This window comes from Dreissena polymorpha, chromosome 16 (assembly GCF_020536995.1).
Source record: "Dreissena polymorpha isolate Duluth1 chromosome 16, UMN_Dpol_1.0, whole genome shotgun sequence".
Classification (NCBI taxonomy): domain Eukaryota; kingdom Metazoa; phylum Mollusca; class Bivalvia; order Myida; family Dreissenidae; genus Dreissena; species Dreissena polymorpha.
Window position 1 is genome coordinate 22,582,721 of NC_068370.1, and position 60,948 is coordinate 22,643,668.

Below are 60,948 nucleotides of genomic sequence, written 5' to 3' on the forward strand. Positions count from 1 at the left end.
TCCTTAGTTTTATTAGGGAAATCTCTACTATATCGGTGCATGTAAATACTAAAATGCACATTAATTGTACGTTAAAGAGCTTTATGCTGGAGAAGAGTGTTTGTGCATTATATTTGAAGATATAGATTTCAAATGAGATCTCTTATGCATGCCCTTTTGCTAATGTTGAAAGAATAAGAACAAGTGAATTCAAATAATAAACTGATCTTATTGTCTCTTGAACTTAATCACAATAACCAGCCTTCTTAACACATATGCCGCCAAGATCATTTGACTTTCAAAGAAGAATACGTGTCTTTATTTAAACCATATTTCTATACATTATAAAACATTATATATCATTCATGCACATACTTTAACAAGTCATGCTTTTATCTTTAGATAAAATATAACAGATACAAAATTCTCAATTGAAACAAAATTAAATTACAGCGCTGCATAAGCTGGATAGCAACATTACTTTAGCAGGTATTCGCGCCCAGTATAGTTTCAATAGCGGAACCAACATCAAATATTCCAAACAACAGCAATTGTGATCATTTAACTAATGTATCAACAATACTGTCGATTTAAAATGTCAAAACAAGTCGTACATTTGAAGAGTTTACTTCGTTATAATCCAATATAGGTTACTCTCAAATATTTTTTCAAGTGTCAATTTATATTTAACTGAATCCGTTATTTTGTCTAAGATATCAATACAAGTAACATCCTCCTTAATATTGATCATCACGTTTATATCGCCAATTTCTAATATTAATGACCGGTTTAATATTAAGACAAATGTTAGCTGTATGAACATACGTTATTGTTACATAAATTACATTAAAAATATTAGTTATATATTTTAAAAGTGTATTCTTATAAGTGCGGTCAGCATTATATAAGAAGCCTGCATAGGGTTATGGAAGCACTGGCAAAAATACATCACAACTGCTTCGTAGATAGGAAAACATAAGAACACATTTAATTTGGTGCTTGTCCGAAGGTAAAATTTATATGACTTCCATACTACAATTCAGTGATGTTATTCAAGACAGCAACACTATGTTTACCATGTAAAATTAATAGATAAAGCCACATAGTAAAGTGCAATTGTTTCTGAATACTAGTTAAAACGAAATAGAACAAGACATATTTATGATTTATCTCCATAGCGACATTTATTAATAAATGATGATTACTTGCTAATAAAATATAAATACGATCATTAATAAAGCTATGAATACTGTTTTCTACATAAACAGAGGTTACGTAATTCTATTTTATTATCCAGCGTTTGTATAGACATATTACTCCAATTAATTGTCAGTATGTTACCCTTACCATTTGACCGGAATACAATACGTTGTATGTTGTTATTGCATTTGATTGAGTATTACTTCGATATTCACAATGCTTATAGTCTTGATATTGAATTAGTTAACGTGTCGCATTAAAGACCCTTGTCTTCTTTTAACCGAGGACATTTTCTACAATTAACTCAATCTCATCTAACAATGAAATGCTCACAAAATGGTGTCCGTTGCGGCGTGGAGTTACGGCCACAGAAATATGATTGTTACTAATGGCAAAAGAGCTTTAGGGATTGTAAGTTTGCCATAATCTCCACTAAATGATGGTTACATGAACTTAAAACTTTTTCATTAAATATATCAACACAAGATTTGGATTGACACGAAGCATCAATTGCTATGCATGTTAAAAAGGTAATAACGAAATGTATGCCATTGGTAGGATTTCGATTTTGTTTTGTAAACTTTCTTCGCAGTTTGGCACAACGCAATATAAACTCAGTGTTTTATCTTTTGAACTCAGTAAGAAATAGCTTAAAATATCAATATTTAGTTGCTTTAATAAATGTGCATACCCTTATTATCATTTATATGCAAACATACTGCGTTTGTCGATGTATACTAAAATGTAAGAAACCTTAAATCTTTAAGTAACATGATTTGTAAAATAAAATAAATAATCTTAATTCCGGGATGTAGACAGTTCTTCTCAATCGTCTTTAAACAAACACAGGTGCAATGGACTGTTCCGTTTAAAGCCATGACACAATTGCAATTGTTTTTGATGCCTAGTCTGGCTTCAATTACAAGAAATATGTTGCTACGGACAAAAAGTTTTTACGTATAAGTTGAAATAGCAGAATCGTACACGCTAGGGTCAATGCCGCATTTAATTTGGCATCAACCATCATACGCTAGTTTCTCTCCTCTTGAATTGAAGATCGGTTTGCTCAATTAGAGCAGCAAGCAGGAAGGGGACTGCGCTTTCTTTCGGCATTTGGTATTATTTTGAAAGTGGTAAATTCATGAACATCAATTCGGGCAACATTAGGTTTAATTTTTATATGTCAAATGACAAAGCACATTATACCGTGCAATTACGTTAGATCAGCACAGCGTAACTAAATGCCCAATACTTTCCACCCACAAATAGTGTGATTTGCAATACAAGTTACAAATCTGCACTCAGGGCTTTTCAAAACGGTAATTACTATTCAAAATTTCGTTTAACAGAAACATTGATAAATAAAAGTTAATATATATATATATATATATATATATATATATATATATATATATATATATATATAACTTTATTTAAGCCTCATGTGAATGTAGTTAGAGTATGTCTGCTTTACAGTAAAGATTACTTGCATAATTCCATACCAAATAATATAAATAATGTACTTTTTGACGATGCTGCGAAGCAGCTCGTCGAAGTTATCATACCATGAACAAATTCTTCACAATGGCGACCTATGTAAAAGACCGATTGACATTTTTCTAATACCTCGCTGATTATCATTGATAAAGGTATAGGAAGCTCAGCTATAAATAGGACAGCATATTCTGGAGAAAAGATTTAATAATAGTTTGAAACCGTTAATTTTAAATCAGTTATATTCAATCCATTATATGTTTATAGATCAATGAAACACCTATGCATTTTTTTGTATTGTATTTGACATTTGTCGTGATTCAGTAAATAAATTGCGAATTAAATCGTGTATAATAAACTTTCAACGCGATCATGAGTGTAAAGAAAACGAATTATTTCGGACCTGCCATTTGTAAACGTTGTAGCGATTATGGTATATAAACAGCATAATAGTCGTATAACATCTATGAAACTCGCTCTCATGCGTGCTTTCTCATTTTGCATATTTAGTAAACTTTTCAAACAGAGCCACATCAGTGCAATACTATGTTTGTTAATTTATTCGTTTGTTGGATATTGTTTGCTGTTTTAAACACATATTAGGTCATATCGCGGAGATTTAGTTAACCTGACCATGTGTTCATGGGCGAACTCACGTTTTCAAGTGCTCTTACGACTATGTGCTCATACCTACTATCCGGAATCATCATGAAATTATTGCCGTACTTAACGAACAAATAGCCCAAGCTTATTGAATTAGAGAAAAAACAATAATCAAAAGAGAAAAATAATATGTTCATGCACATGGGATTGTTAAATCACGTCAGTACACATAGCATCATTTACTTAGGAAAGGAAACAACGAAATATAAAGTTTGGTATGATATACATGTGAAATTAAAGAGCATGGTGTGATTAAAGAGCATGTCAAGTTTTGAATTTATATGCTGAAACGTAATGTTATAACCCACAAACGATTTACTGTAACAGAACGTTTTTTTAAGATAAGTGGTACAGAAAATATACGTCGAATATCTTTTTAAAGGTATTTCTTGTTATATTTGATCGGGAACGTAACCCGCCTCCCAGTTTCGCTGAATGGATCAAGTTCCACACGGGTACTACTTCCCCGTACCCCCATTTTTTTTTCGTACCCTACATTTTTCGTACCCAAATTTTTTTCGTACCCAATTATTTTTCGTACCAAAATTTTTGCTCGTACACAAATTTTTTTTCGTACCCAATTTTTTTTCCTACCCAAATTTTAATTCGTAACCAAATCTTTTTTCGTACCCAATTTTTTGTTGGCATAATTTTTGTACCCAAAATTTTGGTACCCATTTTTTTTTCCTTCCCTAAATTTTCGTACCCACATACACAATTGTGGTGATGTAGATAAATTTAAATGGATGCTTTTATATCAATCCTCTTCAAAAGCATCGTCACACCAGTACTGTCAGTACTTTGATAATAAACTATAGGTTGAAAGGCAAACACAAGTTTTGAAATTTGTTTACGCGTTGAGTTTAATAATTACACATTGCTGTATTATATATATATATATATATATATATATATATATATATATATATATATATATATATATATATATATATATATATATATATATATATATATATATATATATATATATATGTAACGCTTTTTGGTTTTCTCTGGACAGGTGTAATGTAACACAAGAATAATAAACACTTCTAACCCGTTTTTTAGCTGTATTATCCCAAAGACACAATAACAACGTAATTCACAGTATATCCAATAAATCACAAGTAACAGACCTTAATTAACATCCAACACAACTGATCTTAAACACCTCAAAGCAACTCAACTTACACTAACAATCAAGTCCCTTTATAGCCCTAAATGATCCATTTAATTCCATGTACTAACAATCCTTAAAATAAACATTGTCCAATAAATCAACATAAAACAGCTAAGTCCAGATTATCCATAACATCCATGATACTCCTATATAGTTCATAAATTCGTTACACTGCTCCCTCCTTAGGAGACAGAACTTCCACTGTTCGTAGTTCATTAACACATGTACTTATGCCTATAAAATGCAAAACAAATTAAAAAAAATGCAAAACAAATTAAACTTTAACAGAACGCAAAATAAATTCATTCACTATGAATATTTTGACAAAAAATAATATCAAGAGTTCATCATATTAAGCACTGATATTTATTTGTCTATTCCGTCCTGGAATTAACAGTTACTTATTGTCATGATATTGAGATGCATAATGTTTGAATTCGTCCTGAAACATCTCAAATAATTTCCAAGGGGTCACTTCTTTAAAGTCTATGGTCTCACTGTAGCCTATTGATGCCGTGCGCTTGATCTCGGTAGGGTTTCCATTAACAAGTTTTATGGTGCGCTGAAGAGTAAGGTTAATTGATGAAACAACATACTCTTCATGCTGATCCTCGTCGTTGACGTCATCAATGATGATGACGTCATCACTGTCATCGGCCTGACTTACATCCTCGTACCTAGGCGCTGATTCGTCGTTGGCAACCCCGCCATCATCGACCGTATCCTGATTTACTTGTTCTTTAAAATCCTCGTCCATAGGCGCTGCTTCGTTGTCGGCAAACCCGCTATCGTTTACCGTGTCTGGTTCACTCACAAATGCTGCAGCCTCACCATGTTCATCCTGCAAAATAGTCCCATCACTCACTGCACTTGCAGTTTCATTAGCTTTTAAATAGTCTTCAAAATCTGGGATGGCTTCCAGACTTCCGTCATCAACACACGCTGATTGTGTCTCGTTCGCTGTAGGCACCTTCTGTCCGAAATTACAAGATGACACATCGACAGACACATCGACATGGTCAACATCACTATCCAATGTTTCAACAGCTGAAAATTGTTGTTGCGTCTGCTGAAACTGCTGCTGCTGGGCACAAGAACTTTCTTCGATAATTCCAGTCACTAATCCTTCAAAGAAGCTTTCATCCGAACTAACATCACTGTAATAAGCGTCACGCCACTCTTTCTTCCTCATCAATCGAGCACATCCACTTACACGTTTCGCTCTAGAAGCACTATGTCCATGTTTCCGTTCCAAATGATACCTCAAATACGATTGCCTGACAAACAATCCATCACACTTCTTTTCTGTACACACAAAGTACTTTTGCTCAGATACGTGTCGTTCTTTTATGTGTCTCCTCATATTACTTTTAGTGCTGAATGTTTTCCCGCACGTATCACAACAATATCCCATTTCCACTAATAACACAAAATCTTTTAAATGTTTCGTTTTTTTAAAAACACGTCTTGTTCGGCTGAAAGTTGCACCGCTTCTATCACAAGGGCGTGCTGCACTGTTTTTCGCGCCTTTTTCTGCATGGAAAACCCGTGCTCGTGAACTGTCTTTCGCGCCGTTTTCTGCATGGAAATTCCGTGCTCGTTCCACTTCAGGTGACCGCTCCTATTGATCCAACTGATCCTCTTGTACAAACTGATCCGTTATGTACTGATCTGCTCCTCTACGGTCCTTTAGTCCGTCCGTACGATGTGCGTCTGTATTTAATTGATTTCCTCTCATTATATCGTGTAAGACAGACTCATTTCTCGTTGAATGTTTTATCTACATTTTCCGCAAAAGTTCTATTGTTTGTTTCTGTATTGTTTGGAATAAAATCTCGCAAATTCGGTTGCTGTACCTCCGTTGTTTCATTGTGTTCTTGCGGAATATGCAGGTTTGAATAACCATGGAATCTCTTACGATTATCACCATGAACTATAACGGGTGGTGACGACTCTGAATAGCGAATTTTAAACAGCACATTTCAAAGCTTTTCTGTAATAATCCATGGCCCGGTCCAGTGACGCACAATCTTCGATTTAACACCTTGCACCGTTTTCTTCTGATTTCTCATCACCAAATCTCCAACATCATAATTATGTATCTTTATGCGACAGTCATAATGTTTCTTTTGTCTTTCACTTGACTTTGACAGATTTTCACGCACAAAACTAGACATTTTTGTTAGGTTTTCTTGAAGGTCATTGACGAAACTTGGGATGCTATTTGATTGTTCTGCTGCTGCACTTTTTTTACACTCACTTCCGGTTTGAATATCTAATGGAAACGACATTTCCGTCCCATATACTATTCGATGGGGACTATAGCCTGTACTTTCTTGCACTGAACTATTATATGCGATCACCATGTAATCTAGCAGCAAATCCCAATCTTTTTGATTTTCAGAGACATATTTCGATAACATATTCTGAATATTCTTGTTCATACGTTCAACTAATCCATTTGAGCGAGCATGAAGTGGTGTTGTTCTGCACTTGTTTATCTGAAGTAGATTACACATTTCACGGAAGACTGCACTTTCGAATTGCCTCCCTTGATCCGAGTGAATTTCACGAGGACATCCGTATCTTTTCACCCATCCTCGTACCACACAGTCAGCCACAGTTTCCGCCTGGATATTCTGGAGAGGAAATATTTCCGTCAATTTTGAAAAATAATCCATAATCACTAACACGTAGACATTGGCACGGTCCGTTTCAGGAAAAGGACCAGCTATATCAATACCCACTCTTTCAAAACGTTCACCAACTACGTATTTTTGTAACAGATGTCTCCTGCCTTGGTTAGGATTATTCGCCTCACAACATATTCTACAACACTTTACATAATCTTCCACAGAACGGCGCATGTTCATCCAATAAAATGGACATGTTTTGGCCCTATTCATAGTCTTCTTTATACCAAAATGTCCTGACACTTTTGCGTCATGAAGATACCATAATACTTTCTTCGCTTCTTCCTGCAGCAGGCATATCCGCCATTTTATGTCACTTTCCGAATACTCCCATTTGATACAGAGAAGTTCATTTTGTATCGCCAATAAGTCCCATCTTGAAATCCAAAATTTCACACCAGCACTTTGATCTGCATTATCCGACCATGTCGGTTTACTTGCTCCCGATCTAATTATATTCAAAACATAGCTTATATCACTGTCTTCACGTTGAGCACTATAGAGCGTTTGCTTGCTAAGAGAGTTCTCCGGTTCAGGTATATTTTCTGATTGATTTGGCCTATTCGCTTTCCGACCTCGTTTTCGTCTCACTCGTGGTATTGGCATCTCTACTTCAACATCACTTTCATCTGTATTCCCAAGGGCACTTATATCGACTACCACTGTTGGTTCTTTCTAAAACTGTAGATGCTCTGCTTTCTCTAATGACATATGACACTGTCTACATTTAATTACATCACCTCTGCTTACTCTAGACAGAAAATCAGCATTTGCATGTTTCGATCCTGGGCGGTGTTCTATATCATAATCAAACTTACTAAGTTGCTCCAACCACCTGTGCACTTGACCATCCGGATCTTTAAACTGCTGAAGCCACCTCAATGAAGCATGATCCGTACGTATAAGAAATTTTCTACCCAACAGATACTCTTGGAAATATTTAGTAAAGTACACAAGAGATAACATCTCGCGACGGGTAACACAATAGTTCTTTTCCGCTTTATCGAGCACTCTACTCCCGTACGCTATCACTCTTTCAACACCTTGTTGCTCCTGTGATAAAACAGCTCCGATCCCATAGTTACTGGCATCGCAGTCTAAAATGAATACACCTCCTTCGACATCAGGGTATGTGAGAATTGGTGCTGATGTAAGTTTGCACTTTAAACTTTCGAACGCTTTTTCACAATCTCCATTCCATTCCCACACAGCCATTTTCTTTGTGAGATCATACAAAGGTCTTGCTATAACAGCATAGTCTTTCACAAACTTCCTGAAATACGACGTGAAACCAAGGAAACTACGTAATTCAGTTATGTTCTCCGGAGTTTTAATAGAAGTCACAGCTTCAATCTTGGATGGATCAGGCCTTATTCCATGTTGTGAAACAATATGGCCGAGAAACTTTGCTTCTTTATAAAAGAAATGACACTTGCTGGCTTTAAGTTTCAGTCCAGATTTCTCTAGCCTATCAAACACTTTTTCCAAATCTGTCAAATGATTTTCAAACGAACGGCTGTACACAACTATGTCGTCTAAGTAGAGGACAAGTATATCCCATTGGAGCCCAACACATACTTTCTCTATGATACGCTGGAAAGTCGCCGGGGCGTTACACAATCCGAAAGGCATCGTTGTATATTGGTATAAACCCCCTGTTGGCGTTGCGAAAGCAGTCTTTGGTTTATCCCGTTCTTCCAATGGAATCTGATGATATGCCATTTCACAATCTAAACTTGAAAACCATTTTGCACCAACTAATGAATCAATATTATCTTGTATTCTTGGAATTGGGTATGCATCCTTAACAGTTCTACTGTTCAGTTTACGATAATCAACACACATTCTCCAACTATTATCTTTCTTACGAACCATCACAAGTTCAGAACTCCAAGGACTCTCTGATTTTCCTATCAATCCTTTCTTTTCGAGCTGTTCAATTTCTTCTTTGATGGCTTTGCGTTTGAACAATGGAATCTTCCTAGGTGCATCTTTAATTGGAGTCTCATCCGTTAGAGTTATTTTATGTGAACCGACATTTGTACGGCCCACTTCTCCTGGCTTTGCAAACACATTTTGACGTCGAAACAGTAGTTGATGAAATTTGTCGGACTGATCGGAATCAAGATTTTGCTTGCCATCTTCGAATGTTTTGGTTAAATATTGCGGCAAATCACAGCGTGTTTGTTCAGTAACACGATACACTGTTGAGTCCTCATTTGAATCATATTCAGCAATCTCTTGAATTGGCTCGAATAATGCAATCACTGTTCCTTTTGGAATCATTACAGCTGAACTATTCGGATTTAAAATCCTGGCATGGAAAGTATTTCCACAATCAACCAAGACCCTAGCAACTAACATGCTATGCTGTTCCACAAATTTACTATCTTGAACAAGGAATCCTTCTCTTTCCGCCACGTCACCTTTCACCTTTGAGTTTACTAGTACTTCACAGCCTGCCGGTACCTCACATTTTTCCGTTGTACATACTTGCGAAAGTTTCCTTCCAGATGAAGTAAGCGTGTTTTCAACAACGTCATTTACAACATTTATGAGAAACTCTCTATTACTATAATTGAAATTGCACTGAAATTTTTCAATGAAGTCCTCTCCTAATAAATTTTCCGTTACACCACCAACGATAACTGGAAAGAATATCTCAGTATCTTGGAAGGTAAGCACTACCAATGCCTCACCATCACAAATCACTTCATTCATATTAGCAGCTTTGAATTTGCACCTTGTTGTCTTAAGTCCAGGCCTATTTCGATAACGAATGCTTTTAAATGTATCCGATGTAATAAATGTTCGTCTCGAACCTGTGTCAATTTTCCAGTTTATCTGTTGATTACACACCTTTCCTGAAACTTTCATTCCTTTCTTCAGTCTAACTCGGATGCACTTCAACTTATTGTCACTCCCGTCACTTTGTTGAGGTCTTTCTTTAATGTTCAGTTCGACCGTGCTCTGACCTCTCGAGACGGTCGATCCGAGTTTTCCGATGAATCCTTGGGATCCTGATTGCTCGGAGATTCCCACTGATCCTTTGGATTTGAATGATCTCTACCCCGTCCATTCCAGTTCCGACTATTCCAAGATGAGTTGCCACGCCTTCCACGGCCACGAAAACGTCCTAAGTGAAAAACACGTCCACTGTTGTGGTCAGCTCTTTGTTTTTCACGTTCTGTCTGTCTTAAACACTCTTCTTTAATTGCAGCTGTAACCGCGTCTTGCAAATTTTTCGGTCTGGTTCTTTTCACAGAGACTCTAAAATCGGCTGAATCGTGGCAATTTGAAAGAAAAGTGTTCAACGACAATTCCCCTACTAGTTCTGAACAGTCTGGATAGGCTTTCCTCAGAAGATCCTCAATGGATTGGGCAAATTCTCTGTATGTCTCGTTTTTCTGCTTTCTTCTCAATCTGGAATCTGCTAAATAGCTTTCCTTCATATTGATTATGCCAAATCTCTGTTCCATTCTTGAAAACAGTAGGTCGCAGTCGGATTGCATTATTGACGGTAATCCGTAAGCATAAGCTTCAGCTTGACCACGCAGGGAACACAAAAAGGTTATCCTAGACTCCTGTTTGGACCAATTATTCAAAGTGGTCAAATTATCGAAGTACCTTCTAAAATCATGCCAAACATCACTTCCAGTTCCACTGAATGTTCTACGACACGGGAAATTACGGGACGAAGACTTTGCAGTATACTGCTCCTTTCTATCAACATTGTGCACATTTGAGGTCCCAACATTTGATACTTCATGATTCACGACACCAGAAAACTTATTATCAGTCCCTAATGGACGCTCATAGAAACAGTCATAACAGAGAAGCAACAGAGACGATACTAAAATGGCACATACCAGCACTAGATGTGGCAAAAATTCTTTAACAGAAACCATCGCCCTCTCCAAAACATGTGTATGGATCTCCAGAATACTATTTCTGTAATACTGGAGTAGCACAGCCGTCAGTACGACTATCATCCAGAATGTTACAAACTTTATCCATCTTATTCTCTTTGGTCTGCCTGTGACAACTGGTACACTGTCCTTTTTATTCCAAATGGGAGACAAGTTATTCACGTCACTATCAAAATCATCTGGGAAAAATACTTGACTTATTCCTGAATCTTTGGATGGAGCACGTGGCTTCAGATCCGTTGAATCCGAGTTATACCCTATGTGAGTCGAACATGCGGTCAGAGAATTTATACTCGGCTTCATTTTGACATCCTGTCCGTTCTGATCTGAAATACTTTCAGGGGTGGACATCCTGGCCAGTAATGTTCACCGTTAATCACAAATCACAGAACTTCGAGAATACCCCAACGTAGATTGTTCGTGAGATGCAATTATCCACATAGGAATTGCATCCCACCGCTGCCACCAATGTAACGCTCTTTGGTTTTCTCTGGACAGGTGTAACACAAGAATAATAAACACTTCTAACCCGTTTTTTAGCTGTATTATCCCAAAGACACAATAACAACGTAATTCACAGTATATCCAATAAATCACAAGTAACAGACCTTAATTTACATCCAACACAACTGATCTTAAACACCTCAAAGCAACTCAACTTACACTAACAATCAAGTCCCTTTATAGCCCTAAATGATCCATTTAATCCCATGTACTAACAATCCTAAAAATACACATTGTCCAATAAATCAACATAAAACAGCTAAGTCCAGATTATCCATAACATCCATGTGTTGTGAATGTAACGTAACGTTATTTGCCGCGCCGCGCTTAAGTGTATTACGTCCCTGACGTCACGCCATATTTGTTGTTGTTTATATACGTCATGTTTATATTTGAATCTGAAGTAAAAGGAAGAACCTGAACACACAACGCTTTGTACCTCTATTATCCCACACGATCGCGATATTGGTGCCGTGACAAAAAATGAATCTACAGAGAATACAGATACAGAGAGAGGGTCACCGCCGTTTCATTGAGAAATATTTGGAGAAAATCGAACAATCTAAGGAGAACGATTCATTGACCGATTTTCACGCTATTCTCAACGCTATTGAAGCGAAAGTCACGATTCTAGAGATACTGAATGAGAAAATACTTTCACAGACGGAGATAGAGGGATTGGAGGAAGAAATCTTTCAAACAGACACGTATTCAGCGGAACTGGATATCCAGCTGTGTCGCTTACAAGCTTTCCGAGATCAACAGGAGAAGAGAGCAGCCCCGCATACTACCGATCTACCACGAGATGACCAGAGAAATTCAAGTAATCAGCAGCGCAACAGCAATGGTTTGAAACCAGACGCTTCTTCTTTCTTGCCCGACAGAACTGTGACGCCAGGAAGTGTGGCGGCGAACTCTAACAGCCTGGCTCCCGGCAATGTTGTACTGAAGATAGGAAACGTGAACGCCACGAACATTAGCCACAACGAGGCCCAGGAGGTGGTCTGCGGGGCCACAAACATCCTGCAACTCACAATCAAGAAAGGTCCCGGAAAAAGCGCCTCAATGTCACCCACGCCCATCGGGTCCGGTCAGTTTTCGACCCCTCTGGAGCAACGTGATAAATACTCTACACTTCCAGATTATCGTATCGGAACTGGGTACCAAGCACTTAATAATGTATCTAGTGGATATAATAACGGCCAAGAAAGTAGTGCATATGACATGCGTCAGTTGGAACAAACTCCGCCAATGTCTGGGCAACAATCACAACATAATAAGTACCCTTATATGTCGAAATCTGGTATTCAGTTACAGTTGAATCCACCAACTCAAATTGATGTACGAAATGACAACAGCTACAACCAAAGAGGAGATTATAACGATGGTGGTAGTTACAGTCAGCCGATGTCGCATGTGCAATATACGAACGGAAATAGGACTGAGTCTCCGTATCAAAGGCAAACATCGGTAGGTTCTAATCGTCAATTTCCTTATTCAGGTCACCCTCAAAGTTATTTTAAAAAACCTACTCCATTTTCTCCCGGTTGTGCAGATAACTTCACCGACAACAGCCCACAGCATCCACGTGCTCAAAGGCAGACATCGTCCTGCTCTTACATGTCAGACGAACCTCCGCCTACCCCACCCCCACCTGACCTATCAACCGACTCGTTCCTTCAAGCGTTCCGGAGATTTGCCAGCCGAAAGTCGTTGCCCACGGTGATGGTATTAGACAATGCTACGACATATATTGCTGCTTCCAATCACCTTAATAAGCTATTCAACTACCAAGTCGTACAAGAAGAACTTAGCAGAAATGGAACAGAGCGGCGATTTATTCCCAAAACGTACAACGTGCAAACTCTAACCATTAGAGACAGTCAGTGATGTTGAATAGAGAACAATTAAGTATTAAAGGTTAACGCGCAATTGTGATTGAAATACCGAAATAGACAGTTGAGTGTAAATGTAATTGAAATACGAGAGACACTTATTAAATTGTTGTTAAGAAATTGTTATTCAGAAATTGAGTGATAAACATTTGATATTCATTTCAAATCAACGTGTATACTTGTGGTCAAATTAGTGTTACTGCAATCTTAAGATTTTAACGAATGATTCAGGATATCATAAGTAATGATACATATTCTCCTCTGATTGTTAATAATTGTCACTTTTCGCGGCCCCCAGAATGTTGTGAATGTAACGTAACGTTATTTGCCGCGCCGCGCTTAAGTGTATTACGTCCCTGACGTCACGCCATATTTGTTGTTGTTTATATACGTCATGTTTATATTTGAATCTGAAGTAAAAGGAAGAACCTGAACACACAACGCTTTGTACCTCTATTATCCCACACGATCGCGATACCATGATACTCCTATATAGTTCATAAATTCGTTACATATATATATATATATATATATATATATATATATATATGTAACAAATTGTGTAGGTGTTGGTAAATTGATTCTCTTACAGTTATAACTAATAATTATATACTTTTAACATAAGTTTGACGGGTGATGCAGGAACATGTTGGGACGACTGAAATCCGCAATTATGCGCCAATTTCGATATAACCATAATTGAGCATGTTATAAACTTTAGAATGATTTCTTAGGGTTAAAACAATTCTATCAAATAATTTAAAAGGACTCTACTATTTGAAATAACTACATTGCATATTTAACATAATATTTCGTTATACGGTTTCTTCAAGACTAGGCTAAATTCTAATAATAAGAATGTCTCTCCAGAGGTGTCAATTTTCTTATATTAAATTGAATCTGTTTTATGACCAAGAAAGCATACACCTTTTCTGAGACATTTTATTTTGACTTGTTTTTAAGGGCAAGTCGATATTAAAAGTGCTCAACAGAACAATGACGCTGATTAACAAAGAAATTACATTGCAAATCTCTGAAAGATATCTACTGTCATTGACAACGTATTTGTGAAAAGGCGCATAAACTTAGGACTTATCATCAGTATGTCAGTATGTATAAACAATTATTATTAGAACTGTGATATGTACTAGCATATTTGTTTACAATAATTATTATTCTATTATCAGTGACATTTGCTATATTGACGCAAAGTGAAATATTAACTATCTAACAATCAATTAAAGCACATATCACATTTTATTTACATGTTTTTGATTATCAACTGCTGTATATAAATATACATGTTTATATTACACTTTTGCGTAACCAAAGTATGATATATAAACGGCAATGCTTAAAATACAACGAGATCTACACATTAATCAAAACGTTAAAGCATGGACTAGTACGATAACGGTTTCAGAAACAAGCAAGGAAACGTTTTCAGAATGAAGAACATAGCGAAAGTTCAGAAATATCAGCGGTCCGCTTGTTAAGACAGTAATGCTTGGGCTGAAAGATCGTTTCCACAGTCGTAATAAAATACATTGTTCAAATAGAATATGTCAAAGAAAAGTTGGTTTTGATAAGTTTGACGGATAATTATGTCGCTTTAAGCAGCGGTTAAGCAGAGATCGATGTGAGGACTCTTGACAATGCGCTGTACGATTTCTTTCAATTATGCATAAATATTAAAGTATGTTTCTTTTTTTGAAAATAATATTTTAGGTTATGGTAACCTGAATCAAGCGAAATAGATCTGTATAACAATTGGCCGACATTGGTTTATGTACAACTTATAAATACTCATGCGCATGGGTATTAAGTACATGCGAACATTGACATTTAATAAAATTACAACCCTCCAGGTAAACGTGTTGTGCAAGTGCAATAAAGTTTTAATTAACGATACATCTGCACACGATTTTATTATACTGCATTCAATCTCATATCATAAACAGAAAATAGATTGTCATAACAATATATTATAAATAGATGTGCACTTACATGTTTCGCTGAAAAGGTAAAGGGATATTCCGAACAAAAAACAAACGGCACTTGTGTTAAAAAAATACAACAATCACACATAAACAGTCATACTTGCGTATATGTTATTGTTATAAAACACTAATTTCCCCCAAAATACTAAAAACAGGTTCTACCCAGGAAACCGACTCGAGAGCGTTTCAATAAGGCTAAGGCTTTATTTTAAAAACGAGCTAAAATTAATATCATATCTTCAAACACACACAAAACAATATCAGCTGATAGTCTTAATGTAAGGCATTGCTAAGGAAGTGACTTTGAAGGCAAACCTCATTAGCAACAATTGTTATGGTAAATTCTAACGATAGTTATTGACAAATGTCAAAAGTTATGTGTTATGTAATGTATTACCCATCATATGACCCATTTGGTGCCATCTTAAACAATCATATTTAAAGTCATCTACTTAAACCGCGGAGTACGGCTAAAAATGTACAATCAGAGCCTAATGCTGTGTCTGACATCATTGAAGGCACACACGTAACTTATAAATTTAATATTTGCGACAGATAATTTACTTTTATAAAATCGGTTAAGATCTTAAGCGTGCAGTAAATTGCGTTAAAATACATGTCAATTGGTTGTTTCTTATCAGTAATGACGACACTATGCCAAATGATATGAGAGGAGAAGAAGTATTCCAAGCAGTGGAGTCAGTCTCTTGTCATCCCCCTTCCGAAAGGGGGTCACCTCAAGCTGTGCAAGAATGAAAACGCATCAGTCATCCCAGCAAAGTCTATATTTTGAGCTTGACTAGAACAGGGGACTTATTCTTCAACTGAAGATTTGTTATTGAGAAACACCTGCACCACCAAAGTAAGCTGTCATAACTTTATCGACTTTAAGAAAGCATTCGAATGAGTTTGGTTTGATGGACTATGGCTCGGTCTTTGAGAATTCAACATTGACGAAGGGCTGATGCAAGTCTACGGAAACGCAGGCAGCGCAGAACTTTTCAATGTGGAAATGGACTCTTTATGACAAAACTTCTCGTCCGTCAGGGATGTCTACTAGACCTATTTCTGTTTAACCTTTTCTTTGAGAAGATAATGCAGATGACCCTTAAAGACCACAATACCATCATCTCCATCGGCAGCAGACACTCTCCAAATTGAGATTCGCTAAGGAAATGGACCTTATGGGTGGCACCGTCATTAAACTCCAAAACCCCACTAACCGACCCTATGAAAGAGCAGGAATATACGAGATTGAGGTCGACACAGAAAGTCGACGATCAGGGTGAACAGCACGAACAACACCAGTGCAGATGCAGAAAACACCTTGAGGGGCGAGTAGCTGGGAGAAGTAACCAGCTTCAAGTTGTTGGCAGCAACCCTGCCCAATGATGGTACCAGTGCAGAATAAGAATTACCATCGCGACCGCATACATGACCAGACTGAAAAGGTTGCTGACAAGACGCTCAATCATTTTAACCAATCAAGCACAGGCTCTTCACGTCCCATGAAGTCTCCATTCTGGTGTGCTGCTACGAGACCTTGGCACGTGTCGCGGACAGAAAACGCAGGATGCATGCATTTAAACATAGGTGTTTACGACAACTGCTGCGCATCTCCTACATAGAGAACAAAACATGACTGTAGCACTTGTTTGTCAGCAATGACCCAATTTGTGACCATCTAACGACGGAGCCTGCTTTCGTTTGGAGACATCATCCGACCAGACTCTCTGTGCAAGACTGTGCTACAGGGCACGCTAGAGGGAGGTCGCCGTTATGGTCGACAGAAGGAAAGCTGTATCAAGACTGTGTCGGGGTTACTCATTCCCTCAAACGACCACATCGGTCACTAGAATGATGTTGGCGTTCAATAAAAAATGTTGCTTTTGAAGCAAAGAAAATGCAATTGTTACTTGTATCCATCATACGTTAAAAAATGCAAGTGCACCTCTACCAGCTTAAGTTTCAGCAATATAATTATCTACACTGAGACACGATCATGCCAAAGAATGTACGACGGACGTAATTTTCTTCTTAACTAGCAATGTTTACACCGAATCAATACTGAATTAGTGTATGCGTGTCAATTGGTATAAGGTGACTCAAATCAAAACTTGCTTCAAAGGTTCAAACTGTCATGAAAGAGTGGTAATACGCTATGGTTTCTTCAAACAAAAAGTGAACTTAGTAAAGAAATATTAAACATTAAAGGTTAATTTCAGCAATACCATCGACTTATAACATCGCTTCGCAATGCATTTCCAAGTTTTTACTGACTCGAAACTGCCTTTATACCAAACAAAGTAATCTTCGGAGCGAAGGAGAAACGTCAATTCGTTTTTTTTTGTCGTGCCATGCATTTTCCCGGTGGTATCCGTGAGAAAAGTAACGTTGCGTGAATCGTTATTGAATCAATTGCGACTCAATGATGCTTCGAGCAATACTGTGGCACATGAAAGAATCGTTGCAAAACGACGAGGTGCCCTATTGCGTTGACCTAAAATATAGATTGATTGCATCTCTGCTCTCAAAGATTGCAAAAATCCAATGTATTATACAAATTGCGGAAAGGTTTACAGGGATATAAATACTTAAGACCTTTTTTAAACGTAGACCCTAACATTTCTTACGATAATTTGGATTGTTACAATATTTAGGTAGATAGAGGAACGAGCGCTCGCAAACAAAAGGTCTCGGCGGAATTAATCTGGTTTTAAGATCATAACCAAAAGTAACTCGTGGAATGAAAAATGGTACCCAGAATTTATCACAACGATTGCCAAAATGAAACTGTAAAGGTTTTATTGTTGTATTTTAAACTTATGTGGTAGCATTTTTTGATGACCTGGAGTATATGAAAGCACTCCTGCCTTATTAACTTATGTGACTCAATACAGTCGTGATAAATGTCGAATTATAGATGCAATTTACAGCTATTTAGTTTTAAAAAATATTTAGTTTTTACTGAAACCGTAGTACCTGAAAAAAACACTATCGACCGCAATGGCTGCTTTCAGCAAACTAACTTGCGCCTTGAGCGGGGATCGCAACCGGGTTTTAAATAAAAAATTGCAAATCTCATAACCATGCATCGCGCTTGAAAGCCTTGGGCCTAGTTTAACACTTCATATTATACACAACCGATAAACTAAATCCATTTGCACAGGCCTCACGAAATGGTCAACAGTTCGGCTTTTCTTTCAAATTGTGATTAAAACACTTATGCAGAGAAAATCGCACAGTAAACCATTTGTAAGACGTCTGGGAGAAAATATTGAAGATAAACATAGAATGTTTTATGGTGGGAAACCAAATGTAAGTGCCATACATTCGGTGAACTATTTCTTTAAATTATATGCAGCTTGTTTATATATTATTAACGACCAATACGCAATAGTCAGTATTGCTTACTGACTATTATTGAATTCATAATGTGAATCAGGTCATTGTCAAAAGCTGATTCTGTTCATCATTAATTTGACCATTCCAATCATCACAGACAAGCGGAAGCAAATAATTTAATTGCTGTTTGCTAATAAAGAAACAGAAACGCAAAAGGAAGAACCCTAACACGAAGAATCAAATATAACTTAATTTGATGGTTTGTTCCTGATTCACATTTTAGTGGATTTGAGTAGATCAGTTTTGTTTTAGGCGTTTATATGCGCTGGGTCGATAGTATTACAACCCTTTTCCGATTTTCAACTTTTATATTGAACTTGAAATGGTATTTGTTTCGAAATTTGTTGTGGCTATTATGACAAATGTATACATATATTAAATATGTCCTCATTGATGTTTAAAATGTATTTATATTCAACGAAAAAGAACAGATATTGTTTTATTGTACACAATTAAACTTTATTTCATAACTTTCTTAACTTAATGAAACTTAGTGATATGCGTCCATTCAGGCACCATTAAACATTAAATTGTCAACGACAGAAAAATGCTATTCAAGGTATTTCCTTTCCGCAAGAGTTCGGCAAACATATACAAAAGAAAACTAAGATATCGAATGCATAAATTTAAGACTCTTTTTTATTAAATTCCAAATGTGGCATCGATGAGCTAAGCATGAATATTTGGGGTTTTTTTGTATCTTGAAAAACTTGACGCGTTATCCAAAATCTGTTTAGAAATAATTTCTGTTAAACGACCATATTCCGCTCCGAGTTTTACGATTGCATTCGACGCGTTATTATGTATTTTTTCCAGATTATTAAAAAATGAAGAATGACTCCCTTCATTGATTTCACATTTCAATACAATTGTGTAACATATTAATTACAAGACATCGTTAAAACACGAAAGAGAACTTCTCATTTTCCCTGAATTCCACTGCCAGTTTGAAAGGTTTGCCTTTTGTAAATTAAATTATGTGCTTCATATTGGAATTAAATTAGGCGATGTCGTTTATTCCCGCATAATGTAAAAAGCTCGACATTAAAGGTCGTTTTTGATCGTGAAAGGCACGGTGGAATAAACTTAACACGTGACTTGACACAACAGTAAGTAAATCAAATGTTTATCATTGTGACGTTAGAATGTCTTCAAGACAATAGTATGCAGCTTTTTATATATATATATACACTCCATAATGTTAATAAAAGACAATGCTCGAATTAAATACAACACTTTTGGAAGATAAAATGGTTTTGATAAATGTGACATATAAGTTATAAGTTTGTTCAGTGGTTTAGTATGGATCGATGTGAGGACGGTTGACGATGCGCTTGACCTTTTCTTTCGATTATTCATATATATATAAAATAATGCAGCTATTGTTAAAAATATTATTGTTGGATTTGCGTTCGCAAATCATAGGAATTCTTTGCAGAAATGTATCTTACAGAAATTTATCTTACAGCTATTTATATAAAACTAATAAATAATGTATACATATTTGCATTGAATAATAGCGCGTAGGTATTAGGTGTGTGCTTCGGATCGAATGCAGTAGTTGACATGTACGATACATGTATAAAACACGATTTAATGTTTTCAATTAAAATCATACACAAAAAATGGGTTGTCATCACAATCATTATCAAATCAAACAAGGAGTACCGGTTTTAAGTTGGAGTTGTAAGAACCAACTCGTATTCTGAGAACGTGCTCATGATATTCATCGTGCTCATGATATTGATAAAAGCAATACCACCGATACGTTTAATCTGAGGCATTGGAATGTCTGAAGGAAGTTTGATTTTAAAGGGAATGACGAATGAGAATAATCAAGACACTAGTAACATCCTATTACTAAATAACAATGAAAAAAATCATTATGTAGTTGAGAAAAATATGGAAGCCATAATTGGTAATTCATCAAAACCTTTATGTGGAGATGACTTGGCATTAAACAATCTTTTCAAAATTTATTGTAACTTACTTTACGATGATTGCGAAGTAAAATCCCTTGTTAATACTACTTATAATAAGTATAAATATAGTGTAGTAAATTACAGTTATTAAAATGTAAAACAGCTATGTCTTTGTTATGATGCTTTACCAACTAGGTGATATATTTAATATTAATATATACGCTAATTCTTGTACAATATGCATACTCAAATACATTTTGGTGCCACGTTCAACAAACAGACAGTTTACTTATCTACTAGTACCGAACAGCACGGTAGTACATGTACGAACAGAGACTTTTGATGTGTCTGACACATACAGGGCACTCAATTTAACCAATCTATATTTAATACTTACAACTGAATTTTAACTTTTATAAAGCAAACATGTTTATGCCTAAAAGTATTACTCACATTCAGAGAAACGGGTTGGCCAAACACTGTGCTAACCGGACAGGCAAAGATCGCCGCTTGGTTATAGTCGGCCTAGTTTAACAATCCAGTCCGACCCCAAAATCCGGTATATTATATTAATGTGTACCGTCCTTCCGTTATGGTTAAGAGTGCAGCGCCCCTTATCAATGTTGATCAATACACAATACAGCTGCAGAGAAAACTAGGCAGTACACCAATGAAAATGTCCATATTAGAGAAAATATTGTGAAAAAGTAATGTTTTCTGGTGATATACCAACATACCATCAACTATGCTTTTAAATCGTTCGAAGCTTTTACAAATATTGGACTTCAAATACGTAATAGTTCCTCCTTATTGAATATTATATAATCCAGAATGTTCCCCGGGTAATTGCAAAAACCTGATTCTGTTAATTGTTTTTGAGCCGATCACAATCATTGCAGACATTCGGTAGCAGAGTCTTTCATTGCTGATTTATGGAACCATTTGCTGATTATGAGCAGAAACAACAACAAGGAAGAAAACAACTTTCATTTTACATTTGCTAATATGATTTTATTTGCCTGTTTAGTTTCTCAGTCGTGTTTTAGTGTATTGAAGAAGATACTTTGAGTACTTTATGCTAGTAAAAGGTTTTTTCATGCAGCAGAATGAGGCGTTAGGGTTGCTGTTTATTTATTCAACAGATACAAAATTTAACCTTTTTGAACAATTGTTTTTTCTTGCCGATCAGACCATTGCTGCAAGAAAATCTAATTTACTTGGCTTGATTGTAAAATTTCGAGACTTAAATAAATAAAAACCATTGTTTAGACATGTCGATCAGTTCAATTTGTTTTAATTAGAATATAACAAAGTTAACCATGAATACTTAATCGTGACATTTACCTTGAATTGTTAAAATAGCTATTGTATTTAACATTGCAAATGAATATTACTCGCTGCATTCAAACAACACACATTGAAACAAAAGGTTTATTCAAAATTTTAACCTATATACAAATATAAAGACTACTGATTGTGAGTGACAAAGAAGATTGAAGACAGCTTGTAAGTTATAACTGATCAATATCGCGTAGATATTAATACGATTTCATGTCATATATGTCATATATTGACGTTGTTTGTAATTTGTCAGAGTTTTCAACTCATCAACCGAATCAATGTAATCCTTCAATTTTGTTACAATTACATATGAATTCGCTTGGAAACATTTCTTTGTGTTTTTTTTGGGGAACAATTGTATCCATTGAAATTAACGAATAGAATAACAGTTTTCATTTGTTAAATTCTGCATCTTTTAATTAAACGTTTAGTATACCATTTACTTTTTTTAAGGCTTACCAATTCGTCTGGAATTAATGTTTCACTTTTTGTTTTAGGTCAGTCCATTAAACAGGACTTTCCTTTCTTTTGAATTTTAATAACACATATTCGAATATGCACACATTTTTAATGTAAGAAAAACAAACAAATGCCGAGTGTGTAAACAGTATATTTATAAGGCACATGTTTGCGAATTTTAACAATAAAATATGAATGACACTGATGATTAAACATATAATATATATAAATATTAATTAGTCGTAGTTAATATGTAGGTTTTCAATTTCAACAGGTTTACTAGAAATATATTCAATGTTGATTGCGTCACTTTTGATATGCAACCATTGGTTATTAAACTATTAAGCGCAAGTAGAATGTAATACAGGCCGATATATACATTTCTTACTATTTCGTGTATTTGCACCATCCATACAGAAGAGATAAATAACATATATATATATGCCATCGAAATAATGGACAGCTCATCATTTAATTCATAGTGGACATGCGTTGAAACAGTGTTTTACATTTTTAATATTTCCAATAATTGGTTTATTTTAAAAAGCCTCTCCCGCAAACATCTCTTGTCGTTGATAGTATTACTTAAGTTCATGGTGACATTTATATGAAGTAGTACGCATATGCATGTTTATGCCATTCTGGATTGCGCTTACCACTTAAATTAAAGATTTTACATTTTAATACCATCGTGTAACATAACTATTCCAGGACATAATAAAAAAAACGATGAAGAAAATAAATTGACGGCATAAAAACTGAATTTATTTAAGTGAATTAGAAAGGTAGATCATTTATTGGCAACCTTAAGTCCATGATTTAAGGGAACTGGAACATAGAACACAGGTTGGTTTAAAACAAGAACACGGCAGAAACAAGGAATAATCATAGACTTATAAAATAAAATGTAATCAAACCACCATTTAAGTAACGTTATAATGCTCGAAGTATTGAGCGACCGACTTCCGGGTGAACCGGATAGGAGCGCTAACGTATGCCTTTCAAAATCACACCAGGTTCGTATTGTTAGTGTTGTTTCTAATGTAATTAAGCCATGTAAGAATCAGTACATACTCAAATACACGGAACGCATCACGTAACTTAACAAGTCTTTAACTATATTTAATATTTATAAATGAGCACTGTCTTCCGAAAAAGCAAAAATGTTAAGGTCTTAGAGAGTTCATCAAATGCCTCAAAATAATTGCCGGTGTGTCTTTTATATTTTCTGTGTGCGCAGAAAATAAAATGTTATTATTACGTTATTGTATCATACTTTAAAAAAATGCAAGCGCATGTAATGTATCGATTTTTAGTGATTGTTTCATGTTGTACATGTCTCACTTAGTTACGTTAACACCCAGTCAATACTGAATTGGTATATGTGTGCCTATCGTTTTTAGATGACTCTAATTATTACTTGCACTACGTTTTAAACCTATCGTGCAAATCTAGTAATACGTTATAGTTTCTTCAGACAAAAAGTGAACGTAGAAAGGGTTCAACAAGACCTGATTTCAAAGGATATTGTACACGAAAGATAAATTTCAGCAATACGCTCGCCTAATTAACTCGTTTCGTAATGAAGGCCCATATGTGTATTTGCTCATCATTGCCTTGAAATCGTCAATGCGTTTCCTTTGTTCCATTCAGTCATCTAAAGGTATCCGTGAGGAAAGAAGCGTTGCGTGAATTGCCAATGAATGAATTGCGGCTAAAAATCGGCTTCAAGCAATTTAATCGCACATCATAGAGCCGTTAAAAAACGACGAATTGCCTTACCGTTATGAAATTTAAATTGGGTTGATATTATTTTTGTTCTCAAAGATTGCAAAAAAAATGTATAAATTTACTCAAATTTATGAGTGAATGTATTATTCTCTTTTAATCATCATCATCATCATCATCATCATCATCATCATCATCATCATCATCATCATCATCATCATCATCATCATCATCATCATCATCATCATCATCATCATCATCGTCGTCGTCGTCGTCGTCGTTGTCTTCATCATCATCATCATCATCATCATCATCATCATCAGCAGCAGCAGCAGCAGCAGCAGCAGAGGCAGCAACAGCAGTAGAAGCAGCAACATCACCACCGCCACCACAACCACTATCATCATCACCATCATCATCATCATCATCATCATCATCATCATCATCATCATCATCATCATCATCATCATCATCATCATCATCATCATCATCATCACCATCGCCATCATCATCATCATCATCATCATCATCATCATCATCATCATCATCATCATCATCATCATCATCATCATCATCATCATCATCATCATCATCATCATCATCATCATCATCATTATCATCATCATCATCACTTATAAATAATTAAGCAAAGATGAATAAGACAGGGTTTTTTGTATGTCACAGGATTTTCTGTACATATAGACAAAACCCATTCTTCTCCAACTCTAATAAACCTTGCACTATTCTCCTTCAGCAATGGAACCAAATCGAGTTAGGGCCCCATCTAGTATTCTCTAGATACTGAAATGAACCTCAATTTAAACGCAACTTTATTGAAAATCAACAATTAGTTATATGTGTTCGATTATTTAACAAACCAACTTATTAAGAGGCAAAATGGCTGGTAAATACCCTGTGTTTTTCTCCTTTTCCCATAGCTTATTCCTGTCAAATATACACACATCGAATGGCGAATCAATATATCTACAAAGCATATAAATGATACAAAAGAGAATTTAGTGCATATTTTGCGCTAAACCATCACCGAACTATCTCTGGTAAAACATGAAACAATACCAACATAAAACTGTATTTTCTAACCGAGAATTAATTCATTTATATAGAAAACTGATATGCTTACATAACGCGAAGACTAACGTGTTGATCATTATACCTCGTGAGACAACCATGTTTTCTTGTCAAAAACGTTGTACGTAATACTTGAAAATGTTATTCAATTATTTTAGAATACATGTACCATGCGGCTGACGCTTAATGCCGTTGTTTCATGTACGTAGAGCTATTGTTCGGACGAGTACCAACCAATCTTCTCGCCGGTCGGAAGTAACAGTTTCCTCACCAAGTCTCCATCACCCTTGACGCTCCGAAAGGTAACGTCTTCAACACAGTTTCATCAGCATCAGAAATAGCGGGGAAAAGCTCTGCTGGAAACCCGTAGAGGACATTTAAACGTCGTTCAAAGTATATCAACTGCTCTGTTAAAATATTCGTCCCCGTTCTAAGAACCTAAATACTCAAAACTAGTTTTGCACATGTCCGAATGCTCTCGTAACGGGAATCCAAATAGTTACTTCATTATTTCATTAAGATCATCAAATTTGGGCCCTATCATGTCGTTCAATGCGAACCACCAGGCAATCACGCGTTCTTAGTTCAGCGCCTCTTTCGCTATCTCTAGCTGGCTTAAAGGCCGCTGCAAATTTCTTACGAGAATTTTGAACGTTACAATATTGACCTCAAATCAAAACTATTTCTCAATATAGAACATGCTCGGTATGCTATGCTATTCTCAACATTCCACATTATATAAGTCCTTAATAACCGCAGGGTCAATAAGGTTATGATATGCCCTGAAGTGGACGATGATGACCTTACGTGCTTTACTGCGTGATCTCTGTAGATGCGTCAAAACACGCAAGGAAATTGGTACGGACCGGTAATTTGAACTAAGATTTAGACGAAGCGGTTAATATTGCTTTAGAAAACGCAATATATAAATGGGATTCACATTACAAACATAGATTGTTATTCCATGGTTCTATATGTCCACATGATTTTGGAGACCAAAAACGAAAGAAACACAAACAATAAAAAATGGAACCCAGGGGTCTGTTATATGTTAAACTGCTATATAATACAACTTAGAATAATAACAACGATTGCTTAACATGAACCATGACAGTTGTTTGAATTTTGATTCATAAACTGCTATTAAAGGTTAACCTATGTGGTCCTTAGACGTATACCGCCTAGTTTAAGACTTCTTTATTTGATACTCCCGCAAAATCGAGAATTCTTTATCCAATTTGTATTGGCCTATGGCAAACAGTGCAGCTTCACTTACCTTTGATCACTACGCAGAAGGAGAGTGATTCAGACACTAATCCATTGGTGAGTCATCTGTGTAAACAAGTTGTACAATGTTAAAAGGCTGAATACTCCAGGGTAGTGCCAGACCAGACATCCTTTAACTATGTTTAAAATTTGTACCAGCTTTTAATAATTTTGAGTACGTAATATAACCTCTCTGCTGACGCTTATTTGAATCCAGAGTTTGACCGGAAGCATGAACCGAAGCTTATTATTCTGTTAATTGTTTATTAGCCCATCCCAAACAGTCGTCAGCAAATGCTGTTTTGTGGGACCACTTGCTGATAATGAGGAACCACAAAAATTACAGCAAAGACAACGACCTTCATTGGCAGAAATAAATATATCTTCATTTTATGTTTAGTTTCTCATTTAAGTTTTAGCGGCTTAAATTAATGACATTGAATATTGAACCCTCCTTGTGTATAACAACTGATCGATATTGAGTGTACAATAATACGATACAGTCTGTGTTAGTTTTGTAACTAATTTAGTTGAATCTAGAATCAATGTATATATTCTATTGCGTTGTAATAATAAAGTGTTTTCGCTTTGAAACATTTCGCTGTATTTGGGAATAAATGCTTCCAATTAAAATGTTAAATAAAATGAAATATTTCGTAAGTGCCATTCTGCGTCGCTCCAACAAAAGGTAACTATAACATTTATATAATTGTGTATTAAGGCTTACCGAATCGTCTTAAATAAGCTTTCTACTTATACAAATTCAATCCATTTAACAGATCATTCTTTACTTTTTAATTGGAATAAAAACAACTAACGATACGTACTGGATTCGGAATCCAGCATTTGTTTCAAATAGTTCGAAATTAAATCAACAGTTAAGTGTGTGTACGTAATTTGTTATACGTCACATGTATGCAAATATGAGCAAGCAGAAAATGATCTACACCGATGCTGTAAATATGAAATACATAATTATATAGTTATCGGTTGTTATTAGTCATAAAGGTATTTGATCAATTTCAAGCTGATTGCTACCATGTTGATATGCTATAACTGACTATTATTATATTAAGCGCACGTACTATTTACTATACACCGATTTATATCTTTTTATACCCAACTATTTCCAAGAATTGCACAGTCCTTGAAGAATTGCTGAAGAGAATTGATAAATGTTAAAATAATGGATCTTGTATTGTAATTCGTGGTGCGACATACGTGGGAACAATAAAGATGAACTATTTCCAATAATAAGTTTAATTTTAAAAGCCTCTCCCACATATATCGTAGGAGAACCTTGTTTTTTGATATTGCTATTTTAACTCACTGTGACATTAATAAAAGGGAGTAGGCATATGAAGGTGTTTGTTATTCTGGATTGCTCCTACCATTTCGACATACATTATTCAAACAGCTCGTCATATATTGTGAATATTGAATATAAGTGTTTTTCTTTTAGATAAACTGAATTGAAATATTATCTATTAAATAGTTTTTGCACAAATAATAATAACATAATTTTACTCACGTTTAAAAAATATTTCTTCACAGTATTTAATGCAAACAAATCTCGCTCTTTGAATCGCTTCTGAAGTAAAATATTTTATAAAATGAACATCAGGCTAAGTCATGAATGCATGTCGGTAAGTCTATCTAACGAATGCGAATTGGTACTGCAACTGATTGAGATGGAAGTTTCAATGAACATTATTTTTAACCGCAGTCAAATAACGATGAGACTTGTGATTGCTAAAATATTAAAACAACAACATTGATTGTTTCATGTCATTGTTTGCATTTGTTATATTTCTTTCAAAAATCCCGACCAATATATATGATCATTGCTTAATCATATAACGACCTGGTTTTCTAAGTAAACGATTAATATATGCTTTATAGGTGGTGTGATTAAACTCATTGTCTAGACCACCTAAGGTTTAGAATCCATCATTTGATACTTAATTTACAGTTATATGCGAGGCAATTTAACAAAAATGTAGATCCATAAATCACTTTACATTTATAATCAGACGCAAATGACTTTTAAAATGCCATTTTAAACCCACGTGTATGCGATAATTACTTGCCGATTATTTAGACATACGACATAACAAGGCTTTTGACATACACTGTGTTTGTTAGATAATGACGCATTTCAGATATCTTTTTGAGTCTATGATATTTAACGAAACATGGTACAAACATACAAATATACATAAGAAATCAGTAAAATTAATAGCATTCGGTACCTTATAAAATGCATGTGAACGAATGTTGGAATGAATCAAACGATGACGAGTTGGGCATCCAATTGTTTCGCCAGATCATACGCAAACTTAGGATTGAACCAGTTTATATTGTAAATATATTACAAATATGGTTATGTGCTGATTAAGTAATGGAATACAAATTGAATCTATAATTGCATAAGAAAGGGAGATCATTTACGTTTTGTTTAAAGTCCGTTTATTAAGGGAAGTGGACAATGCAACACAAGACGGTTAAAAACCAAGAAATATGCACATACTATAATTATAAAACGCAATCAATCCGCCAACTGAGACACATGATTGCGCTAGAAGATTTAAGCATCCGACATCCGGTACGATCGGATTGGAGCGCCAAACGTTGACTCAGTACTCAAAATTCCAACCAAATTAACTTCTTATTCGGTATCGTTGACTTTACAAATTGTAATCAAGTGAGAACCCCTAGGTTTGTATTGTAATAGTTGTTTCTGTAAATGTTTGTATAGTGCTCGCGTAAATTGTGTTATCATGGGCATTCAAAAATTCGGCTTGCGTGCCCCACCCCACCTATAGAAAGATGTAGCAAGATCAAAATCTGTAAAATGGTAATGCTCTATATATTGTTGTGTTCCAAAATAAAGGCGAGTAAACATCAGTAGCATTACAACTTACTTCGTGTTATATTGGTTTTCCAATCGAAATATGTAAGCATCTGAAGCAACGTAATTTCCTTCGATAATTACCCCCTCTAAACGGATGAGCGTTAGTAGTATATCATGGAAATTAATTTAATTTTGCTTGAAGATTCCATTTAGGCAATCTTTCGCAGAATTATGGTATTGGTAGTATTAATATAATATATATTTGCACTGTCGTGGGCCTTGCAAAGTTACTGCTGAAACGCTTATGTAGCTGCCATTGGTATCTACTAGCAAATATTCAGCTTCTACTAGCACCATCTACCAGCAGTTTACATCTTTTACTTGCCATTATACATCGTTTTCTAGCATTTATACATCGTCTTGTATCAGTTATACGTCGTCTTTTAAAATATTATTGTGGAGAGTATTGTGGAGGAGGCCGGTTTCCAAGCCAGTTATCGTGTGACCATTACATGTTTAATTCCATGAGTAGTATTCGTATTTGGTTACGACTGGAGATACGTGTGATTTACTTGTGCGGTTGAACAAATTAGAAAGAAAAAGCAGCAAACACTGTGAGGCAGCCCTCATTCTTGTAGTAATATATCTGACTTATTTAAGAAAATATTCATTTAGAACGTTTTAGTTTTTTCTTATGCATGACTTCTTTCATTCCTGAGCGTTAAATCGTGTTTATAGGTGAATTATTACTACTACTAGTACAAGGTTATATTTATGATGGAAGGCACTCCGAAATTATGGCGGTGGGCTTAAAAAAACAGCGATCAATGATGACAACATTTCGCTGTATTTGGGAATAAATGCTTCCAATTAAAATGTTAAATAAAATGAAATATTTCGTAAGTGCCATTCTGCGTCGCTCCAACAAAAGGTAACTATAACATTTATATAATTGTGTATTAAGGCTTACCGAATCGTCTTAAATAAGCTTTCTACTTGTACAAATTCAATCCATTTAACAGATCATTCTTTACTTTTTAATTGGAATAAAAACAACTAACGATACGTACTGGATTCGGAATCCAGCATTTGTTTCAAATAGTTCGAAATTAAATCAACAGTTAAGTGTGTGTACGTAATTTGTTATACGTCACATGTATGCAAATATGAGCAAGCAGAAAATGATCTACACCGATGCTGTAAATATGAAATACATAATTATATAGTTATCGGTTGTTATTAGTCATAAAGGTATTTGATCAATTTCAAGCTGATTGCTACCATGTTGATATGCTATAATGTGCATGAGCTGCATATATAAATTAAACAATTAAAGTAACTTCCGTTAGTTATAATTCTGAGTTTAAAAAAAACAATTATGAAATTTGAAACAAAAGTTATGGCAATTACAAAAAAAAAGAAGACATTTCCATCATGTATACATAATTTAAATATGTTTTCATTGCACTAACAGATGGAAAAGGCATATAAATATTAAGAAGTAAAACTCCAGCTGCTGGAGCAGTATTGAATTCTCATTAAAAACAATTAGTTGGTCCTTTATTTAAGTCAAGTGACCGATTGCCAAAACAGTACAAAACAGCACAATACAAACCAACATAAACACAAAATATGAATAAAGCTGGGGTCACCGCCTTGGAACGGTCAATGCAAAGCATTGGGGGTTTAAACCGGTTAGTTTGTACAGTCGGAGCCAAACCAAGTGTCTGAAACACTAAAGAAACGCACACACAGTATAATAATTAATATTAGCAACTGCATTTTGACTCATTATAAGAACAAATGTGTTGGACTAAAATCGTCAAGAAAATACCTGGATGCACGTGCTTATGTTTTGTTTCGTATCAATTCACTTTGTTGTGAGTGCAGAAAAGAAACTGTACCGTAACTTGTCTGTATCAAATGTTAAAAGCTATATCTCAAGAGCACCTCCGCCAGATTTAGTCTAAGCAATATCATTATCTACACTTCGACACAATCATGCCATATAATGTTACAGGGAATTTTCTCATTTTTTACGTGCCTGGACTAGCTACTTTAACGCCAAATCAATACTGAATTGGTGTCTATGTGTCAATTGTTATAAAAGACTCAAATAATTACTTGCACTATAGGCTATAACTTTCACGCACAAAAGGCAACACGCTATGGTTTCTGTAGACAAACGTGAACGTAGTAACTGTTTAACAAGACGTGATTGCAAAGGATACTTTACATGAAAGCTTAATAACAGCAAAACCATGGCCTAATTACATCGTTTCGTAATTAAGTCCCTTATTTTATACTGGCTCTTAATTGCCATTATATCAAACGAAATACAACTCAGACCGTAGGAAAAACAACGTCAATGCGTTTTCGTAGTGCAATTCATTTATACCAAGGTACCCGTGAGAAAAGTAACGTTGCGTGAAACGAAAATTACTCAATTATGGCTCAATATGGCATCGAGCAATTAAGGTGTACGTTAAAGAATCTTTGCAAAACGACGGGATGCCATGACGCCATGAAATACAATATAGGTTTATTGTTTTCATGTTCTCTAAGATTGCAGTAATGAAATAATAAAGCCGTTATCATTATACATCACAAGTTAACTGTGATGCCTTTTCAATATTGTATTAATTAAGACAGAGTCATATATTTAATAAAATTCGCTTTATGTTTAAATTAAATATTTGTTGTATGTTTGCGGGTGCTGTCGAGGTACCATGTACGGATGGCTATTGTACGGAAGAGTTCAAACCAATCAACCCGGTGCACGGAAGTAACAGCTCCTCACCAAGTCACGGTTTCCCGTGCCGCTTCGAAAGGTAAACACAGCAACACAGACTTAGCTCTGGAAAGCGAACTTTTTAAACCTGTACAAAACAGCTAGATGAACCGTTTACCAGTATTATTATCGTTTCCCACGAATCTTAATACTCAAGACCCTTGGCACACATCATCGAAGGGGTATCAAAGGGTCCCTAAAACGGAATACAAAACGTGTCTACCTCATACAGCTCTATATTAAATATGGACCATAACACTTCCTTAAGCCAGACGGACGTGCTATAACGCGTATATCGGCCAACCGCTTAAACAGCTAGCCAAACGGCCGCTTCATTTTTTACGAGAAAGTTGATTTTCACAAAATTGATTTGGCTAGCGGAACAAATTCTCGATAACGAACGAGATAAATTCTGTTCACGAACGTTTTATGCGGATAAGGTCTTGAGTGCACGATTATTTTGGTTTATCTCTGTAGATTCTTTAAACAAGGCACGGAGCGGTGCTTTGGACTTTGATTGGGGCCAAGCGGTTGATTTTGCCTATTATTGGTGTAGAAAACGTGAAATACGTCTCATTCCTTATTTTGCAAATTATTTATTCATTGAACCAAAATTATAAACAAGGCTGTAGTTTAATGCCTGTATAGTTAACCTGGTTCGCCGATCCAAACCGAAAGAGACACGCAAAAATAAACATTAAAACCGGAGGTCCATTATTTGTCACATTGCTTTATAAAGAACCTAAGAAATATAATATATATTGGAAAAAATATATCGTGACGAGTGTTTTGGTTTTTATTATTAGTATGTTTTAACATATATTTAACTGTTGTGTTCCTTTTTGGTGGTTATAGTGTGGCGAAAATCGAACATTGCGTTTTTTGTGTATCTCGAACTGAGGTTAGTGCAACTTATGAGGTTGCCTAATGTGATGACCTCTTTTATGTCCCAGCGCAACTATCTGATTATTTTACTTTCATTGATGGCCCAAAGCTACCCCCAAATTTGGTATACTATTTACATTTGTTATGACCTCCCGCTATAGTCAATAGTGAAGCGTCTCTTACCAATTTGAATCAATACAATAATGTAGAAGTAACGAGGCAAAACTTTAGTTTACGTCATCTGAATGACAAAATTAAGGTAGAATGTGTTTGGTAGAATACCCTATGAAGAGCCAGACATGTCTTAAACATATGCCTTTAAATTTCATGCAGCTTTTTTGATATATTGAAATACTAATACCAATTCGCAATAATACCTCCGTACAGGCTCTAATGTAACCGGAATATGACTGCAAGATGTTGTTTGTTTATTTGCCCATCCTAATCATCGCACATAATCGGAGGCAAATGCGTTCTTGGCTGTTTTGTGTGATCACTTGCTGATAAATAGAAACAATAACAAAGGAAAATACAACAACCTTCGTTGGCAGAATTAAAAATTACTACATTTGCCTGTTTAGTTTCTCATTCACAGTTACGTGGATTTAAGTATATAAGTTGTCGTATATATGCGGTCGGCGGATAGAAGTAATGTAAACCATTTTCAGAATGTCTAACTTAATATTCGTATAAACTTTTTAATCGGAGGTAAGGATTGCGCAACTGCTCCATGTAGAGACATTTTGATCGCCACATGTTTGTTTTGATTATTTAAAAATACAGTCACTATTAAAGCTATGTTGAGTTATATGTATCTGACAAAGTGGATGATGCATGCATATGTTTGTGTGTAGGAAATGCTGGCTAGTATTTTTAGGTATATTTCGTTTTTCCTCTTCAATATAACACATTATAATACGTGCGCATAAATAAACGTATGTAATAAATGATGTTTACGCAATAACAAATATACCATTAATATTAAATGTACTAATAATTTAGTTCAAAAGAAACATCGTAGCATTGATTCAACATATATTCAAAACAAAAATGCATCAAAACTTTATTACTTCCAAGCAAATGTTAAGACTACTTATAATGATTGACAGTGAATATTGAAGACAGCTAGTAAGTTATAACTGATCATTTCCGCGTAGATATTATTAAGATGCCATGTCATAAAGATTGACGTGGTTTGTAATTTGTCAGGATTTTAACTCATCAATTGAACCCAGAATCAATGTAAGTCTCCCAAAGTGTTACAATAAAAAAATTGCATTCGCTTTGAAACATTTCGTTTTCTTTGGAAACATATTTTTCCAGTTAAATGTTTAGTAGAATAACATATTTCATTCGTGTCATTCTGCTTCACGGAAAAGTAAGTTTAGTAATACATTTTCATGCTCTTACGGAATCTCAGTTTTCCCAATTCGATACCAATAGGGTCACAACAGTATTACCGGACATCATTAAAACGATACAAAAAAATTATACTCTCATCGGCCTTGAATATTTTCCAACATTTTTAGTACACTTCCCGATGAAAAGGTTCCTCTTTTGTGAATTAGATTATATCCTTCATATTTAAACAATATTAGACGACGTTCTTTTTATCCTGCAGTATGTGAAAAGCTTGACATTAAAGGTCGTCTTTGATTGTGAAAATCCAAGTGGCATTTACAACAAATGACTTTACTCACGACTTACTTAATCCATTGTTTTTTTCAAAGGTGACATTTCAATGTATTCAAGACAGTGGCATGCAACTTTATGCAATAATATACCACTCTGTCAAAATTATTATCCTAATTGTATTGAAACTGAATACGTGAATCACGTTCTACCTAGAAGTAGAACTTGCTTTAAACAAACAAAAATCTCAACATCATCTTCAATTTCATCTTCGCATTAGGTCCTGTCTGGGACATTGACCGAAAACCAGCTTCATCTATGCGTCTCGGTTCTTGGCGAGTCTCTCCAGCTGCCTCAGCGTGTTTTGCGAATCTGCTTAGCACCTGCATCCAGGTCGCGGCGCTAGTAGTTTCTAGGCCGACATCTCTTCCTTTTTCATTGGGGTTTCTAGGTGAGGGATTGCCTTTTTGTATTTGATTCATCCTTGCGAATGGTTAGGCTTTCCCATCGCCAAAGCCTCTGAAGGATGTTTCTTCAACGGATTCACAGTGGTGCTTCGGATCTCTGCTCTATTGAGGAGAATTAGCTTCATGATGGTAAGGAAGAGCCTAATCTTGGTGTTGACGCAAATTGCGTTTGATTCCTAGATTTTCTAAAACTGATAAAAGGCTTCTCGTGCTGTACCGATGCGGGTTCTGACGTCTGCTTCCGTTTTTCTATGGTTGTTCAAGATAGATGACGATAGCCACTTCCTCAAGCGCCTCGCCTCGGATATTGATGGGTGTTTCATTAGATGGGATGGTCTTGAACATTTTGCTCTTCCCTCAGTTGATTGTGAGGCCCAGTCTAACTTCCATGTCCGCTTCCATGTTTGTATTTTCCCTCATCTGTTTTTTGGTGAAGGAGAGAAGAGCCAGATCGTCGGCTAAGTCGAGATCGTCCAACTGTTTACAGCGCGTCCACTGAATTCAGTTTAGCTTTTGATCCATCGAGGTCTTTATGGCTCAGTCTTTGGCCTGCAGGAACATAACAGTTGAGAGTAAGCAGCCTTGCAACACTCCGGTTATCATTTTCAAGGCGTCGGTGAGTTGTCTGCTATGAAAGATTCTGCAGGTCATCCCTTCATCACTAGTCGCAGGAAGTGCTTCCGGTCAATGCTTAAGAACGCATTTTCATATTCAGTGAAGTTGACAAACAGGGGCGAATTCCTATCAAGGGATTGTTCCAGAATGATGCGCAGGGTTGCGATCTGATCTATGCACGATCTCTCATTGTTGATGGTCACGGACATGCAGGTCTAGTGCGTCTTTGATTCGTTCAGCAGGATGCAATAAAACAGCTATCTTTGGAGCTTGATTCCTATGTAGTTGGAGCAGGATCCGAAGTCGACATTCTTAGGGAGCTTGATGAGGTATTCTCCATTCAATTATGTAGGATTTTTTTCTTCATCCCATATAGTGCTGAAGAGGGGGTAGAGTAGCTCCACACTGGTCTCTAATTCAGCCTTACGCGCTTCTGCCGGTTTGATGTCAGGTCCTACAGATTGGTCGTTCTTAAAATGGTCGATGACCCTGCTGATCTCTTCCTTCGTAGGAGCGCAGCACTTGATTTGCAGATTGCTTGTAGCTGGCGGAATCTCCGGTTTGGTCGAAGGACCTGGCCTGTCGAGTAGCTCCTGGTAGTACTTAATCCACCTCTTCTTCTGTCCTTCGTCATACGTGTATCACTCGTCAATTTTTGTCCCTTACTGACCTATCAGGCTTGGAGAACATGACATGACTGGTTTCACCAAAGTTGTCTAGTGCATCGTTCGTACACGTCAACGCAACTGTAACCGCTCTCGTTCATCTCGCTTAACTCACCCGATGAGCGCTCTCTGTGCCGACTAGAAAAGCCTCATGGCTGCTCCTTGAGTGGGGTGCTGCATCCTCCTGCTCATGCCCCGAGAAAATCAGTAACTCACCGGAAGTCAGTCGCTTCTGCACAGAGCCACTTCATATTGATACACTGATTCCAACGCCCAGCCCACTTCCTTTTTTAACGCGGGCTTGGGACCGTCTTGGTATAGTTTAACATTATATATTTATAAAAGTATAAATTTGAAATACATATCATTAAAAGCATTTGACAATTTTATACAGTACAGTCAAGTAAATGCTGAATTGACTCAAATGATGGCGAGAATATAACCTACAACGTATTTCATTAATTTAAGTATTAATATCGACAAATGTTCTCTTAAGTGCCTTCCAAATTACAATCATGTTCACGTTCTATTCAAAGTCCGATCCGGTGAAGATCCGTTTGTTTGTATTGTTATAGTTTTTCTTTAATTGAGATCCAGTCGCATGGTAGTGTTGTCGTAGATTTAAATATCGTGGGCATTCACAATTACAACTTGAGTGTCCCCTTGAAAAATGTTAAAAGATCAGCATACATATGATTACAACGCTCCATCTGTTAGTTATCTTGTTTTTTATATAAATCAAATCGGTTCAATAAACAGAGCATTATAACTTGCTTCTTATTGTAATGGTTTAAAAGAGAAAAAAGTTAGCATCTGTAGCAACGTAATTTCCCCGGATAATTACCTACTCTAAGCGAATAAGCGTCAGAAGCATATCGTTTCAATCAATTTGTTTGGCTCGTATAATCTAGTAAGGTAGAAAAAGAAGCACAACATTATGTATACTCGTATTGTCGTGGGCCTTTTAACCTGATACGCTACTGAGGCTGTCTTTATTTTATAACATTTATTGTAAAGCAGGTAGGTTTCCAAGCCTGCATCAATCACACGGTTATTACCATTAATATTCTAAATCAGTGACGAGTATAGATATAATGTGGTTAACTGTGAAGTTGAACAAATTAGAAAAAGCTGCAAAACACTTTTAGGTAACACTTGCTATTGGAATAATATGTGTAACATATATCACTTATTAAAACACATTTATTAATAAGTATTCGGGTTCGTCTTGTTATGTACATCTTTCATTATTGAGGGTAGCATATGTGTATAATAATTATAATAGATAAAAAGTCATATATATTATGGAAGGAATTACGAAATTCTGGCAGGTGGGCATAATTGAGCCTGTTTTGTTTGTTTCAATATGAGGGCGGTTTGTATGAGGCATTATGTCTGACTGAACTGTGCTTTACAGTAGCATAAGGCTAGATGTTTGTAATTATCTATTAAGAACAGATATTTACATTAACGAATAAGGAAACAGACAAAAATCCGACTTGTCCATAATAGTCTCTGCAGTTTTCAAAATAACTTGACAATTCTCGCAAAAATAATTAGTTTTATTTATAAATAATTCCCCGTCGTTCAATTACATGCACATTATGAAAGCACAGTTTCTGGCTGAACCCATGCATCTGAGATCTGAAACATTTGCACTAAAATATCCGAACTATACACTTGATTAGGATTTATATTAATACTGTACGAACATGTATAATTTTTATAGATTCAATCTCTTTAATATTTTCTGATTATAATTAATAATATTGTAGTTTATTTGTTCAACGCGAAAATAGATTTATTGAGAGAACCGTTATTGAAAAGTGAACTTTGCGATTTAATCGATTGATTTTGATGTAAACATTCGAATCCAATTATATAAATGAAGACAGTGGAGTTTTAAAACGGTTTGGACAATATAAACTCCAAACGCCATCATCATTATATAGATGAATTAAGCTAACCATTCGAATTGTTAAGGCATTCACATGATGCATGTTGTAAAGTGAATAATTGACATTTTTCAAAGTCATTAGGTGACTTAATTTCTAAAGGGGGATCTTATTTTAATTGTGATAAGTCTTATAATAATCAAATTCGGTTTGAGTATTTCAATTCATTTTGAACATTCATTCTCCTATTTTTATGAGTCAAACATCCGTAGGTCATTATTTTAATGAAATTTCTTCCATTCCGCAAAACAAAACTAACTCAAATACTAACCAATAGAAATTCGTGTATGATTTTGTGTGAAACTTTTAAAAGGTGTTATCAATAAATTAGTTATGATATCGTTCTATTACATTTGCTTAAGAATGCATTCAAATATGTTTCGAGTGAATTTTCGTTTTAATTTTCAAGATGCAATATCTGTGCGTAATAGTGGTAAACATTTACAGAAACGTTGCTTACAGAATTTTAAGACAGTCCTAATAACACATCACTTGACGTGATACCACTGAACATGCATATCTTCATTTTTCAAACACATGCTTTTGAATAAAGTTCGTATCGTTCATGTATACGGTAGGGCATTTCAACGAATGTAGTCGTAACATACACACGACCGGTACATATTTGAAAGCTCAGACACATCCACAAATCTGTGTCCCGTTTTGCACTTAGCTGGTACAAACTGAGCTTCTCCTAGAAAGGGTAATTGTTTGATGCATGAGAAGTGTAATCGGGAATATCTGTATATTGAAAGAATTAAAACGTCTTAGTCGGGACTAGTGGGCTGATATGTAAGTGAATAAATTGTTTATGTCCTAACCTGGTGTTGTCGCCCCTTTAACTCTTACATGTGTCTTCTTTGTTAACGTGTTGTTAGCTTCTGGTGTTTGAGAGACGAATCTACAATTTTTTTTTGACAGTATGTATTTACATAAAATTTTAAACAAGAGGTGTAATTGTCCTTTTAAATTAATGCAAGCGATATAATCAATTCTTTATGTTAAGGTTTTCTCTCACATTTTGTTTGTTGATTACTTGTTTGAATAAGTGTTAACCATCACTAAACCTACTTATAACTTACTGCCATTTGTTTTACTAATAAACAGGAACTAAGTACAATATATTGCGTAATCCATTTTAGGAATTCAGGTAGTACCTTCGCAATGGATAACACATTTTGTTTAAGGCTGCGTTTTGTAAAACGCAAAAGACAAACAATATATTGCTAGAAATGCATTGTTTTTATATATCACAATTTATAAGGAAATGTCAGGTATGGTTATTTATGTTGTGCATGTAGGTGTCATTGAAATCATTGTGAATAAACTACGAACTCATGTCATGTTAAACGTATCACTACCGCTAAAAGGGATAGATAATAATTCTAGAGCAGTTTATTTTGCCAATGAACATATAATACATATACAGTAACTAATTTTAAACAACATTACATATTTTCAAACATCACTTATATGCAAACATTTTACTGATAAGCTGATAATTTTAAATAAAAATGTAACTTAATATCATTATGGTATTCATTCATCCCAAAACTGTAACTTAATTCCCCATAGTTTCACTTCTTATGCGCGAAGTACAACATAGTCCCAACCATAGAAACAATCTGGACGAACGTGTGCACAACAGGCCCAATGGTGTATATGTAGCTCAATGGGTTGTACCACGTGATAGCATAGGGGGCGTAGATGGCTGCGTATATCAACGTCACTGCAACACTCATTTCAGCAACGTCCTTTGTCTTACGTAATGGCCACACTTTACTAAAACACAAAAAAACGGGTTTGATGTGTTCTTAATGTCTATGAAGACTGGAGCAAAAGAGTATGTATAAAGCAACCTTAGATCGCTTGTATTTACTTTTGTCTGTGTTAATACATGCACTAGTTAAATAAATAGTTCACACACTTTGGTGACATTCACAAACAATGGTTTATCATTTCTTAAATAGTTTATTGAAAAGGGCAAAATGTAAATTAAGTGTATTTCTGAACCAGAATGAAGTGGTGTGCATTAAATTTGTATAACTCAAACTGAATTGTCATTCTATTTTTATAAATATATTAAATGTTGTTTGGTTTATATGATTTTACATAAATGAATAATGTTATCCTCTTTAACGAATAATGATAAGGGAAAGGAAACGTGGCTCATTGAACCATAATAAGAAACGGCCATTCATCGATAACTAAGCGCTTATATAGTGTGTTTTTTTTTTAATTCCAATTAATGAAAAAACAAATACATACATAACATTTCATAAAAGCAAAAAAAAAAATCAAGTCCAACATGCCAAATACAAAAACGATATTCTGTTTATATATTCTGAGATCTTACACAATAACTTTCTCAATTGTCGTTGTAAGCAACACAAAATTCACAAGAAAGTTCAACCACTTTAATAAAAAAAAAGCTTTTAAAAATGTACTTACTTAACGATCATGTTCAACAGCACAAACAGTAGACTATTAGACCCCAAAGACGCATACGTGCTTCTCTGACCTGGCTCCAGAAACCATGGCACCAACGAATAATACGCCATGCTGGCGACCTCAGCACAAAGGACACTTGCTGCCATGGCAACCGTAATCGTCTTCCTACCGGGACTTCGAAAGTTCATTTTCGGTCTTCAAATCGTCAGCAGCAGACCTATCAATTTATTTATATTGGTAAAATGTCCTTGTTGTCATTCATATATAAATATTTTTTTATTTATAAGATTTTTGTTTCCGTTGTATACTATTAAATATTGTAGTATTGTTCTTAGTCAATACGTCTTTATAAATTAATAATTCTGAATTAATAGTGATTGGTTCTATGCATTTCTTATATGTATTTTGTTTTAACAGGCTTCAAATAATTGCACTAGAAAGATAATTTTATGCAAATACAGCTTTATATGTTGATTAATATACATGTATATATAGGTGTAAACTACGTGAAGTAAATATTACAACATTTTGCATTTTAAAGCATATAGCTCTAGTCAGGTTCATTTAAACATGTTTATAAGCAGTAATTACCATTAAAGTTTAACACTTTTGAAGGTTTCAACAATGTACATAACTTATAATTAATCCTGGAACATGCTAATAAATACAAAACATATTTTAAAGGTCTGATATATTTTCTAACTTTGTACTATGTTTTATTTGTTCGTTTAGTTTCTTGAACAAAAATATTGTGACGATGAAAATAAAGAAGCAAATTGATATAATTAAATTCAAAGTAAAAATACTGGACTTTGACATTGAACGTAAAAATCTACGGAGCAGTTCAAACTGGGTGACGTCAAAATAACATTTGGCGCATCTTTGACTCGGCATGCACAATACTCCACGGGATGTTTGAAGTATTTGAAACAAATTGAATGTTTGTCGAACAGTATTTAATACAATACATGAACACATTTATGAACAATACTTGTGAAATTCCACCAACAGTAGTTCAAAGACCCTTTTACGGACCAATCGCCTTATTGATTGCCTCTTGATCCATGGTGTGTCAATTATGTGTGTGTCAGTATTAATCCATTATTATTTAGTCAATGTGGTTTATATTCCTCAAACGGATTACCTAAATTCTTATTGTATTGATTTTGTTCTTGAAAAATTCCGACAGACTACCGGTATATTTCTATTACTATTGGCTCTCAAACGTGTAAACATGCTTGATCTAAACGCACCCAGAATATTAAACGTTTCAGGAAAAAAACAGAAACACATGTTTCTCTACGAGATGATTACCGGTAAAGTATATTCTGTAAGTCTACTATTCGTGATGTGAACGCATAGAATATTTACAAACCTACAGTTTTAAAGCAAATTGTAATGTCAATGTAAATATGTTGAACAAAACAACAGTTATCGCTAATCGGTTAAACTGTTGTTAATAAAACAACACTGTACCTTTATGCGAAGGTAAATATCCGGTTAAAAGTTTAGCCGCGAATATATGTACCCGAAGTACGTTAGAATATTATTTACTTTCACGATAACCGCGAAAAGGTTATGACACTTATTATAACGCACATGTAGAACAACTGTGTACGATGAAAATGTTGACAACGCTTGAATGTGCAAACATGTAGATGTTAATTTTACTGTCAAAGTACGATAATAAGTGGATTTTGGCGAGAACATGATTAATGAAACATACGCTTAAGAGAAAGATATACGGTAGTCCTAGTACTATAATACTATTTCATTGTGAATAACCATCGATTGGGGTTCATTATTGTACTACTGAATCTCCGTAATACTCAACTTGAAATACAATAAAATGTTAGAAACCATGATAATGGCGTTAATGCAGAAAAACGTTAAGGGATGCGTCTGGCCGATCGTTGGGACATGACATGATAAATAACGTCTAATTGCAAACAAAAGTCAAAAATACAGTTGAACATATTGAATGGCCAGTATGTTTCGTATACATTTTTTAATGAAAAATATTCTTGCACACAAGTTGACGTACATTATACTCAAAATACTACATAATACTAAAAACAGCAACAGACATGCCTTGTTAAAAATGAGTGACCGAAAATACCCGGCACAAAAGGTTACGGTTCAGTTTGAATAGTTCAATAAAAGTACACGCCGCACGTATTAAAAGAACGATGTTAATGGTGTCTACAGTTTTATTAAGAACATGCAAATCTGACTATGAAGTGACTAGAGATCTTGTTTTGTATAATCAATCCTAAATTCTAATTAGCTTTTGATAACGTTAAAATACACTTACGTGAGTAACCCGGACAAAATACTCCAGAAAGCACACTAACGTTTCACCAATCGAGTTGAACTTATTTCCAGTGTTTACCTTTTTATTGATTCCAATTATAACAAAAGGCAAATCGATTACAATATTTGTTTATATGGGCGTCGCTAAAATATTTGTACCGGTCGATCTGCAGAAGATCAGTAAAAATTATAATGGCGTCTTCTAAGATCTTGACGACCAAGCCTTTAGCACAACGTGGATTTTGCAAAATGTGGCGTCCTCGGTGTGAACCTAAGGCGTTCTAGCATGGACGCCGTAAAGAACCTCGACGTTAATTCCACCATGTTTAAAGTAGTTGCCGTAAAGACGCCGACTTTGGCGTTTTGGTGTTTGGTCGCCGCCTCAATGTGTTTTCACAAGCCATCGGCGTCTTTGGCGATCCTACTGCGTGTATGGTCGCCATTAAACGAAGTTAAACGACAGCTCGACGTGACGGCGATTATTGTGTGAGAAAACAAATATAACTAGACACGAAAGATGTTAACTGATTTCGAGTTGTTTATTCCTGATTATGAATTGTATATTCACTAACAAAGCATGCACTATTTACATTGACAATAATACATGAAGCAGTTCATGCACTAATACTATATGAGCATATGAAGAATGTATGGTGTTTAAATTACGGAAAAACTTATTTTTTATTCTGCGCATGTACATAGCATTAACATTCAGCATTATCAGATCCGTTTGCAGTCATGCAGTTTTGAGACATATGAAGAAAATACTCGACACATATTCGTAAGGAGAATGCTACTTTATGATTGTGCTGTAATGTACAGATGTGCATGTGATTCATTTTTTATGTTGTATCTCTAACTTCGCATTTTATAAATAAAACGAATCGAATTATAATACTTAAAATTCGGAAATCCATTTATAGTGTTACATCCACCAAGTACAAGATTAATAACGGTAAGAATTCTACAATTAAAAGCAAAACTTTCTTATATATCAAGAATGTAGTTTTATATACAAACAAACAAACACACACACACACACACACACACACTTACTTGGTTCTTCACACACATTTTGAAAATATAAAAATGTACTTGAGCCAAAACAAATCATATTAAATGACTGAGTCTTTACGATGTTTACGCGACAGGATAGCCATATTTTATCATGAACAATTAAATACAGACATTTACATTGATGGTATTCATCAGACGAAATAATATGACTTTGTAAGAAATGTATGTTCCTATTTTAATATAATTGGAAAGAAGCTCGCTTAACAACTTTCTCATAATTTATTAATTAGATCAATTAGAACAATTTTCATTTAACTATTCAAGCAGCATTGCATACGTGTAAAATATCATCTAGATTCAATACATTAATTATACATAATAACTTATAAATCATAACTTTTTCAACTTAATTAGACCTATGAGATTATGGAGACTGTAAAACCAAAGGGAGAGTAAGCCTAACAAAATACAAACATACGTCTCATTTCGAGTTACTGTGCATTGCACAAGAGATTATCAGAGGCTAGACAAACCATCGCCATACAGACATTAAAGTACCACATCCAATTTGATTTCGTATAAATTACTGAAAGCACCACGCTTTATTGAAGACAATAGTAATATGTATGATATCATGGCTCCGATGTTGAGACATCTGCACGCCAAATGGTTGTCAATCGTTAAAGGAATAACACGATTTTAAGCCAATTGGTCATCTGCCTGTGGGTTGCTATGATTTGCCAGTCGCCCGTCCATCTTAGCATCTGATGTTTGTCATAAATAAATTGATTAAGAATTTAGAGTGTTACAAATGTATTCATTGGTCCATACAATTTTGATTAATCAGTACTTTCATTTCACATACAACAAACTTGAGGAGACATACTTATTTTTTCTGTTCTAATCGCAGTTTTAAGTTAGAGGCAGTGATACATATATACGAATATGTTTGCTTTCAACTACGTGAACATATGTCGGTAGATGATTGTAATTTAAAAATGAATGTGTATTGAACACTTATTCAAAACGCTCTATTATGAAGAAAGGCACTTCTGATGCACGGACATATAAAAATATCGATTAAACAGAGACTATTAAATAAGACAAATTAATATTGCAACGCTGAAATAGCATTCTTTAATAATCGTTTGCTAGATCTTGAATGGCAAATTTTATAGAAATACCCATACATGAAAAGTAGTTGTATGTCGATACGTACAAACCAAACTGAATATATGACTTTCGGGGGTGTATGTTTACAACATCAAATATTAAAAGAAAACAAATATGAACATGTTAAGCTAGTTCTACGATACGAGACAATACTTGCTTCGGAATACAGTGCACAGGCGTCATGTATACCATGTTAACGGTGGAACTTATAAGCAAATGGGAACAAAATGAATGTAATACTAACAAATAAACGACACAATCCTTATACGGATTTAGAAGCTCTTACAGCTCAACAAGCCCGCGTTTCACGTAAGCACGCCGATGCGTTTAAACAAGCCATTGTTTGATGTATTGAATAAATGCAAACTTGTTTACTGCTAGCTTTATAATAAGACGTATAAGGCGAGAGAGTGGGTGGATACTACATAGAGCGTGTCTAAAACATGCAGATCATACAATCCCTTGCAACTTCAACGTATAATAAGGCTTATTTGTACCGGGCGGTATGTGTTAGGCGTGGAGTTAAACCAAGCAAAAATACATTTTGACTGAGATATATGGCAAATAAGGATCAGTGTTACCAGAATTGACTGTCGAATGACAAGTTGTTTGTGTATAGATTTCAACTTGAAAAATAGCCATGCACATGTAAAGTTATTTACTTTATACATGAATACAAGTCATGTGACCACTTGCGCATGGCCAGTTTTGACCCACATGGGGCATAATTTGAGAAATCTTTGAGAAATCTTTGTTGAGAACCACTTCACGATTTTACGCATTAAATGTAATTTTAAACCCTGAATCGTGAGCTTTTGAACAGATAATTGTTAATTTATTTAGCACATAAGTCTTTGTAAAGCATGTAACCAAGAATGCTCGGCCAGTTTTTACCCCGGGGGGGGGGGGGTGAATGATTTGAATAGTATTCGTAAAGGATCACTAGAAGATGCTACATACCAAATATTTAACATCAAAGCCTTCGGTTTCAGAGTAGATTTTTGAAAGTATTTAAATAAGCGTTTATTCACAACAGGCAACCCCTGGGGCGAGGCCATTTCGACACACGGAACTCGATTTAAACAAAGTTTGAAGAAGACCGCTTAAACGTTTAATGCACCAAGTGCTGAACCTTTGAACCGTGTGGATTTCACATGATGGTTTTATTTTCTACGTTTTACACTATTCATCGAGCTCCGTTAATCTGCATATTAAGCGGACTTCATTAGAATTGAGGCTTCCTGTAAAATTTCGTTAAAAGTCGTTAACGGACAAATGTACGCATGCAGTCAACTGAAGTAGAATGGACGACGGACATCACGGTATTCTTACTGTTCCTAATTAGCACTTATTGCTCATGATAGCTTAAAACTAGCAGATTAAATATTAAAAAAGTGGTTTATCCGTGAAACGGTGTCGTTTACTTACATGAGAATGAAGAAGAGACGTTTTGTTCGGTTAATAGTGACCCGATGAAAAGAATTGAAGAAACGCGGCTAGCAAGGCTCATACGTCGCTAAAATTAATTTATTTCCAGTTGAAAACTTTTGTTGACAGAGCAGCACTGAATAAACTAAACAAACAAATCCTACTCGCACATATTGACAAATTAATCTTAACAACTAATCATACGATTTTAAAAAACTCAACAAATAACATCATCACTCTAATTACATGCAATGATGCGAAATCAAACTGCGTAAAATACTTAGATCTATAAAATATAAGATATAAGAAACGAAAGGCATAAGCAATCACAGTTTTGTTGACAAATTCTCTTCAACCACAAGTGAAGAGTTGTCATGTCTTTTTGCTTCAGTATTCACCTGACAAGTGACATCATCTAATCGAACTTTGAAGTCACCGTTTGGTTCGTCTGTTCGTCCATAAATAACACCAAATCGAAGTGGCTTTCGTATCTTCTCTGGCAGCCATGGGAACAGCACATCAAAGATTGGGCACATCAGCCGACTGTCGATTGTTTTGGGATCGGTGTGACAGGTCAGAAAGCTTACACACACGGCAATAAAAACACAGACAATCATGCCCAGTCCTGTGTACCACTGGTAGGATATCCGATAAAAATCAAACAGCATCGGTTCTTCTGCTACCGCCGCGGATGTTGATGACATCATTGGTGATGCCATTGTCATAGATGACGTCATCACTGATAATGTTGTATTCGTCGTAAAAGAGGCATTAAGATTTTTGAAGCACCCATACGTGTAGGTTGGAAGAGTTGGTTTTAGAGATGGGGGCTTTTCTATCAGAGAACCAAGTCCCAGCCAGCACATGAATGCTACGGAGAGAAGAAATCCCGCGATTGCCCCAATCTGATTGGTCCACGGAAACAACATTCCGGAAATAAACAGCCCGAAAATGGGACCAGCAGTAATCGCGTACATGCTGTACGAGAATTGCAAAATGAGACCGGTGAATTTAGAAATAAGGACAGCAACTCCAAACTGAATTGCACCTGTAATTACGACGATGAGTTTTGATATAGCTATTCCGTGTTTGGTAATTGCGTCAGCACACGTACGCTTGGCAATTGGCTTGATGTAATCCTCTAGAATAACTGCCGACATGGCAGTCAATCCGGACGAAATTGTAGACAGACCTGCACTAAATACACACGCTATAAACACACCTGCGAGACCCGGTACCTTTCCGAGGGAATCTAAAACAAAAAGTGGCAGTAGTTGGTCGTTTCTGTCAATCAGTTTCGCTTTTACAGGATTGCAGGGGTGATATATACCATAGACGACAACTCCAATCATGCTCACTAGCGTAACTATAAGAAGAAGGCCGGGGTAGTTCAGCCAAAGAGCCACTTGAGCGCGTCGTAAAGTGGGCAGAGAGCACGCCCGTTGTACCTGGGCTTGATTTACGCCATATAAGTACAGCCAAAAGAACGAGCTTCCAATAGCTACCGTCCAAACGCTGTGTCGTGTCCTGGGATCGGGCGAGAAATCCAGAAACTCTATCCTCCCGTTCTCAGAGGCGATCCTCCATGCTTCCGAAAACCCCCCAACCGACTTTGAGCCTTCGATAAGCACGGCAAGCAAACCTACGACCATGATGGTGAACTGTAAAGCATCCGTCCACAAAACCGTCTTCATGCCTCCCAGCGTCGTGTATAGCGTGCAGACGGCGGCCGTCCCGATCAAGCATCCCCATAAGGACACGCCGGTGACCGCCTCGAACGCAAGAGAAGGCGCGTAGAGCACGAATCCCATGTAGACCAAGGTTTGCAGGAGAAAAAGCACAGAGGCGATAAGGCGCACCGTGACTCCGAAGCGCGTCTCGAAGTACTGGAAGCAGCTCGTGTAGTTGAGACGGTAGAAGATCGGCACGAACACGTGAGCGGCGCCGGCGGTCGCTATCAGCATTCCGACGACCGTCCAGTAGAACATAGTACCATTGGTGTATATCTGAAATGAGCGAACACGTATTATTTAACTTATATATTATATACCTTACATTCATAAAAATCCTCACATTAACAAGTTGTGTGCTTTAGATAATTTCATATTTAAAAATAACAATAGGAACGTGACTAAAATGGTATGCGATGTACCATAAACTATATTAATGTTTGATATAGGTGAACTAGCGATGTGCGTTTATGTCCCTGAACTAAATTTTATTAACGCGAACGATATACATCGCCAACGTCGTTACCTCGGACGGTGTGCCTAGCAAGGTCAGTGCCGACAGGAAGGTCGCGGCCAGAGATAGACTGACGGGTATCGGGTGCATCTTTCGGCCGCCGAGGTGGAAATCGTCAATGTCCCGCTTCTTACGGTCCCTTTAAAGTAGACATTTGCGTTTATGTACATACACACTATGAGCAGTAGTCTTAAATACTTACAGAATTGTGAAAGCATGCAAACATACCGATTATGATGATCGTGTTTAGTATTATTGGTGTTGGCGATTATAATGATGAAGCCTGTCCCAGCCCACTGGTAGCTAGTCAGACATAAACACATATTAAATTACTTCGCTTTGCGTGTGGACGATTCGGATAAACATGCAAGTACACTTATGTGAATGCTTAATGCAGTCATCTGTGAAGTATCACAGCAGGACTGTGACCAAGATAGGAAGATGTCGAACAAAATGGCGTATCTCTCCATTGAAATAAACTCGCTGTTGCATGTTGCTAGATTGCAAATGATTACTTAGAAGGGTGAACACGTTTAAATCAATTTGGTGTAATAAAAAAAAAGGTAAGATGTTGCATGTAACTAGATTGCAAATGATAACTGAGAAGGGTTAGCGCGTTTAAATCAATCAGGTGTAATACAAAATGTAAGATGTTGCATGTAACTAGATTGCAAATGATAACTGAGAAGGGTTAAAACGTTTAAATCAATCAGGTGTAATACAAAATGTAAGATGTTGCATGCAGCTAGATTGAAAATGATAACTTAGAAGGGTTAAAACGTTTTAATCAATCAGGTGTAATAAAAAATGTAAGATGTTGCATGTAGCTAGATTGCAAATGATAACTTAGAATGGTTCACACGTTTAAATCAATCTGGTGTAATAAAAAAACGCTTCAAATTAATAATTGAAAAAATATGATAACATTCATATTCAATCGTGGTAATACATGTTAACGTATTGTATTCTTTACTGGCAGATAAAGAGTACGAAAAAAAATTGAATCTCTATAGAGGTCTACATGCAGTTGCTATTTTCAAAAATACCGACAAACATGGTTACACACACTATGTAATTTGATCGACATACCTGTATAATTTAAGTATGTACATAAAATTGAATTATTAATTTATTTATTTTTTTTCGAGAAACTCGTCGTATCTGTAAATTCCTTCAACATATACGTTATATACCTATCTACTTTCATATTGTATTATGCGGTATATTTTTTAAATAATAAGTAAACAGTAAGTAAATATTTTGAAAGTATTTTTCATTATATCCGTGTTTGTTTGTGTGTTTAATACATAAAATAACCAAAATAAGGCAATGTATTCGATCTCATTAATTGACGTATTACGTATGGTCAATATAAAATCTCGGCTCGGTGCATACATTTGTAAATATTGCTCATTTGTTCAAAAGAGAATGCTCGGTATGAAAATTTCAAACATTGTTTCTAAAAGATTTTCGTTTATGATAATGTATAGATGTATGCAGATCTATATTCAAGAGAGGCAATTTACCAAAGATTTCAATATAAACATGGTGATCCAGGCATTTCATATGCCACTTATATTGATGGGACAAATCTTTAATTGCACACTTTATGGGCATTTACATGGTCACGTGAATACATAATGTTACAATAAAGGAGACAAAATGAATAAGTCAATTACGATACAGTGATCATGCAAAACATACATAGAGATAATATAAATATTTACACAAGAATGAACTTATGTATTTTATATGTGAAATGAGTTATGCTGGAGAATAAAAGGTGATTTAAAAAGAAAACAGAGTAAAAAAACAACAACAAATAGACCAATTGAAATTCGGTAGATTTATATTATTTACATACAATATAATAGGTACATTTCAGTGTTTGTAATTTTTACTATTCTCATATTTCATAATATCTACATATACTACATCGATAAATGTGTTTGATGTTGATATCAAATGAAGTTGATAATACAATATTCATGTTCATTTTTTGTTGTAAAGCGCACATTTTACGAAAGGACTTAACAGTGTTTAGCCTTAATCCCATGTTACCGTGCGTAATCATTTTATTGGAATTTAAATTTCTCTACTTTGAGTAATAAAGTATTTAAATTATAAAGATAGTCCACGAAAGTAATTGAACAACAACTCGTTTATGCTTGTACATAAACGCCCTTTATAGGGTATATTTTATTTTTATTATTATGCTTATGTTATATTGTATGCTGTGATTGTATATATCCTGATGAGACTTTAATATAGAGGATATTTGTTGGATTGGGTGGAATATCGATTTTAATTCACGAGTGATCATAGAAAAAATATTTTTCTAAGTTCACGAGTGAATTAAAGCGCCACTCGTGAAAATATAATTTTCAATGAACACGAGTGAATTAAAATCGATATTCCACCCAATCCAACAAATTTTCTTTTTATTTTATGCTCACAAATTAATAGTTTTATACGTTTGCCAATCCGTTCAAATTAATTTCCCTTTGGGCGCACCAAAATATCATTACCGCTTTTACAATAAGCGTTGCAAATAGTTCACAAGAAAACAAACGTTAAACAATAACTTTTTTGTATTTACAATGCAACACATATCAGGTTAAAAGAAAAAACACCGATAACATCATTTAACAAATAAATAATCCTATGATGACACAATTTGTTTATGTCATGTTGTCGTATAAATATGCGGAGTCTATTTAGAGCGTAAAAAACGCTAACAGTGTGTACATGTATGTACAAGGGAAGTTACTCCGTATGTTGATATAAATATTCATCGAAGAGTTGTCGCTCTTGGTGGAAGAATGCGTGGGGGGTCACAATGGGGTAAAAAAATAGTGCCGGTACAACAGTGAAAATTATCGATTATTTTCACTGATAATTTTCACTGTTTTAACAGTGAAATTATCTGTTTTAATTCACTGATATTTCTCTTTAAACCACCGGAAAGCATAAAATAAAAATTAATCGTATAATTTCAATGTCACACTATGTTTTAGTAAATTAATAGACCTACCTGTACGCATGGTAAAAGCCGATGACAGCCGATGCAACAAACATTAGGGAAAACAAAACATAATCCAATGTCCGAAACTCGTTTTTCTTGCCTGTATAGATGCTAATATCTTCGTTCATTTTAATAACTTATATTATTTTCTAAAAAAAGAATACACTCACACGTTGAAGTAATTTTCACAAATACGAGCAAATGCTGAAATGTGGTTGACATTAAAAGGTTAAAAAGGCCTACTGCGCACCTTTCAATAATACTCGCTAGGGGAGTTAGACAGTATAGATAAATAGATAGAAAAGGCACGCTTGAATTAACTTTTACATGTTACTACGTTCATTGAACCAAGCCGTCGGATTATCTTCGCAAATTACCTTTACGAATTGGCCACTGAAAACTGCCGGAGGCATTATAACATATCTTATCGTACGTGGTAATGATAAAAAGTTGTTTTACCAGTGGAATGCGTACCTGCATTATAGCACGGTCAATGGGAGTATAGATCATTTGGTCGAGCGGTATGGTAGTTTTCGCTCACAAACTTTACGGTCTATATTTTACCCTGAGCAATTTTTACAAAATGCATAAATGCCTCCGAAAACGAAGGACAATGGTGACCCCAAAAAGGAAAATATAAACAGTGTCAAAAGTCGTGGCAAAAATAAAAAGAGAAAAAATGCTCTGGAACGTTGATTCTTTGCCGGAGAAACGCACTGATTACCGTGCATCACCGTGTGAAAAAATGACTACCCAATCCCAACCAGTGTATATGCAACCAATGAACATGTCGGCCATGAGTAACATGAACAATTATCAATCCCAGCCTGGAGCTTTCTACACACCTCAGCAAAATATGCCGCCTAATACACAGTACCGTATAAATGCTTCACCGCATATGCAGCCAAATATCCCCCCTCCTACATATAATGAAAATTTTCAGAAATCAGTGTTAGATCAGCTTAGGTCTCTTGATAATCGCTTAAATAAGCTGGACTCGATTGAAACACAGTTATCCAACCTGACGATGAAACTTAGTAATATGGATGTACGAGTTACCTCCCTTGAAGGTACAGTGCGCAAGGTTGATTCCCGAGTGACAGATGTTGAAACTAGTAGGGCATTTGACTCTCAGACTTGTGAGGAACTGAAATTAAAGATACCGAGCTCGATAAAGCTCTTCAAGCGGAACGACGCAGAATTGCAGAATTGACCTCTGAGTTTGAATCTTTGAGGGAGGTACCGGACGATATCGAGGACTTAAGATCTCGTTCAATGCGATGCAATTTGCTATTTCATGGCTTTAAGAAGCCTCTCCGGCAGCAAGGAGGTCCGAGAATTGCGCGAAAACGGTGCTTGACCATTTAGTCAATTCATTAAAAATTTCGCACGCGCATGATCTGATCAAAATTGAAAGGGCGCATAGATTGGGTGCAAAATATGATGTCACAAAAGCGAGGCCGATTGTTGTAATTTTTAATCATTATCCCGACAAAATACTTATTAAGCAAAAAGCGCAGGAGGCGTGGAAGAAGTTTAACGATTCTAGGAAACCATTTTCCTACCCTAAGGCGCCTGGTACTAGAGGCGCTGAGGGGTCGGATACTCCCGACGCCAACCCCATGGATGAAACTGTTCCGGTGCAGAAACCGACCATAAGTGTGAGCGACCAGTTTCCGAAGACTGTACAGGCGCGCAGAAAGTCCTTACTTCCGGCAATCAATGCTAAAAAGAGTGGTAAATCGGCTTACCTATCGTATGACAAGCTTTACATAGACAATAAAATGTACACGAAACAAACAGTGTCATCATCTGGTTTTGACATTAGTTAGAGGAAAATGATCAGGGACACCTTTCATTCATCCTTTGGAATGTACAGGGCTTAAATTCAAAATTACATGATCCTGACTTCCTTAATTTTGTGTGTGATTTTGATTTTCTATGTTTTAATGAAACATGGATTGCGTCTGGTAAAAACATCGATATTGATGGTTATGAATGTCTTAATTGTCCCCGTCCGAAATCAAATAAAAGGGCTAGGAGATTTAGCGGAGGAGTAGTTGTTTACTACAAAAGTTGTTACAGTAACTACCTACATCTTGTAAATATTGACCATAAAGGGTTAATATGGTTTAAAATTGATAAATGTTGTATACAGTCTGAAAATGATGCTTATGTATGTGTTTTTTATATTCCTCCGGAAGATTCGGAGGTATATAGGAATATTAACTCTATATTGTACGATTTGGATTTTTTCGAATTTTTGAATAATGAAACACGTAAATTTTCGGATCAGGGTGATATCTTTTTACTAGACGACCTAAATAGCCGCACGGGTACTCTGTCGGACTATATAATTGAACTAAATCTTGATTTATATGTTGGCTTACCTGAGTCGGCAATGTCTGGGGTCAATTTACCAGTGCGTGAAAATCATGACAATGGGTTTAACAATTACGGTACAAAATTGCTGTCTCTATGCAAGGAAAATAATCTCTGTATTTTAAATGGTCGTAAAGAAGTTGGTAAATGTACTTATAATGCTATGTATAGAATAAGACCAGTGTCTAGTTTAGTCGACTATGTTATTTCAAACTTAGAATGTTATGAGAATATCTCAAATATGTGTGTATTAGATTTAAGGTTCATGTAGAGGCGTCATTTAAAAAAATGTGGGACCCCTAGCATTGAACTCAAATTTGACTAAAGGAAGAGTGCCACATTGAAAATGTATACATATATGCTTTAAAGGATGTTTTTCCTTCAAACTGCTACCAATTTTGTACATCAACGTATCATAACATCCACAAAATCAATCAAAATACAAAGCGATTTTAACAATAAAATATACATTATTTTCAAAAATCTGAATCATGTTTATTCCACGTATTTCGGTGGAGATTAAAACTCGAACACATGTCATTTCATCACCATGGGGGCAGCCATTTTAAAATTAATAAAATAGAAAGAAACATGCTAAAAACTCACTCATCGCCTAATTGACATTCCAAACGGTTGACGATGACAAATGCATTGGATTGTAATCTTTCTGTTGATGTTTGCAAACTGCACGATCAGACCTCATAAACACTCAAAAGAATAACTATGTAAGAAGCATTTCACCAATGTTTACAATTGTTGTCGAATCACATGTACTATATTATCGCGCATAAAATAGTACGCTTACAGACTGACAGAAAGATCGATACGTAACTCCGTTCAATTCATCACGGTATACTATTCTATTGATAATATATAATAAAACATCGCTTTAACAATCTAAAAGTAGAAATAATTCTTTTAAACGGAGTTTTTAATAACGAAAGTGAAAACAACGGAAGTTGGATGGATATTCTGTGAGATGCACTTCGGCTCCAGAAAAACAATACAAATAAACTAAAAAAGACGTATGGTGGACAATTTTCAGCTGGAAAATATTTGAAATAGGTTAAGTGATGATATCTCTACGTGGTCATTTCTGTTATTTAGTGCGATCTCTTGCTGATTAATGTTAATAGTTGTTTTACTAGTTGCCACCCAACTGTCAAAATAAGTATGTGTTTTCTCAGGTATGTGTATACACATACCCGGTTTTCTCACCACTGCACGTGGTTTCGACCGATTTGTTTTGCACGTTTTTCTACGGAGCACAGCGATGGCCACGCTTTCAAAATGGGTAGAAGGAATCGAAATATAAAATCAATCGGTTTGCCCATTCCTTTATATTCCTTTACAATATATGTCGTCTGCAATCTATTTCAATTTGAGATGGTTTAAAATTTGCAATTTGGTTGAGAGGTAAATAACAAAATTGTTAAGCCTTTGAAATAGAATTGTGGTTTATTATCCACCATACCTGGATTTTTAAAAAGTAGTTACGTTTTAGTTATTTTTAGAACTTTGTTTAGGAAATTTATCCAAGAAAAGGCAGTTGAATAAAAACTCATTTGTTGTTTAATGACAATATTTTTCTGTGAATTGTTGCTAACTTGACCTTGTATATGTATATAGCTTTGTATTTATTCAACTTAAGGTAGTGCATATCCTTCCTTACTATAGATTGAGATTTTGTAAATTAGTGTAAAAATGTATTGGTTTTAAACCAAAATATGAATAAAGCACACAAATATTGAATGTCAAAAATGTGTTCATGTTATTCTATTCGTCTTAAGCTTTAAAATGATATATAGTTTGACCATATTGTACCAATTTGAATGAAGAAAAACCAAAGCGAAGTTTCAATGAATTGTATCCCCCCATGAACCTTAACTGAATTTTCAGATCACTGTCCGTTAAGGTTCATGGGGGGGATAAAATTCATTAAAACTTCGCTTTGGTTTTTCTTCATTGAATGTGGTACAATATGGTCAAACTATATATCATTTTAAAGCTAAAGACGGATAGAATAACATAAACACATTTTTGACATTCAATATTTGTGTGCTTTATTCATATTTTGGTTTAAAACCAATATATTTTTACACTAATTTACAAAATCTCAATCTAAAGTTAGGAAGGATATGCACTACCTTAAGTGGAATAAATACAAAGCTATATACATATACAAGGTCAAGTTAGCAACATTTCACAGAAAATTATTGTCATAAAACAACAAATGAGTTTTTATTCAACTGCCTTTTTTGGATAAATATCCTAAACAAAGTTCTAAAAATAACTAAAACGTAACTACTTTTTAAAAATCCAGGTATGGTGGATAATAAGAGTCACAATTCTATTTCAAAGGCTTAACAATTGTGTTATTTACCTCTCAACCAAATTGCAAATTTTAAACCATCTCAAATTGAAATAGATTGCAGACGACATTTAAAATTGTAAAGGAATAAAAAGAAATTGGCAAAAGATTGATTTTATATTTCTATTCCTTCTACCCATTTTGAAAGCGTGGCCATCGCTGTGATCCGTAGAAAAACGTGCAAAACAAATCGGTCGAAACCACGTGCAGTGTTGAGAAAAACGGGTATGTGTATACACATACCTGAGAAAACACAATACTTATTTTGACAGTTGGGTGGCAACTAGTAAAACAACTTTTAACATTAATCAGCAAGAGATCGCACTAAATAATAGAAATGACCACGTAGAGATATCATCACTTACCTTATTACAAATATTATCCAGCTGAAAATTGTCCCCCACACGTCTTTTTTAGTCTATTTGTATTGTTTTTTCTGGAGCCGAAGTGCATCTCACAGACTATCCATCCAACTTCCGTTGTTTTCACTTTCGTTATTAAAAACTCCGTTTAAAAGAATTATTTCTACTTTTAGATTGTTAAAGCGATGTATTATTATATATTATCTATAGAATAGTATACCGTGATGTATTGAACAGAGTTACGTATCGATCTTTCTATCAGTCTGTAAGCGTACTATTTTATGCGCAATAATATATGTCGTGTGATTCGACAACGATTGTAAACATTGGTGAAATGCTTCTTACATAGTTATTCTTTTGAGTGTTTATGAGGTCTGATCGTGCAGTTTGCAAACATCAACGGAAAGATTACAATCCAATGCATTTGTCATCGTCAACCGTTTGGAATGTCAATTAGGCGATGAGTGAGTTTTTAGCATGTTTCTTTCTATTTTATTGATTTAAAAATGGCCTCCCCCATGGTGATGAAATGACATGTGTTCGAGTTTTGATATTTCTAGATATGTAAACTTTTTTTACTATTTAAGCGTAACTTGCCCTCGTCAATGTCGATATTATTCACTAGTTATATAATTTTCCGCCGAAATACGTGGAATAAACATGATTCAGATTTTTGAAAATAATGTTTATTTTAGTGTTAAAATCGCTTTGTATTTTGATTGATTTTGTGGATGTTATGATACGTTGATGTACAAAATTGGTAGCAGTTTGAAGGAAAAACATCCTTTAAAGCATATATGTATACATTTTCAATGTGGCACTCTTCCTTTAGTCAAATTTGAGTTCAATGCTAGGGGTCCCACATTTTTCAAAATGAAGCCTCTACATGAACCTTAACTTTTTCTCTAGATGGTTGTATACATGTTCAACCAAGTGACAATCTAGTATTTGATAAAATTGTATGGAACTCGTCTGAAAATGAATTGTTTGTTAATTTAGTGCGAGAAAAGTGTAATATCTTTAATGAAATAGTAACAAATTTGTCAGAAGGTGTATATAATATTGATGAATGTATGAAGTGTTTTTCGGATACTGTTTACGATATTTCTTTCTCATGCCACGGGAAAACGTATAGTAATCGCCCGAAGAAAAAGAAGCGAAAATCATTATGGTTTAATGATGAATGTAGAAATGCTAAGAAAATGTTTTATGATGCGAAGAGACGTCTTGCCGCTATTAAATCGGAAGAAAACAAATTAAATATATTAAATTGCAGAAAAGAATTTATCAAAGTAAAGAGATTGGCCAAATATAATTTTTATAATAAAGAAAAAGTTAAAATGTTTTATATGAGCAAAGCGTCTCCTCGTAAATTTTGGAAATATATTAAGAAATTTAGAAATAGTAAAAGTTATGATGCTAATGTTAGTATAGATGACTTTAAAAAATATTTTCAAAATATATCCAATGATAGTCAAAGTGCGGTTACAATTGATGATTGAGACTTAGATAGGGAAAATATAAATGTTGAATATCTTGATAGAGTAATTTCTGTTAAAGAAGTTAAGAAAACAATATCTTCTTTGAATAGATACAAGAGTTGTGACTATGATAACAATGTGTCTGACTTTTTTTATCGATGTTAATAATATTATATCTCCTTTTTTATGTACAATATTTAATTACATATATGATAACTGTAGATATCCTGAGGCATGGTCTAAAGGAGTAATTATTCCAATATATAAGAAAGGTGATACAACTGTACCTGCTAACTGTAGAGGTATTACTTTAGTTAATGTTATGGGTAAAATATTTTCGTTAATATTAAGAAATCGCATTAATAGCTGGTGTGAACAAGAACATGTTTTTAACAATAGGCAATATTGTTTTAGAGATAAACGCTCTACATCTGATGCCATTTTCTTATTGCACTCGATCATACAGAAAGTTTTAGCTAAAAAGTCAAAATTATGGTGTATTTTTATTGACTACCAGAGGGCCTTGGATTCTGTAAATAGGGATGCATTATGGACTAAATTGCTTCAATCTGGAATAAGCTGTAAAATGACAAATATGATAAAATGTATATATTTAGACGTCCAAGCATTTGTAAAAATATAAAGTTCTATGAAAATGTCTGACTTTTTCAATGTAACATTAGGCTTGAAACAAGGAGAGCCTTTGTCGCCTCTACTTTTTATTCTTTTCGTGAATGATATTGTGGAAAATTTGAACTTTGATGCATTAACTGAAAAGAATTTTGAACTTTTGTCTATGTATGTGATCTTATTTGCTGATGATATTGTTTTGTTTACCACAGATCCAAATAGTCTACAGTCACAAATAGATGCTATACATCATTATTCTGTTAAATGGGGTTTAAAAATAAATACTAGTAAAACCAAAATATGTGTTTTTGAAAAAAAGTAGCAAAATGTATATCCTGACTTTTATATAGATAATGAAACAATCGAAATTGTTGATAATTTTGTTTATCTTGGAATTAAATTTACATATACTGGTAATATGCAAAATGCAGTCAGAGCACTAAATGAACAAGCCCTTAGAGCTTATAATAACCTTTTGAATGTGTTTGATAAGGTTAGTTTTGATATTAGTACTAAGTTATCTCTGTTTGACTCTATGATTGTGCCTATATTAACATATGGTTGTGAAGTATGGGGTGTTTATAATTATAAAGAGGTAGACAAATTGCATATACGTTTTTGTAAGTATTTACTTGGTGTTAAGAAGCAAACTCCTACATATGCAGTGTATGGGGAACTTGGTCGAGTACCTCTATCTGTTATTTGTAAAGAAAGAGCTGTTAAATTCTGGTTGAAAATGATGAAAAATAACGAATTACCTATATATCACATCTATAATGATCTATGCGATAATGTCAATACGCCTTGTTGGGCAAGTAGAATAAATTCCATTGTTGATCATCTAGGCTATGCACATATCAGATTATTTTTCGATCAAAACGTGTACTATTATAGTTTGTTGAAATCAAGAATAAGAGATCAATATGTACAAGAATGGCATGATAGTATTAATACAATGTCAAAACTTGATAGTTATTGCAAATATAAAACCGAATTTTGTTTTGAAAAATATTTAGATGTTATAACTAATGACAAGTTACGAAAATTATTGACAAGTATACGATTATGTTCCCATAGTCTAGAGATAGAAGTAGGAAGATATTATAACATAGAAAGAGATCAAAGTACTGACAGTACTGGTGTGACGATGCTTTTGAGAGGATGGATATAAAAGCATCAAGTTAAGTTTATCTACATCACAACAATCACCACAAGTGTGTATGTTGGTACGAAAAAAAAATTTGGTACAAACATTTTGCGAAAATAAATTGGGTATGAAAACAAATTTGGGTACGAAAAAATATTTGGGAACAAAAAAATTGGGACCAAAAAAAATTTGGGTACGAACAAAAAATTGGGGATGAAATAAAAATTGGGTACGAAAAAAAAATTGGGTATGGAAAAAATTGGGCACGAAAAATTTTCGTTACGGAAAAAAAATTGGGGGAACGGGAAAGTAG

General features: G+C 35.1%; 2 protein-coding genes across 3 annotated transcripts; both read right to left on the reverse strand.

The window, feature by feature from the left end:
• Positions 1-40,108: 40,108 nt before the first annotated feature.
• LOC127862066 (uncharacterized) lies at positions 40,109-41,273 on the reverse strand. The gene is made up of 2 exons (XM_052401012.1): positions 41,063-41,273; positions 40,109-40,393 (listed from the first exon to the last, which is right to left on the reverse strand). Exons 1-2 carry the CDS (start codon positions 41,248-41,250, stop codon positions 40,189-40,191), a joined length of 393 nt encoding a protein of 130 aa, XP_052256972.1. The 5' UTR covers positions 41,251-41,273; the 3' UTR covers positions 40,109-40,188.
• A 5,801-nt stretch (positions 41,274-47,074) lies between these two features.
• Positions 47,075-52,676, reverse strand: LOC127862358 (sodium-coupled monocarboxylate transporter 1-like). 2 transcript variants are annotated; one of them, XM_052401444.1, is made up of 3 exons: positions 52,272-52,676; positions 49,250-49,376; positions 47,075-48,999 (listed from the first exon to the last, which is right to left on the reverse strand). In XM_052401444.1, the coding sequence occupies exons 1-3, from the start codon at positions 52,388-52,390 to the stop codon at positions 47,320-47,322; spliced, it is 1,926 nt and encodes a 641-aa protein (XP_052257404.1). In that variant the 5' UTR covers positions 52,391-52,676; the 3' UTR covers positions 47,075-47,319. The 2 variants fall into 2 exon arrangements, with proteins under 2 accessions (XP_052257404.1, XP_052257405.1); XM_052401445.1 differs by lacking the exon at positions 49,250-49,376.
• Between the last annotated feature and the right edge of the window lie 8,272 nt (positions 52,677-60,948).

Excerpts from the sequence above, each read along its gene's own strand:
- LOC127862358 (XM_052401444.1), bottom strand. The coding sequence starts at position 52,390 with ATGAACGAAGATATTAGCATCTATACAGGCAAGAAAAACGAGTTTCGG. Across the intron at positions 49,377-52,271 it reads GGCTTTTACCATGCGTACAG|GGACCGTAAGAAGCGGGACA; the intron begins GTAGGTCTATTA and ends TCTACTTTAAAG. Across the intron at positions 49,000-49,249 it reads TGCTAGGCACACCGTCCGAG|ATATACACCAATGGTACTAT; the intron begins GTAACGACGTTG and ends CGCTCATTTCAG.
- LOC127862066 (XM_052401012.1), bottom strand. The coding sequence starts at position 41,250 with ATGAACTTTCGAAGTCCCGGTAGGAAGACGATTACGGTTGCCATGGCA. Across the intron at positions 40,394-41,062 it reads CTGTTGAACATGATCGTTAA|TAAAGTGTGGCCATTACGTA; the intron begins GTAAGTACATTT and ends TTTGTGTTTTAG.